The following is a 68,838-nucleotide window of genomic DNA, read 5'->3' as shown; positions in this document are numbered from 1 at the left end:
AAAGGTAAGGGAGGAGCCATTTGAAGGATTGACCAGAGAATAATAAAAATCCAAAGAGAAGAGAGAATCGAGGAGTGAAGAAATCCGTGGAGCCAGAGGCCGTAACACGCTGAGGAAGATGAGTGTAAAGCCCAAGAACCCAGTCAGAAGCAGAACATTAATGACCTTAGAGGATTTCTGTTAAGAATGAAGGACAGGGGATCCAGGAGAGAGACAAGGCAGGAAGAGCTGGGAAATGGGAGACTGTTAGTGGTTGCAAAGGAAGGAAGGGGGTTAAACCAGGATGATAGCAGGGAAAAAAATCCAAATAAGAGAGTGAGAACTACAGAGGGAGCAAAAGAAGCCAGAAGATTGGATGGAGTAATGTCAAAGGGACATCTCAACCTGTTAGAGAACAACTTCACATCAGACAAAGGGCAACAGAGCTCCCGCCTGCTGGTATCCATTTGTTCCTAAAAATAACTGTTCCCAGTTCTTCTCTCTTGGCACGTGAACCGGGATTTCATCCCAGAGAGTCATCAAGGACTGTAGACAGAGCTGGTCAAAAAAGTTGATGGGAAATTTTTCTCCAGAAAAAGCAAATTCGTAATGTTCCAGTGGGAATGTGTCTATTTTTTAAAACAATTACCTTTTACCTTATGAAAACAGAATGTTTAGATTTTGTTTTAAAACAACTTTTGTTTTGGAATATATTTGTTGAAATTTAAAAGAATAATTTTAAAAAAGAAAATAAATTAAAAACCAAAACTCAAACAATGATTTTGGTTGTCTCAAAATGATTTTTTTCAAATTTTGTTTCAAGAGAAATTTTGAAATTCAACACTTCATTCTGATTCAAAACAAATTTCCATTCACCACCAGAGCTTAACCAACAGAAAGTAGAGTGGCTTAGTAAAGAAAAGGCTGGAAATGCACCACAAAAGTGGTGCAACCAGGTATTCTGCTACAATAACTCCTCACTTAAAGTCATCCCAGGTAACACTGTTTCATTATCAGATTGCTGATTTATTAGGCGTGTTCTGTACTAGCCTGTTATTTCAGAATTAGCCGAGTTAGTTTGAAAAAAAAATGATTCCATCCACATGACTAAATGGGTTTTTTTCGATTTAAAGGGCTGTTTAATTTGATTTCTGTACTCTACCTCGGCAAGTGGAGTAGCACTTAAAACGAGATTGCAATCCTGGGTTAAAGGTATTGTGGACGCAAATCAATGTTACTGGCCTCATGGAGCTATCCCAGGATGCTTCCTTGTGACCGCTCTGGTCAACACTCTCAACTCCAATGCACTAGCCAGGTGGGCAGGAAAAGCCCTGGGAACTTTTGAATTTCATTTCCTATTTGGTCACCAGCAGCACAGGTGACCATCAGTACAGTCCACCATCACAAGAGATCATGCAGTCCCAGATTCGCAGACGAGCCCCAGCATGGTCGGAACGGGAGGTACTGGATCTCATTGCATGCTGGGGAGCTGAGTGAGTCTGTTAGGCAGAACTATGTTCCAAAAAAGGAATGCAAATGAAGTCTCCAGGGCCATGATGGAAAGAGGCTACTCCAGGGACACAGAGCAGTGTCGTACAAAAATCGAGCTCAGGCAAGCGTACCAGAAAGCCAGGGCAAACAGGCGCTCTGAGTCACAGCCCCATACATTCGACTTTTACTATGAGTTCCATGCAGTTATGGGGGGGTGTTGCTGCCACTACCCCACCACTGTCCGTGGACACCTGCAAGGGGGGAGTTGCACGGAGTGAGGAGGAAGAGCCATTGGAGGAGGAAGAGGACAGGGCACAGGTGGCAAGTGGGGAATCCGTTTTCTCCCCTAGCCAGGAACTAATCTTAACGCTGGATCCAATAGCCTCCCCTCACTCCCAACGCGGGCTCTTGTTCCATGACCCTGGAGAAGGTACTTCTGGTGAGTGAGAGCCTGATCGGAGCCATGTGGTGGGGGGCGGAGGAGGGGAAACCCAGCCATGCTGGGTTGTCCGCATTTACAGTAAATGGCTCATCCCTGCTCGGAGCCTGATTGGAGCCACGCGGTTGGGGGGCGGGGGAGGGGTTGTTGTGTGCAGTGATCATCCCAGAGAGCCCGCAGGTCCTCCTTTTATATGGCAAACCCACCAGGTATTGCTTGCTGTGGGAAAGGGGGCCTAGCAGTTCAAAAGCATTGAAATGAATGTAGAAGCAGGACCATGCGTTGCCCCCTAGGGGCTGCCTGCAAGATGAATTCTGTTGCCTAGCCGTGTGTGATGGCTTACTCATACCAAAGTGCCCCCTTTGTTCTCTGCAATGTATTTTTTAAAATACTACCTTCCCTTTTTCTCCTCCCACAGGTGCAAATGTTTCAACGTGGCCCCTATCTCCTCTGTCCCAGAGGCTGGTCCAGATTAGAAGGCGGAAAAAATGAACTTGGGCTGATATGTTCACTGAGCTCATGCAGTCCTCCCGCACTGATTGCCTCCATGCATTCAGCTGGGCCCTAACAATTGTGGAGTCCCGTAAAGCATTACAGGAACACAGAGGAGGGAGGTGTGTGATGAGAGCGGGCAGGACCCTGTGGTCAAGCTCATGGGGGAGCAAACTAACATGCTCCACTGTATGGTGGATCTAATGTGGGAAAGGCAGCAAGACCACAGACTTCCGCTGCAGCCCCTGTATAACTGCCCTCCCTCCTTCCCAGGTTCCATAGCCTCCACACCCAGATGCCCAAGAACAGGAGGTGGGAGGCTACGGGGACCCACACGCTCAACCCCAGAGGATTGCCCAAGCAGCAGAAAGCTGGCATATGCAAACTTTTGATTTGGTTTCTGGACCTGTCATTCCCCCCTCCTCCTCCATTCCCCCAGTCTACCTTATAATTGCTCTCAGTGTGTTGTGCATCAAATGATAAAGAACAGTTTTTAAACAATTTTGACTTTAAAAGCACCAAGGAGTCCTGTGTCACCTTTATAAACTAACAGACATATTGGAGCCTGAGCTTTCGTGGGTGAATAACCACTTCGCCGGATGCATCCAACGAAGTGGGTATTCACCCACGAAAGCTCATGTCCAATAGCAATTATAAGGTGCCCCAGGACTCTCTGCTGCTTTTAAAAGTGCAGGTAACTTCAAGAGAAACAAACACAACTGTCATACCGTACCCTGGCCAGTCATGAAACTGGCTTTCAAAGCTTCTCTGATGCACAGCATACCCTGCTGCACTCTTCTAATCGCCCTGTTGTCTGGCTGTATGAAATTGGCAGCCGGGTGAGGTGCCTCAACCTCCCACACCTGCCATAAAAGTCTCCCCCTTACTCTCACAGATATTGTAGAGCACACAACACGCAGCAATTACAATGGGAATATTGGTTGGGCTGAGATCTAACCAAGTCAGTAAGCTGCACTAGCACCCTTTCAAAGCACACTCCACCACCATTCTGCACTTGCTCAGCCTATAGTTGAACTGCTCCTTACTATTGTCCAGGCTGCCTGCGTACAGCTTCATGAGTCATGGCATTAAGGAGTAGGCTGGATCCCCGAGGATAACTATATGCATTTCAAGATCCCCAACAGTAATTTTCTGGTCTGGGAAGTAAGTCCCTTCCTGCAGCTGTTCAAACAGACCAGAGTTCCTGAAGATGCGAGCGTCATGCACCTTTCCTGGCCATCCCACGTTGATGTCGGTGAAACGTCCCTTGTGATCCACCCCTTGCGGTTTATGTACTGGCCGCCACAGTGTGCCGGGACCAAGATGGGGATACATGTTCTATCACTCCACCACAGTTAGGGAACCCCAGCACATTAAAGCCATCCACAGTGGTCTGCACATTTCCCAAAGTCACTACCCTTGATAGCAACTGCTCAATGATTGCGTTGGCTACTTACAGCACAGCAGCCCCTACAATAAATTTGCCCACTCCAAACTGATTCCTGACTGACTGGTAGCTGCTGGGTGTTGGAAGCTCCCACAGTGCTATGAACACTTGCTTCTCAAGGGTGAGAGCTGCTCTCATTTTGGTGGCTTTGTGCTTCAGGGCAGGGGCCAGCAGTTACAAGGTTCCATGAAAGTGGCCCTACGCATACGAAAGTTCTGCAGCCACTGGGAGTCATCCCAGACCTGCAACACTATGCGGTCCCACCAGTCTGTGCTTGTTTCCTGGGCCCAGAATCGGCGTTCCACAGCATGAACTTGGCCCAATACCACCCTGATCTCCCAATCGCCACATGCCATACATCTAGGAACATCTGTGTCCATATCCTCATCAGTATAGTAATTGCACTCTCGCGCGGTTTTGCAGGTACTGAACATACTGCTGGATAATGCACGAGGTATTTACAATGGTCAAAACTGCAGCAGAGATCTGAGCAAGCTCTATGTTTGCCGCACAATAGCGCCTGCACAGGTAATCCTTGAAAAGGACCACAAAATGAGCTATTCGGTTCAAGATGGTCGATAAAAGGCAGTAAAAAGGCAGTAAATGGTTGTGTTCTGCAGCTTCCATGGGAGCCCAGGCCAGCTTCTGCCACATTTTCCAGATTGTCTGTGTGGCTCTGTTCACGCTGGGCGAGAAACAGCAGGGACTTGTTGCCTTTTGTAGCTGCCACAGAGACCATGACCGACAACATGGAAAAAGCAGCGAGAGCAGAGTTTGCGGCGGAAGCTGTGTGGCTCTGTTCATGATGGCCGAGAAACAGCGGGGAGTTGTTGCCTTCTGTAGCTTCCATGGGAGCCCAGCACAATCTGGAGAAAGCGGCGGAAGCTGTGCGGCTCTGTTCACGATGGCTGAGAAACGGGAGGAAATGGTTAGATGAAAGAGGAGATGCCCTTCGAAGTGGATTCAACATACTAGGAGACAGGCGGTGCACTGTGTTGCACTGTCTGCTGGCAGCATGGCAGCAGCCGTAGTTTTCACGGAGGGAGAAGCGAGTGACAGCACACACCTAGAAAAACCTGCAAGAATGTTTTTCCCCCATCATGCACTGGGAGCTTAACCCACAATTCCAATGGGTGGCAGAGACTGCAGAAACTATGGGATCGCTACCACAGTGCAACGGTCCGCCATTCGATGCTAGCCTCAGTACTGTGGATGCACTCCACTGAATTCACGTGCTTTAGGAGGGACACATTAACATCGAATGTACAAACTCGATTCTGAAAATTCGAGTAAAATAACTTTGAACTAATTTCGTACTGTAGACGTACCCTTAGAGAACATTCTCGTTTAAAGAGTCACACAATGTTCCATTATAAGGTTTTTTGGTTTGCCCCGCTCCGCCTGCCTGGCGCTGCTGTCGGGGAGCGGGGGGTTGTCTCATTCTGCCTGCCCCGTGTTCCTGCCGGGGAGTGGGGTCAGGGCATGGGGGCTTGCCCCATTCCACCCACCCAGCACTCCTGCTGGGGAGCAGGGTCGGGGTGTGGGTGCTTGCCCCTTTCTGCCTGCTCAACGTTTCAGTCGGGGAGCGGGGTCAGGGCGTGGGGGCTTACCCCGCCCACTCGGCATTCCACCCAGAGAGCAGGGAAGTCACTCCCCAGCAGGAGCACCGAGTGGGCGGAACAGCACAAGCCCCTACACCCTGACCCTGCCTTAACCAAACTTCATAATCATCACTGGTGAGTACAGTATTAAATTGTTTAAAACTTATACTGCATAAGTATATAATGTCTTTTGTCTGGAGAACCTAACCCCCCTATTTACATTAATTCTTACAGGGAAATTGGATTCACTTAACATCTTTTTGCTTAAAGTAGCATTTTTCAGGAACATAACTACATTAAGCAAGGAGTTACTGTACTTGTCTTTCCACACTGAGTAGCTCTAAAAGCCCTACTATGGTGCTTTCCAAAGTCATTTTGGCAACCTTGGACACACATCTTGCTTGCTGCTAAGCACTAATTCAAAATGTATTAGAATTAAGCTTTAAAAAATCCTAATCACAGGGGACACACCATTTGCTAACATTTTGGCAGCAGGAGTCTGATCTTGTGGCAATATGAAAAAGGTTCAGATCACTAGGCAATGTCTTCACTTAATACACAAATAAAAGGGTTTAATTTAAATTTAGTTTGCAATGTCTTTGTAAAAGTTTCTGGTTTTCATTGCCCAAGCTCTTTCAGTGCTTGCTATGTTGTTCTCAATGGACATTCCAAACAACTAAATTCAGCCTTGATTCTATTTTATAAACCTGGTAAACAAACGTACAGTCTCCAGCTTTCATCCAGACCACATCACACAATCCATTGTCTACAGCCAAGCTCTAAGCTACAACCGCATTTGCTCCAATCCCTCAGACAAACACCTACAGGATCTCTATCAAGCATTCTTAAACCTACACTAGCCACCTGCTGATGTGAAGAAACAGATTGACAGAGCCAGAAGAATACCCAGAAGTCACCTACTCCAGGACAGGCCCAACAAAGAAAGTAACAGAACACCACTAGCCATCACCTTCAGCCCCCAACGCACCTCTCCAGCGCATCATCAAGGATCTACAACCTATCCTGAAAGATGATCCATCACGCTCTCAGATCTTGGGAGACAGGCCAGTCCTCACTTAGACAGCCTCCAAACCTGAAGCAAATACTCACCAGTAACCACATACCACACAACAAAAATACTAACCCAGGAGCCAATCCTTGCAACAAAGCCCGTTGCCAACTCTGTCCACATATCTATTCAAGGGACACCATCATAGGACCTAATCACATCAGCCACACCATCAGAGGCTCGTTCATCTGCACATCTACCAATGTGATGTATGCCCTCGTGTGCCAGCAATGCCCCTCTGCCATGTACACTGGCCAAACTGGACCATCTCACAAAAGAATAAATCAGACGTCAAGAATTACAATATTCAAAAACCAGTTGGAGATCACTTCAACCGCCTTAGTCACTCAATTACAAACCTAAAAGTTGCAATTCTTCAACAAAAAAATCTTCAAAAACAAGAAACTGCAGAACTGGAATTAATTTGCAAACTGGACACCATTAAATTAGGCTTGAATAAAGACAGGGAGTTGATGGGTCATTACACAAAGTAAAAACTATTTCCCCATGCTAATTTTTCCCCTACTGTTATTCATACCTTCTTGTCCACTGTTTGAAATGGGCCATCCTGATTAGAACTATAAAAGTTTTTTTTCTCCTGCTGATAATAGCCTACCTTAATTGATTAGTCTCGTTGGAGTTGGTAAGGCAACACCCATTTTTTCACGTTTGCTGCATGTATATATATCTTCCTATGGTATTTTCTACTGCATGCATCCAATGAAGTGGGCTGCAGCCCACGAAAGCTTATGCCCAAATAAATTTGTTAGTCTCTAAGGTGCCACAAGCAGGGCTGGCTTTATGACCCGCAAGGCCTGACTGCAATACTCGGTGGCAGTCTGGGGCTTCAGCGGTGGGGGGGGGGGGGGTCCGCTCTGGGTTTTCTGCAGCACTGAAGGACCCCTCTAGCCACCAAAATGCCACCGAAGACCCCTGGAGTGGGGCCCCCTTAGGCGTAGGGCCTGATTCGGGGGAATCAGTGTAAAGCCAGCCCTGGACACAAGTACTCCTCGTTCTTTTTGCTGATACAGGCTAACACAGCTACCACGCTGAATAAAAGTGGAGTTCTCTACTCTCTCCTCGCATCACAACACTGCTGTCTTTTTCCCCTGCTCTGCTTATGCCAACAAGTTTCTCCCTTTGTATCTCTGGAGTCTCGTCAGTTGCCTTTATTAAATAAAACTTATCTGAACTTTTCTCAGCACTGCAGAACCAACACAACTATAGGAATGAGCTGAATTCTTTTTTTTTGGTTCATGTATCAAGTATTAACTAGGGCCCAAATCGAACATGACTCTACAGAAAAGATCCCCATGCCTACAGTGACTCCCTTATTTCCTTCAGTGGTGCTCTGTGTAGATGGGAGAGGGTCCACCTACAACCCTCAATCAGCTAATAGGATTGAAGCCTAAAGTCTAATGGCAGAAACTTTATTGTTGGTGATGCATGAACAGGGCTGCTGGTGTAGTTGGGGTGCTGAGAGCCACTGAACCAAACTGTAAACCCTGTATATAATGGAAATCACTTCAAGTCAGGGGGTGTAGCAGTAGCCCTAGTTCCTGCACCTATGTGTATGAACAAGGAGGACCACAGCTTGCCTTTCAGAGTCCAGCTTCAAGTGGCTGGGCTGCAACTCAGTAAAACTATCACTTTAGTTGTAAACGGAGCAGATTTGCTACATAAATCACTCAGAAACTAATGTTATTTTGGCTAGAGAAGAGTCACATTCTTACTTATTAGACAGGCAGAACTCTATTGGGGAGGGAGGAAGAGAAAAGGTCTTATCACAAGAAAACTATATGCCAGGAAACTTGATTCTCTCAAGAATCTTTTAAGTGGGAGTGTTGTATGTGTGTTTGTTGGGGGGGTGTCATATGCATATAGTGGTTTATTGAATGGCATATGTTAGAGGAAACAAAGCGCACACGCTGTAAAATTTTCTTTATTAATATGACTGATTGCATTTTAATCAAATGAACAGAATAGCAATCAGTCTGAGTCACCTCTGTCTCAATTTTGCCTTAAATTCAGTATTGCACAGGTAAATTATTTTTTATTCCAATTGTTTACAAAATTACTCAATGTATTTAAGAATTCTTCCCAATTCTTGCTAAATTGTTATATCTTCACTATTAACCCTTATGGTGCATTTGTGTCAAATGGTTGGGTTTTATTTGCTTTGCTTTCATTACAGTCCTATAGGTGGAATAGTTCATTAAGGTGAACTGAAAGGGTCCAAGTTAAAAACGTATTTTCAGAATTCCAAGAGGAGAAAACAGTCCAAGTGAGAATGGCTCTTTAAATAAATATGGAAATTATTGAAATACAAAATTAAGTTACTTCCCTTACAGCCTTCCTGGCATCTCTGCCAGAGCAGCAACTCCCATCACAGGTACCGTTAACAGAGAGAAGATGAAGACAGGAGTTTAGAAAAACAGACCAAAATAATAGCATCTCCCAGTCAACAAGGGTTGTTGTAATTTGGTTAATCCTCAGGACGTACAGCAAAGACTTAAGTGACTGTCTTTCAAATGTGCAGCTGTGCTGTTTGAAGACATAAGAACCCTGCAGCTTGTTTTTCTATGGTTTGAGATTAAGTGCTTTACCTTAAGTGGCTGTGTAATTCACTCATCATTTGATCTTACAGGATCCAACTATGTCTGGGACATTTTTTTAAGACTTTCAATTCACCTTTTAAGCAGCAGTGCATTTAAACACAGACGTTCTACTCACCACGAATGGATTCTTACTAAACAATGCATGTGTCACCTTTGTTCTGGACTAGCCTACGTAGTCGCTAGTCTCTACTAAATGAGTTGGCCAGTATGATGTAATACCATGAAGTCTATATTAGCTGAGTCACATTAAAATTTAAGTTTAGATAATAAAACAGTGATCAGTTCTCAAACTGAAGGTGTCTAAATATATAATCTCACTTACGGAAGAGGGCATTTTATTCACTGAAGATCCATAAATAGCACTTAATTATATACAGTATCACAGAAGCGGATCTTTATTCATCCCCCATAAATAAATTAATTTTCTTAAAAAAAGAGGGGGGGACAAAAAAGGGAGACAAACTTATTTATGTATAAAAGTAATGCGCTAATAAAACTAACTACAGTGCAATCGTCATTCAGTATTTACTTTGGGCTGCTGCAGTAAAACACGTATTTCTTCAAAATGTTGCTTCTGCCAACACTGTCTTGTACTGTCTTCATTACAGACAGGGACTCCTTTGCACTCTAACTGTAATTCAGTTTGAGTTACCTGATCCTTGAAATTCAAAGCAACTGTTGCATAATGTTCTGGAAGAAGAGACAGTACAATATTCAGTAATATGTTTATTAGTAAACTTGGTTTTAATACCTGATTAATAAAAGTTTGCTTTACTGTATTACTAATTAAATTCAATCTTTCATGATCTCACCTGTTTCATTTTGTACATAAATGTACTTATTGCCCTTTCAAGAACAAAGACAGCACAAACTCCTTCCCTCAATGGGACTAACACCAGGCATTGTATTGGGCTTTCTCAAACTTTAGCTCCAATTTAAACTGGGATTAGGCCCCTGTGAAAATCTGACCCATAAATACTATGGGATTAGAGAAATGACATACCATGAGGCCAGTTCCTGCATCTCCATTTCATGACAATCCTTTGGCTGGGTAACTGTAAGACAGATACAGATGTACAAAAATCATGACAAAAATAATACCCCACTACCACCACCTTTTTTCAAGAATTTCATCAGAGGGCCTGCCACATCTCATTCCAAGAGGATCCTGGCTGGCACTGGCCAAGGATTTTCCAATGTGAAAGCTTTTTCCATCATAAAACAGGGTGTTGTCAAATTAATTTTTTTTTCCTATGAAAAAGCTGGTTTGGTAAAAGTTTGTTTCCCAAAATTCTGAAACAAAATGTTCGGGCTTTCTCCCTTCAATTTCTAATTTTTCCACCTGCAAAAGTTGGACAAACAATAACTGTGAGGGAAAACACTTACTTGAAAATCCCAGTTTTTATCCAGCTCTAATCATGACACTCATAACTGGGGGCACACTTTCCTACTTTCTCCTAGCGATGGACAAAGGTCAGTTGTTCATGCTCATAGCTACTGCTTTAATCAGCAGCCACTGATAATATGGACCTTAGCATGGGTGACTGGGATTACTGCACTGATTCTATATTTTCCTCTGAGAAATCGCAGAAAAAAAGTGGGGGGGTAACTGATCACCCACCTCTTTAGTACTCTACTCTGCCACCCATCTTGCTCAATATACATTTGAGGCCACTGGATGAGCTAGTGATGAGATGGTTTGAGCTGTGGTACCGACACACAGCTCTAGAGCTCCTTTCCATCAGTTCTAGATTGTGTGGCGTCTCAGCATTCTCAGCAACTGGCTGAAATAGGGAACTGAAAGCAAGCTGGCAGAGGCTTAATGCAGAAGACACATGTGACAGCAGTTGGGTTAGAGTAGTGGTGCATTCTCCCATTCAGGGAGTTTGCCCATCCTTCAAGGTTTACAAATAGGGGTATTTTTTTATTCACAACTTCCCCTAGAGTCCAGGTAGGTTCAGTTCCATTTGTACTTAACATAACCACTGTATGTATGTCTCTACGATGTAGAATTTGATTGTTGACTGGGGATACTGCCTAAAGAGGTTCTTTAATTGTTACAGCCATAAATCTGTGGAGTGTCTTTTTATAGCTAGTTGCTGGCACTATCAAATGAATTATTTCATTTGATGAAGTGGGGTCTAGCCCACGAAAGCTTATGCCCAAATAAATTTGTTAGTCTCTAAGGTGCCACAAGGACTCCCCGTTTTTATTTCATCAGTGCATTCCCAAGTTTAAACATCTTTATTATAACTGGAGCCAGTGCACACTCTCGGTACCATTTGGGGGAAAGGGGATCTCGAGCTTTAGGAAATCTGAGGCATGCCTAAAAGATGAAATACCTAGAAGTAAATCCTCTAAAATCTGCAGTAATTTTAATTCCAAAAATTGTTTACTAGTTTACTTAAATCAAATCCTGAGTAGTGTAATTAAGGGATTAGAAGCTAGAACTGACACACAGCTGAATGGTAAGTTAAAGGGTTTCAAGACAACTTTTAAAAAGTATCAGGACAGAGCATTTTCCCTAGGTCGTTTTTCATTTAAGAAACAACTTTTGACATTATTCAGAGTGGTTGATACCACTGATCTCTAACAAGAGAGGAGGTGCCACTGGGACATGGTCCCTCATCAAAGCCTCGATTGCCCCAGGCTGATTTACAGAGAAGGCTCCATCTGTGTGCAGATCTACTTATTCCAGGTAAAAGAAGGATGCCACTTTCTTCCCCTCCACTGTATAGATGCCCATACTTTGGTATTCATGTAGAAGGAGTCTTCACAGGTTTCAGTGGTTGAGGGAAGAGCAAGGTGGAGCAGAGCTCTCCATGGCACTACTCTTTGCTTAGTGTTGTGTGGAAATACAGGTCTACACTATATTACCTTCCTCAGCGTCCCCTCTATGTAGCTGTAGGGGAACATAGCCAGGGACAGTATAGCTTCTGGCTCTGAACAGAATGGGATCTGCTTCTCCAGAGATCCACATGTTTGATAAATGGTACTACCTCTAATCTGTAATCTCAATCCCAAATTCTTCTACTAAAAGAGACAGTGGTAGAAAAACTTTAAGGCAACCACACGCTGTTTTCCTATTCCCATGGTTCCAAGTGAGGGTTTCCCCACATGACAGATAATCTGGGCCAGAAAAGGAGAAAGTCAGGAATCTTCTACATGGTCATATTTTGTTTTTTATGAACTAAATCTGCACAGAGAAACTAAAGCAAGGTTACATTTTACTCAGTATTCTCCCCTGTGGAGTAGCCATTTAAGAACCTTCTGGGCCCAAACATCATCAGTGTGAGGCTCCAAAAGGGCAGAACATGGCATCTGATTTTAAATTGCAGGGTTTCAACTTACCAATTCTATATATTCACCGGTAATACAACCATCAAACATTTGAAGTTTTCCTCCTCTTTTGGCTTCAATCACAGCACAACTTTTAGAAAATTTCTGCACCAACTAGGAAAACAAAAAGCAAACATGCATAGTGTAAGAATTTAATCAGCTATTCAATAACACATAACTTCTACGATTTCTGGATAGCTTAGTGAGATATAACGCATCCTTCCAGGATACTGGGATGAACTAAAAGGGCTACTGGAGATTCCTAATGCCAATGGTTCTGTGATGAATGGATGGCTCTCGAAAAGCAATTTTATGTGCTTGAACTTTGAAAAGTGCTCCAGCCAAATCAATATATCACTGATTTCACTAAGAAAAATCATAATATGATTAAGTTACAAAGTGCTGAGAAACACATTTGGTAGGTAAAAGGAGCAATCAATGAGGGTATGTGGAAGGGGCCATTAGGTAAAACAGAGGTAGAGAGTTCAAAGCAAGTGACATGGCTGCAGCTATATTTGGATTAGGAAACAGGCAGACTGATCTTCCTTCTGCCTTGATGAGATGGAAGCACCAGTCTAGACACATGGAGCAGGATTAGTTGAAAGTCATGAGATGTTATATTCTCTACCCCATATCAGAAGACTGACATTAATCCCTGATTCTCCTGAGAATTACAATTTTTGGAAGTATTGGCATTCCAGTTTAAAATCTTCTGATATATTCTAGGGTTTCTTGAGAGGACACTGATGCATCCTAAACTTGCGATTTGAGTGCTTCTCCACAGTAAACCTTGCAAGAGAGGTAGACGTAATCATATCCATACACATACTAGCTAATGGAATCCATCTGGAAAATGGGGATAAGAATGCTTAACATTTGTAAAGCACTTTGAGATCTTTGCATTACAAGTGCTTACATAAAGGATTAAGTACTTATTATTACTGAGTATTTATTATTATTGTGAGCTGAGTGCAAAGGACACAGAGCTGCATTTCACTTGCATACTAATAACATGCAGCATGAGACTTCCCAATCTCTATTAGTGGAGCTGTTGTGGGTGGATAAACAATGGCCCAGCACCACCTTCCAGGGATGCTCAGAAATTAAAAAACAAGACTACCAAGGGCCAGTCTGTCTAGTTTGGAAAGATCTGAAAGTAAGTTATCAATTCCTCATGGGCAATGGTATCAAAAGCCTGCTGACAGGACCAACAAAATTAGCAGACCCTTCCTTTGGCCACTGCTAGCTGGCCAGCTTCACATCAATACACAGAGCTCAACAAAATACACACCCTCAGATAAACTAAATATCTCCATTTTCCTCTCCACTTTACACACCATGATAGTTCTTTACCTTCAAAGGTAACAGCAGCACTAATGGAGCAAATGGTGCTCAGGGCCGGCTTTAGGAACTGCGGGGCCCAATTCAAATACCCAGCAGTGGGCCAGGTCTTCGGCTGCACTTCGGCAGCGAGGGTCCTTCACTCACTCCGGACCCCCCGCCGCCGAAATGCCACCGAAGACCCGGAGCGAATGAAGGACCCCCCGCTGCCAAAGTGCCGCCGAAGACCCAGACCGCCGCTGGATATGTAAAAAAAAATTTAAAAATTAAAAAGGCACCGGGCCCTCTTAGGCGCAGGTGCAGGGCCATCTTAGGTATGGGCACGATTCCAGGCAAGCAAGGGAATCGGCCTAAAGCCGGCCCTGATGGTGCTAGTTAGAATTACAAGTAGAACCCTTATAGCGAGGGGGCATGGTCTCCCTCCCTGACAGACAGAGGGAGACCTGCAACCCAGGACACCTACAACCACCCCACCGGCAGCAGAGGGGCGGGACAGGAACCAGAAATAGAAAAGGCAGGCCCTCCAGTTCAGTTGGAGGAGAGCTACTAGAGGAGCAGGACATCTCTCTCCCCCACTGCTGGAGCTCAGACCCAATGGAGGCCACTACAGCACCAGAGACCTGGAGGCACTGCCAGAGCTGCCAGACACGGGGTCACTGAAGTGCTGTTGGAGCTGCCACTAGCCGTTTACCCCAGCGAGACGAACAAGGACCCAGGGACCCCCCTGAATGGGAGTATAGGAAGGTGCCCAGAGAAGCTGAATAGGGTTTGGCTCTGTTACTTACTTTAAGCTGGCCAGTGTGCTGCAGCCAGATTTCCCCGCTGATCCAGTGGCAGACCACTCTGCCATCATTAGGGCCTTGGCTGGGACGCAGTGGAGTCAGGTGGGCCTGCATCCCCATGCCACTCCAATCCTGGGGTGGCAGTTTCCCCACCTCTAGGCCAAGAGGCCTGCGTTGGTCTGTTGCCCACCCGAGCTAGGACGCCAGGCAGTTTTGCTGTCGGCCCCGCCAAAGACCTGACCCCCCTAGACTGCTGTGTTTCTCTCCTGGACTGCAGGCCAGAGCTGTTAACTGTTCGCTCTTCTGCCCTGATTGAAGGCCCTGAGCATATAGACTCTCTACCGCCCTGCCCTGACTGAGGGCTTTGGACCTATAGACTCAGTGTTGTTCTCTCTGACTGCAGGCCAGAGCCCTTATATGTTGGCTGCCCCGCCTTGACTGAGGACCAGGGCGCAAAGACTCAATTGCTGCCCATCCTGGACTGCAGGCTTGGACCTATTAACTGTCTGCTAATTTCCCCCTGACCTGAGTTACTCCAGAAGCATTGTAGTGAAGGGTGGGACCTCCCTCCCTGACAGACGGGGAGAGACCCAAGACCACCTTACACCCTACGTTGTGGTACTATAGCTGAAGTTACTAGAAATAAGTAGCTGATGGAATTTCAGTCCCTGTTTGACTAGATTTCCAACTCTTACTGTACAAGTCGGAGTGTGTCAGTTGCACTGGGCACTATGAAAGTTACACATAATTAGGGCCCTACCAAATTCAAGGTCCATTTTGGTCAATTTCACGGTCATAGGATTTTAAAAATCATTAATTTCATGATTTCAGCTATTTAAATCTGAAATTTCACCGTGTTGTAATTGTAGGGGTCCTGACCCAAAAAGGAGTTGCTGGAGGGAGGTGGAGGGGTGGTCGCAAAATTATTGCGCGGGGGGGGGAATGTCGCAGTACTGCTACCCTTACCTCTGCTGGCAGCAGTGCTGCCTTCAGTGCTGGGCAGTTGGAAAGCAGAGGCTACTGGCCGGGATTCCAGCTTTGAAGGCAGAGCTGCTGCCTGCAGAGCTGGGCCCTCAGTCAGCAGCAGCCACTCTCCGGCCACCCAGTTCTGAAGACAGCAGCGGAGAAGTAAGAGTGGCAATACCACCCCCACCCCACAACTCCCTTTTGGGTCAGGACCCTCAATTTGAGAAATGCTGTTCTCCCCTGTGAAATCTGTACAGTATAGGGTAAAAGCACACAAAAGACCAGATTTCATGGGAAGAGCCCAGATTTCACAGTCCATGACATGTTTTTCATGGCCGTGAATTTGGTAAGGCCCTACATATAATATTTCTCATTACTGGTTATAATTAAACTCTTCAAATAAAATAACTTTTCTACTTACTGGAACACCAATCCCTTCAGTTACATCACTAAGAACACATAGTCCTATCTTCATAGACTTTAAGGTCAGAAGGGACCATTATGATCATCTAGTCTGACCTCCTGCACAATGCAGGCCACAGAATCTCACCCATCCACTTCTATAACAAACCCCTAACCTATGTCTGAGTTACTGAAGTCCCCAAATTGTGGTCTGAAGACCTCAATCTGCAGAGAATCCTCCAGCAAGTGACCCGTGCCCCATGCTACAGAGGAAGGTGAAAAACCTCCAGGGCCTCTGCCAATCTGCCCTGGAGGAAAATTCCTTCCCGACCCTAAATATGGTGATCAGTTAAACCCTGAGCATGTGGGCAAGACTCACCAGCCAGCACCCAGGAAAGAATTCTCTGTAGTAACTCAGATCCCACCCCATCACAGACCACTGGGCATACTTACCTGCTGATAATAATACAAAGGCTTCTTACCTCCTTAGTTATGAAGATGCTATAAAGCTCCTCTACTGGAGAGTCAAACGTCTCTTTCAGAAGTATCTTTACTGTTGGAATCTTTACACCAACTGTATCCAAGGAAACTGGTATAACAGAATCCTGTAACGCAAACTCAGGATAAAGTGCCACTGTATATGAATAGCAAAAACATATATATTCCACACCAAAACTCTATACTAGAAAAATTATTAAGTTTGCAAAGTCAACCGCTCAAGAGTTAGGGAATGCCAGGTTTAAGGCTGTCCAGGCATTATTAAGCCTGCTCTCTTGTGCATATGCATTAATTATATGATAACATACTATTCTATATTAGGGTTAGATTAAGTGAGCACCGTAGTAAAGCACTAGGAAAATCTGAGGCAACCCTAACATACTTTTGGTGACAGGCAACAGAATGTGGAATGAATTAATTAGGCCAGGGATCGACAACCTTTAGCACACGGCTCGCCAGGGTAAGCACCCTGGCAGGCCGGGCCGGTTTGTTTATCTGCTGCATCCGCAGGTTTGGCTGATCACGGCTCCCACTGGCCGTGGTTTGCTGCTCCAGGCCAATGGGGGCTGCAGGAAGTGGCAGCCAGCACATCCCTCAGCCCACACCACTTCCCACAGCTCCCATTTGCCTGGAATGGCGAACCAGGGCCAGTGGGAGCCGCCATCAGCCGAACCTGCAGACGCAGCAGATAAACAAACCGGCCCGACCTGGCCCACCGGGGTGCTTACCCTAGCGAGCCGCGTGCTAGAGGTTGCCGATCCCTGAATTAGACTGAGGAAATGAGGGAAGCAGACAAATTTCAGCCTCTCCCTCTTGAAGCTGTCATTGTTACTGACAGAACACTGGGCACCTTTTATCTCCCTTTCTCTGTCTAAAGATTCTGTGGCCCCGCAATGATTCTATTTCTACATTGCCTGAGCACTACAGAGACTGGTCATAGCATTCATGTTGGTGAATTTACTGGCCTTCATCCCAAAGGTGATTTTAAAAGTGCACCAAACACTTACTGTTACAGATGAATGCTCCGCATTACAGCACTATGTATATCTGCTGTTAGTCACGGAATAAATCTTAAGTTCTCTATTCCATCTATGATGGCAGAGTTTGGGGCCAACAGCATTCATCTTTCCCAGTGAAACTTACATAGTAACTGCTAAAGCCAACATACCTGCACATTATTCTCAATCAATTTTTTTTTAACCACCAGTTCCGGACCAGCTGAAGTTTTGGTTGGTAGGATCATTCCCAGAGTAAACTCTGTAAATAGAGGAAGTAAAAGATACCTTCTAACTTGAGGCCAACCTGTACACCCAACTACACCCCTTGGCCCCACTACAGCCAAGCCCTTCCCCCTCTGCTCAGAACCGTACTTATTTTAGTAAAGATCTGAAAATGAGAACAGCCTGATTTCTACTAAATTCAGGCTTTCAGTTTTTGATTTTTCACTTATGCCTAGAACATTCCCTGACATTTTGGAATTGATTGGATTCTGTTTTCAGAAGTTATCACATTACAGATACAGAGAAATGCCACTGAGTTAAGCGTACGGCCTTGCTTTGCTCAGCCAATTAATTTGTAAGATCTTTAGGGCAGGGACTGTAGCTTCACATATGTTTTTATAGCACTTATGACAATACGGTTCTGGTCCTGATTAGTGCCACTAGGCTTTACTGCAAAATAAACATTCTAGAAAAAAATAATAAAACTTTGAATATCCTGACTTTGGTGAAATTAAAACCTTAATGCAATATTATAATGAAAATGAAGGCACTGGGGTTTGCTTTTGTTCTTAAAGTAATATGAAAACAGTTTCTACCAGCTCAGATGAAAATGGATCAATCTCTCTTCAAATATTCAAGCAGGGAGATTTCACAAAATGGGCCCATATAGTCACAGTGTGAAGACAGGATCTTAATGTACCTGTTTTAAGAACTTTCAGATAATCTCTGAGAGCCTCCCTGACTTTTGAAGTTCCTTCTGTTCTCATAAGATTCTTTAGCACATCTCCATCTCCTTTCTTTTTGCTTACACTTATCTACAAATAAACATAAAAATCTAAGAGATGCTTTGTACAATTTGATTTTTGGGGAACAAGTAGTGTTGGAAAATGCTATTTTTGGTTTATTCAGAGGACAGGTGCAGAATAGATATTTCAAGTGCTAGCTTTCCCACTTTATTGTGTCTTTAAGCTAAACCTGGATACTTTTTCTAAAGGAAACACAAGCAATTTTGTCTCCATAATAACTCAAAAACTAGCCAGAAGTTTAGATAGGTTTCTCCCCCAAGAGTTCTTTAGAGACCACAATATCAACGATATCATTAGGCTAGCACCAAAGTAGAGGTCTTAAGATTAAAAACTGACAGACGGTGAAGCAAACATAGGGCTCATAGTGTTAATGTTTTTGGTTCTTGACATCTTTTATCTTTAGAATACTAAAGACACACTAGCTAAGTCTTGTTGTTCTCCTATTATTCAGTTAACAGGAAATTTAATGGCAACAGAAGTTATTAAGTTTATTTTAAAATTCTTACCCTATACAGCTATGTTAGTATTTATTACCTACCTCTGTATCATCCACCTCATTTTCTTCTGACAGGTTAGGAATTTCAACAGATCCCTCATGTTTCTCACCAGATTCTTTCATTGTACCTGCATTAACAGAATGAATTCTTAAATGTAATAACTAAAGACCTATATTTTCCATGACAGCAGTTTTACCCTTGTAAATGCTTTATGCAGAACTACTATATATTGCAGTTTAAAAATAGAAGGCCTGATCCTGCAAACACTTCTGAGAGAAGTGCATGCTTGGCAAATAGTGCCATTGACCTCAATAAGGCAACTCATGGTAGTAATCACTACACTAATAAGGACTTGTCTACACTTGTGGTAGTGTGTACGGTATATGTAGCTACACACCACAGTGAAAAGCAGGGAACAGTTCTGGCAGGGGGAGGCAGTGAAGAAAGATCAGAGCCTTTCCCCATTGCCTCCCACCAGCCATAGCCTCTCCCTGCTGCAGGGATAGGCTCCAGCAGCTTCCTGTGTTGAGGGAAAGCTCCAGCAATGGGGAGCTGTTGAAGCCTTTTCCACTTTCTCTCCCCACTGTCAAAACCTTTCACTATGGCAGGGAAAGGCTCCAGCAGCAGGGAGGCAGTGGGACACTACACTGCTGAAAATAGGAGTGGGAAGCATCGTGGAGTGTATAGAGAGCCGTGTAGGAGATACGCCAGAATCTTAAGGTGTGTCTTTACTCTAGTTGTCTAAGCAGTGCCTCATCATCTACAGGCCAGTAAAGGAGAAATAGTTCAGGAACAGGTTTACAGAGTTGGAAAATGAAAAAGGGGCACAGCAGGTGGTCGCTGAAGGTGAGAGGGCAAGGAAGAAGAGAAGAGCAGCTAGTCCTATAGGAAGAGGGGATGAGTCAATGGAGATAACACCAAATATGAGCCCCAGGAGGATACAGGATGGGTTGTGGAGGATTGCAAGGGACAATAGAAATCGAGAGGACTTGCAGCCAGAGGAAACGGGACAGACCAGAGAATCGCACTGTCACCAGGAAAAGGCAGGTCTATGTGATTGGGGACTCCTTACTGAGGGCTGGTCTACACTACACATGAATAGCGTAGCTGAAGTCGAAGTATCTTAGATCGAGTTACCTACCATCCTCACGGCGGGGGATCGACGTCCACGGCTCCCCCCGTCGACTCCGCTACCGCCATTCGCGTTGGTGGAATTCCGGAGTCGACAGGAGCGCGTTCGGGGATCGATATATCGCGTCTAGATGAAACATGATATATCGATCCCCTAGAAATCGATTGCTACCCGCCGATACAGCCAGTAGTGAAGACGTACCCTGAGAATAGACAGGCCTGTAACTAGAGCTGATCCAGAGAACAGAAGGGTGTGCTGTCTGCCAGGTGCTAAGATACGAGATGTGGACCTGAGGCTGAAAAGGATCCTAATGGGAGTGGGAAAGAATCCGTTGATTGTCTTTCACGTGGGAACAAATGATATGGGTAGATTCTCACTAGAACGTATCAAGGGAGTCTATGCCAGGCTGGGGAAGACGTTTAAGGAAATCGAGGCTGAGGTTATCTTCAGTGGGATTCTGCCTGTTCCTAGAGAAGGGCAACAAAGGTGTGACAAGATTATGGCGACCAACAGATGGCTCAGGCAGTGGTGCTATAAGGAGGGCTTTGGGATGTTTGGCCACTGGGAAGCATTCATGGACAGAGGACTGTTCTCTCGGGACGGACTTCACCTGAGTAAGGAGGGAAATAGACTTCTAGGATGGAGGCTGGCACAACTGATTAAGAGAGCTTTAAACTAGGAATTTGGGGGAGATGGTTGGGAGATGTCCAGGTAATCTTCATGCCGGAATTTAACATTAAGAGGGAAGAAAACAAAGTAAGAAAGATACAGCCATGGGCAGGAGAATGGACATAAGGAGGAAGGGTAGTATAGATACCAGTCTAACTGGCGATAGTAGTGGTAGAATGTCTGTGCGTAACCAGGTAAAGAATGTCAGTGAAACCAAACGGCAAAAATTAAGATGTTTGTACACTACTGCAAGGAGCCTAGGTAACAAAATGGAGGAACTAGAGCTACTGGTGCAGGAAGTGAAACCGGATATTATATGGATAACAGAAACATGGTGAAATAGTAGTCATGACTGGAGTACAGGTATTGAAGGCTATGTGCTGTTTAAGAAAGACAGAAATAAAGGCAAAGGTGGTGGAGTAGCATTATATATCAATGATCAGGTAGATTGTAAAGAAGTAAGAAGTGATGGAATGGATAAGACAGAGTCTGTCTGGGCAAAAATCACACTGGGAAAGAAAGCTACTAGAGCCTCCCCTGAGATAGTGCTTCGGGTGTGCTACAGACCGCCAGGATCTGATCTGGATATGGATAGAGACCTCTTTAATGTTTTTAATGAAATAAACACTAATGGGAATTGTGTGATCATGGGAGACTTTTAACTTCCCAGATATAGACTGGAGGACAAGTGCTAGTAATAATAATAGGGCTCAGATTTTTCTGAATGTGACAGCTGATGGATTTCTTCACCAAGTAGTTGAAGAATCAACAAGAGGGGATGCCATTTTAGATTTGGTTTTGGTGAATAGTGAGGACCTCATAGAAGAAATGGTTGTAGCGGACAACCTTGGTTCGAGTGATCATGAGCTAATCCAGTTCAAACTAGATAGAAGGATAAACAAAGATAGGTCTGGGACTAGGGATTTTTATTTCATAAGGGCTAACTTTAAAGAATTAAGGAGATTAATTATGGAAGTGGATTGGACTGAAGAACCTGTGAATCTAAAGGCGCAGGAGGCCTGGAATTACTTCAAGTCAAAGTTGCAGAAACTATCAGAGGCCTGCATCCCAAGAAAGGGGAAAAAAATCATAGGCAGGAGTTGTAGACCAAGCTGGATGAGCAAGCATCTTAGAGAGCTGATTAAGAAAAAGCAAAAAGCCTAGAAGGAGTGGAAGATGGGAGGGAATAGCAAGGAAAGCTACCTTATTGAGGTCAGAAAATGTAGGGATAAAGTGAGAAAGGCCAAAAGCCATGTAGAGTTGGACCTTGCAAAGGGAATTAAAACCAACAGTAAAAGGTTCTATAGCCATATAAATAAGAAGAAAACAAAGAAAGAAGAAGTGGGACCGCTAAACACTGAGGATGGAATGGAGGTTAAGGATAACCTCAGCATGGCCCAATAGCTAAACAAATACTTTGCCTCAGTCTTTAATGAGGCTAATGAGGAGGTTAGGGATAATGGTAGGATGACAAATGGGAATGAGGCTATGGAGGTAGATACTACCACATCCGAGGTAGAAGCCAAACTCGAGCAGCTTAATGGGACGAAAAGGAGGGCCCAGATAATCTTCATCCAAGAATATTAAAGGAACTGGCACATGAAATTGCAAGTCCATTAGCAAGAATTTTTAATGAATCAGTAACCTCAAGGGTTGTACCGTACGACTGGAGAATTGCTAACATAGTTCCTATTTTTAAGAAAGGGGAAAAAAGTGATCCAAGTAACTTTAGGCTTGTTAGTTTGACATCTGTAGTGTGCAAGGTCTTGGAAAAAATTTTGAAGGAGAAAGTAGTTAAGGACATTGAGGTCAATAGTAATTGGGACAAAATACAACATGGCTTTACAAAAGGCAGATCGTGCCAAACCAACATGATCTCCTTCTTTGAGAAGATAACAGATTTTTTAGACAAAGGAAACACAGTGGATCTAATTTACCTCGATTTTAGTAAGGCATTTGATACGGTTCCACATGGGGAATTGTTAGTTAAATTGGAAGAGATGGGGATCAATATGAAAATTGAAAGGTGGATAAGGAACTGGTTAAAGGGGAGACTACAACATGTCGTACTGAAAGGTGAATTGTCAGGCTGGAAGGAGGTTACTAGTGGAGTTCCTCAGGGATCGGTTTTGGGACCAATCTTATTTAATCTTTTAATTACTGACCTTGGCACAAAAAGTGAGAATATGCTAATAAAGTTTGCGGATGACACAAAGCTGGGAGGTATTGCTAACACAGAGAAGGACCGGGATATCATACAGGAAGATCTGGATGGCCTTGTAAACTGGAGTAATAAATAGTAATAGGATGAAATTTAATAGTGAAAAGTGCAAGGTCATACATTTAGGGAGTAATAACAAAAATTTTAGTTATAAATTGGGGACAAATCAGTTGGAAGTAACAGAGGAGTAGAATGACCTCGCAGTATTGGTTGATCACAGAATGACTATGAGCCGCCAATGTGATATGGCCGTTAAAAAAGCTAATGCGGTTTTAGGATGCATCAGGCGAGGTATTTCCAGCAAAGATAAGGAGATGTTAGTACCATTATACAAGGCACTGGTGAGACCTCATCTGGAATACTGTGTGCAGTTCTGGTCTCCCATGTTTAAGAAGGATGAATTCAAACTGGAACAGGTACAGAGAAGGGCTACTAGGATGATCCGAGGAATGGAAAACCTGTCTTATGAAAGGAGACTCAAAGAGCTTGGCTTGTTTAGCCCAACCAAAAGAAGGTTGAGGGGGGATATGATTGCTCTTTATAAATATATCAGAGGGATAAATATTAGGGAGGGAGAGGAATTATTTAAGCTTAGTACCAATGTGGACAGAAGAACAATGGAAATAACTGGACACTAGGAAGTTTAGACTTGAAATTAGATAAAGTTTCTAACCATCAGAGGAGTGAAATTCTGGAACAGCCTTCCAAGGGGAATAGCGGGGGCAAAAGACATATCTGGCTTTAAGACTAAGCTTGATAAGTTTATGGAGGGGATGGTATAGCCTAATTTTGGCAATTAATTTGGCAACTGATCTTTGATTATTAGCAGGTAAATATGTCCAGTGGTCTGTGATGGGATGTTAGATGGGGTGAGATCTGAGTTACTACAGAGAATTCTTTCCTGGGTGCTGGCTGGTGAATCTTGCTCACATGCTCAGGGTTTAATTGATCACCATATTTGGGGTCAGGAAGGAATTTTCCTCCAGGGCAGATTGGCAGAGGCCCTGGAGGTTTTTTGCCTTCCTCTGCAGCATGGGGCACAGGTCACTTGCTGGAGGATTCTCTGCACCTTGTGGTCTTCAAACCACAATTTGAGGACTTCAATAACTCAGACATAGGTTAGGGGTTTGTTCTAGGAGTGGGTGGGTGAGATTCTGTGGCCTGCATTGTGCAGGAGGTCAGACTAGATGATCATAATGGTCCCTTCTGACCTTAAAGTCTATGAGTCTATATCTGTTCTAGGCATGTGTGCAGTGCCTGTACTATACATGCCACCATAAATGAAGCCCTAGATCATGATCCTGGAACTTGTCACACAGAGAGAGACTGAAGCACTTGAACAGAATCTCACTGAAGCCAATGGGGCTCCACACAGGCATAGCAGTTCACATGAGTGCAAGAAGTTGCAGGATCAGGCCCTTAGTCCACACTGTTCTGCTTTAATTTGTACAGTTCTATGAACGGTATTTGCTTCAGTAAAGATTCCTCCTCTTATTCTTAAAAAGTTTTTGGTGTTCATTAAATTTATTTATCCAGCAGATCTGGTTTCAGTGCTCTTCAAACTGTACCAGCGGCATTTCCATTCTGCCACAGCACCCATGTCACACCATTAAATGTTATTTAAACATGTGCAAGTCCCCAGCAGCAAAGATGTTCATCAATGCTCACAACAAAACCCTCTAATATAAACACCCTGCAATATCATTTACTGCATTTCAGCAGTAACACTCTGCAGGGACAGGCACTGCTGCAAAGGGGTGAAACAGCTGAAAGGCACAAAGTCACTCAAAAGTCCCTTCTTCCAAATATCCAGATCCAACTGCCACATAACTCAATGGAAAAACTTCCTTTAACAACATTATGCACAGAACTGGGCCCTGAATGAGCCCAGACTATCCATCGAAAGAAATGCCCATACATGAATATATCCTGACTTGCTGCAGGTAAAGCTCACATTAAAGTAGACAAAAAGACATTTATGTGCAGTTTCTGTAATATCTGAAGGAAAAATGAGGTTTTTTACTTCTTAATCAGTGTGCCCCAAAGAAAATGTGTGTTCAGACTTATTTTTTGAACAATGGGGCACATATCTGCAGGATGGCTTTTCTAGCCAAGCTTGGTGAATGGATAAGAGTTTAGGGAAGTGTTGGCAAACCCATGTAATCATTGCAAAAAAACAACAACAAAGATACAAATAAAAGTAACTGGAAGGGTCTAATTTATGACTAACAGAAAAAGAGGCTTTTAAACATTCAATTTTTATTTTTTTAAAACAGCTAATAATGCTGTACATATCAGTCACTTGGACAGACAATACCTGTGCTGGTCAGCAAATTCTAATCTAAATATTTACTGGATAGAGCCACACTGCTCACTGGAGGATAACGCTTTGCATTGTAAATACCACTTTGAGGTAGGCACATATTATTATTGCCATTTTATAGATGTGGCAACTGTGTTGATCCGCTCTGCTTTGGATCATTATCAAGCAGAACCCATCTTCAGCACAGACAAATATCTTTCAGAATGGTGGTTGAAGCATGAAGAAACATATGAATCTTTAGCGCATCTGGCACATAAATACCTTCTGATGCCGGCTATAAATGTGCCATGCGAACGCCTGTTCTCACTTTCAGGTGACATTGTAAACAAGAAGCAGGCAGCATTATCTCCTGCAAATTGCAACCAAACTTGTTTGTCTGAGCAACTGGCTGAAGTAGGACTGAGTGGACGTGTAGGCTCTAAAGTTTACATTGTTTTATTTTTGAATGCAGGGGTTTTTGTACATAATTCTACATTTGTAAGTTTCAACTTTCACGATAAAGAGATTGTATTACAGTACTTGTACTGGGTGAATGAAAAATACTATTTTTTTTACAGTGTAAATATTTGTAATAAAAAATAAATACAAAGTGAGCACTGTACACTTTGTATTCTGTGTTGTAACTGAAATCAATATATTTGAAAATGTGGAAAACATCCAAAAATAATAAATGGTATTCTATTATTGTTTAACAGCATGATTAATCGCGAATAATTTTTTTATTGCGCGATTAATCATGATTCATTTTTTAATCGCTTGACAGCCCTAGTATTAATGAGTTTTGGGTTCCCAGTCCCATTTTAGATCTACTAGACCACATTACATTTCGGACAAGGTTATTTCAATATTAGACAAATTAACATTGAAAGCACCTTGCTCAAAAGGACTGCAGGTGTACTGGATCCAGGACAGTAAGTTCACAGGTAGTTTTATAGAACATGTACAAAAACTACGACCATAATATAAAGCTCTTCATTAAAATAGTTATGATACCATGGGGATACAAATATTAGTTTTAGAATTTAATAAAGAAACTGATGGGTTTTAATTTAAATCAACTTATTTATTTAAAAGTGGTGCTAGTTCTTCACTTTCTTCCCAGTCTATGTTGCTAAAGTGGATTTTTGTGCATTCTTAAATCGGGCTTTCCTAATTGTTAGTGAATTTCATATTTACATAGATTTTGATTCTGCTAAGAAATGTTCATTTTTAAAATAGTAGATTGAACGCAGAATATTACAGAAAACGACTAGATGGGGGAAGAACTATTGCTTTAAGTTTGAGAATGTTCCATGCTGTCAAACTCCCCAGTTCTGATCTTATTTCTACTTCCAGTTGGTCAGAGAACATGCAGGAGGGAAGTCCTGATACAGACCCAAACTCATGACCAATAGCTCTTAGAACTCTCAGGAAATACTAGAATCTTCAAGCAAATACTCTTAAATACGATTCACAAAGGAATGCTACATTAATATATGGTAGAACACTGAATGCCTGTGAGATTAAGTGCTCTTATCACAGTGTAAAAATAGCTCATAATTGTTAATCGCTTCTGGTTTTCATCTCAGAAAGTTGTGGCAGGTAGGAAAAAACTATTTGGGAAACATTTGTAGCAAGACAATTATATTTTGTTCTTCACAATGTATACAATTAAAGCTACCCTAAATATAGCCTTATAACTTAATTCTTTATAAGAACAAAGAACGGCCATGTGCCGGATCGTACGCAGCCGACATTAAAGCACTGCCGCGACAGTGCTTTAACAATCTCTGCCCCTTTTGCCTCCTGGTTGGCAGCCCTGCCAGCAGGGCCAACGATGGGAGGGGGAGTGCAAAAGGAGTAGCTGCCCTGGGAGGTGGCAATTTAAAATGGCCTGAGGCTCCTTGCTGCCGCTGCCACAGTAACAGCCAGAGCCCTTTTAAATCATCCCCGGAGTCCCAGGTAGCATGGATCAGGCAGCAGAGATGGGCTAGCTGGGGTGAGGCTCACCCAGCCTCACCCCTTCAGCCCAAGGCCCCGCCCCTTCCGGAGGCCCAGAGCCAGGCCCCCGTACCAGTAAGTGTTTAATATTACTTTCACCCCTGCCAAAGGTCCATCTAGCCCAGTATCCTGTCTTCTGGACAGTGGCCAATGCCAGGGTGCCCCAGAGGGAGTGACCCTAACAGGTGCATGATCAAGTGATCCATCCCTGTCACTCATTCCCAGCTTCTGGCAAACAGAGGCTAGGGACACCATCCCTGTCCATCCTGGCTAATAGCCATTGATGGAGCTCCCTCCATGAACTTATCTAGTTCTTTTTTGAACCCTGTTATAGTCTTGGCCTTCACAACATCCTCTGACAAAGAGTTCCACAGATTGACTGTGCGTTGTGTGAAGAAATACTTCTTTAAATCTAAATTTACTTCCTATAATCTAAATTTGCATTAAACTTTTTTCAGGTAACCTGAGCCTTTGTAAAATTGACAAGTATGTTTTATGTTTATTTTTAAAATATATTGAGTGATTTAATATTGATTAAAATGTATTTAAATTGCCATGATTTAAATAATTGCACCCTGCATAATACTACTCCATGCCTCTCTCTACATTGTTTCATTTTAGTTACTTTCAACACCTACATTGCATGGATCTCAACAATTAAGAATGTTTTCTTAGCCAGGGGTTCTCACAACAAATGTTTGGTGGCCTCAGAGTGTGGCCACCAACTCTTGCTGGTGGCGCTCTGACAATTTTTCTAAAATACTTAATTAACTTTAGGGGGAAAAAACAATAAGCACCTATACACATCCAAATCAGCATAATTTATTATATGTACAGGTTTTTTTTTTTGTTTGTTTGTTTGTTTTTCAAGCTCAATAATAAAAATAATCTGAAGTTGTCTCCTTTCTTTACTGGCACTTAAACCAGAATCGAAACAAAATAAGGCGCCTTTGCATGTTCTTGTCTTGAATTTCCTGATGTCACTAACATGTTAGTGGTGAGAGAGTGGGCCCCAATCCTGGTCCTCCTAAGTGGAGCTAAAAGCAGTGTAACATTGGCATTTTATAGTGTCAGGTGGCCAAGCTGCAGGAAAGTTGGACAGCAGGGCTGTGCATTGCATGTGTACAGCACTGGAAGCAACTCCATAAAATATCTCATCAGCTAAATGGAGAGGAGAGGAAAAAATTGCAGACAGCCCACAGGAGTGGAAAACACGATTATTCATGACACTGAACCATAATCCCACTTTGGGGCAGGGAGAATGAGAGGGAAATAGGCTGCATTCACTATTACTCCCATCTCTTGCAGTAGTGATTGAAGTCTGGCTGAGAGCTAATTACACCTCTACCTCGATATAGCGCTGTCCTCGGGAGCCAAAAAATCTTACTGTGTTATAGGTGAAACTGCATTATATCGAACTTGCTTTGATCCACCGGAGTAAGCAGCCCCGTCCGCCCGGAGCACTGCTTTACCGCGTTATATCTGAATTGTGTTATATCGGGTTGTATTATATCGGTGTAGAGGTGTACCACATTTTGGGAATGAATACTCAGCATTGCAATATCTGTGTACAATTTCCCAAGTACACAGTTTACATCAGCCTTCTCTAGGATTTGTTCCCAGAGAAGAAAAAACTCACTGAAGAGATATGGTTACACAATACTCATTGAAAAGAATGGTTGCATTTGCTAAAGAGAACTGATTACTTGATCAATTAAGCAGATTTATTAATTCTCACTGGCTAGTGTACCTCATAATTCATTTTTTTTTAAAGTCTTGAAATTATTCACACTCCTTTTTGCAATTTTCTTTACATACTGTATTACAAATATGTCTGTATTTTTTTTACACTTTTCCTGAAACAGTTCCTCATTTCCTTGCTGCCACCATGAATACATTAATTGAATACCTATCATTTGTATGCTCGATAATTTTAAACAATGCAAACAAATCATAATAAAGCAGATCAGGATTGTCACAATGCAAATGCCTGTTTCTTGCAGAGTAAAATGAGTCATGTCCTAATTTATTCAAAAATACTGAATGGGAACGTATCTGTTTTGCAGTAATAAAATTAAAGTATGGGAAAAAAATCAAGAAAAAAAGACCAGAGTTTCAAGATTATTTCAAAATAACCTATTTTAGTAGCTGAGACTCACTGATTTTGTTCCTCTCTGATTTCTTTGCCACTTCAATTCAGTTTATGAAAATATTACTGCTTTTCCAACCTAACAAAGAGTTTGCTTTCTAGAACAATCATTCCAGGAAACTTGTGCCCACCACCCACACAAGGCCCCAATCCTGCAAGCAGGTTTGCATGGCCAGACCTATACACACAAACAGAACCACCACTGACTTCAGGGGGCTCCATGTGGGTGTGGGATCTGCCTAGAGCCTGTGTGGGCAAACATTCTGGCCCGAGGGCCACATCTGGGTATAGAAATTCCATGGCAGGCCATGAATGCTCACAAAATTGGGTTTGGGGTGCAGAAGGGAGTGAGGGCTCTGGCTGAGGATGCGGGCTCTGAGGTAGGGCCAGAAATGAGAGTTCAGAGTGCGGGAAGGGCTGGGGAGCGGGGATGACACAGGGCAGGAGGGTGAGGGCTCCGGCTGGGGGTGCAGGCTCTGGGGTGGGGCTGGGGATGAGGGGCTTGGGGTGCAGAAGGGTGCTCCAGGCTGGGACCAAGTGGGTCGGGGGGGAGGGGGATCAGGGCTGGGCAGGGGTTGAGGGGCTGGGGGGTGGATAGTGTCTCAGAGGTGCAGGCTCCAGGCGGTGCTTACCTCAAGCAGCTCCCGGAAGCAGCAGCATGTCCCCCTCTCCGGCTCCTACACGGAAGCACAGCCAGTGGTTCTGCTGTGCGCTGCCCCGTCGCAGGCACTGCCCCATCCGCAAGTGCCATTGGCCGTGGTTCCTGGACAATGGTAGCTGCAGGGGTGGCGCTTGCGGTGGGGGCAGCGTGCAGAGTGACTGGGTGCCTCTATGCTAGGAGCTGGAGGGGAACATGCTGCTGCTTCCGAAAGCCACGCAGAGTGGTCCCCAACCCTGCTCCCGGCAGGAGCGTCAGATCAGTGCAAGCCCCAGACCCACTCCCCAGTGGGAGCTCAAGGGCCAGATTAAAAACGTTGGCAGGCCAGATGCACCCATAGTTTGCCCACCCCTAGCCTAGAGGGTCCTGTTCAGGTCTTCATGTGCAGACATGCTGTATTTACTAGTCACAGTTTTCAGTTAATGGAAATGTGACAAAGAAACCTAAAGCAACTTTTCCAGTGACACAAAGGATGGAAATTCATTACTATTTTAAGAACAGGTGACATAAACGCCTTCAGGGATGATCTACGAATATTTGGTCCCATCTCAGTGGGAGGTGCACTAGATGGCATCACGCGGTCCCTTCCAGCCCAATGTTTCTATGGCTATGAAGTTTGAGCAGCAAAGTGAATCTTCTAAGAGAAAGAAATTACCCAGTATAGTCTTTCAATCATACAATCCGTATCTTTTGGCCCAGAACAATCTCAAACCAGATCTATTGACACAGTACAGCCAAGAGGATCTGAGCACCCATCATTGCCAGGAGGCGGTGGAGATGGATCAGTCATGTGTTCGGATGGAAACTGAGTCCATCACCAGTAGCAGTAGTAAGATGGACACCTGAAGGCAAACAAAAACGAGGCCGCTGAAAACAACATGGCAAAGAGCTGCGGAATCCAAGCTGACAGGAGTGGAGGAGCTTCATCACTGCCCTAAATGCCAGAGGCGTAATAGGAACATGATGATGATCATTCAATCATAGCTGTGAGAATTGATAGCACTTTCGCTGGCAGCAAGTGCTGAGAAGAATGTGAGAGAAATACACGCAAATATTAAGAAGATTATTGCCCTAATGAGGGGTTCTCAATCTTTTCTAACACCCCCCGACACACATGCACACACGCTATAAAACTCCACAGCCTGCTTGTTCCACAACAACTGTTTTTCTGCATATAAAAGCCAGGACAAATGCTAAGGGGGAAAAGCAGGACAACTGCTCCAAGGCCCCACAGGGGGTCCTATGAACCTAAGCTGCTCAGGCTTCAGCTTCAGCCATGGGTGGCAGGGCTTGGGGCCTTGGGCTTAATCCCCATTAGGTGGTGCTTTGATTTTGTTACCGAAATACGGGTCTGCCGAGCTGAGAGCCAGTGACAGCCAGACGGATAAGGAAAGGTTGCTTTATTCTGCAGAAGAAAGGAGAGTTTCGTACTTCGTACAAAGACTCTATTCCATACAAAAACCAAGAATCTTTTATACACACTTACACAGGCTTCGGTCGTGTTAGCATTTGATTGGTGGTTAGCAAACCCTGCACTTTTGCAATCTGCTCAGCAAAAATCAGCTTAGGACCAGCTTCAACTGCCTCAAGGACCGAGTAGAGAAGACAGTTCAAAAGTTTAGGCTACTGTGTCCGTCAGGTGTCCAATTTCCCCTAATGGTTGCCAGCTATTATAAGGCTACTAGCTGTTCGGGGGTTGCTGCTGACTGTCATAGTCCCCCCTTTGGGCCTGATAATCCAAACTGTCAGGCCCGATACACAATTTGCGATCAAGCTGGAGGGAGAGACATTGTGTTCTTCTACGGACAGTAGAGCCCTTAGTAACAGCACTACACAAACATTTTGCACATTGCAACATTATCCAAATGACCCATAGAAAGAAAAGAAAAGAAAGAAAATAATCCATTTGACAATTTTACAGAAAAGGCCAGTAAACCATGACCCGAGGTCTGGGAGGAGGTTCTCAAAATTAAGGGTATGATCAAGAGATACAGTGTGGAAAACAACAGCTGCATCCTTGATGGCCTGCAAATCTTCCTCAATTAAACGAGAGCGATTAATATAAAAACAGCATCTTTCCCCAATGCGAGCACAGGACCTCCCTACTTCAGCATTCATGGCATCTAGCACATGCTTATTTTGCAGTGTTATTTCTGCTATATTATTGATTTTTCATTGTAACTTTTGGAAAGCATCAAAGGAGGCATTAGCTGCTTTTTCACGTTCTGCAGAAATGTTTACCACTGCCCTTTTCAGCTTCGCTACCCCCAGTCCAAGAATAAGTCCATGTATAAAGGAATGAAATCCTGTTTGCCTGATTACTGGGGGGGGGGGGGGGGGTTGGCATGTTTAACCCGAGCCCCTTTCAAGGGTGTGAAAAGCTTGTGAGAATAAGTCCCCAGGTTGAGGATTTGGCATGAGTCCAGAGTGGTGTTTACTTGAACGTCTGGTAATATTCTGGCCACACCACACCAGCCATGCCAACCCGGCAGGAGAGCTTTATAAACATTATGGCCATAAATAAAATACAGACTGGGGCTTTGTAAATAAAGGGTGAGGGAGCTTCCTGATACTTGGTGGTGCCAATCTACCCTAACATCTCGATGTTTGGAATTGCGAAATACCCGACCCCGGCACCGCCAATGGGATGAGTTCAAATGTCCCATGGCGTGGGTGTTGTTTAAGATACCCCCACCCTATGTAACAGCAAACAAGTGTGATATAAAGCTTACTAGCGCCCCCTGGCATTCAGAAATTTTTATAAGGGATGAGTGAGGTGATAAAATGCCAGAGGAAACGTCCATATAATATGCATGGGTCTCATTTATGGGACGAAAGGGAAGGAATGAAGGAAACCACTCCCCTTGATAACCTTCGCCTGTCAATTTTGCAATATAGGCCCTTTGAAACTGGCAGGGAGGTCTCTGGGTGTCTACATCAATTTTTAAGGAGTAAGAGGTTCCATTTTTAACACTAACTAAGGGTTTGATCACAGGCTTCTAAGGGGATGTAACCCAGTTTCTTCCCGGTCCCGTCAATAGCCTCAAAACATAGGGCCAGCTTATACCCAAACCCAAGGATATTGAAGAGAGGGACCCCTTGGGCCTCCCAACTATGATGCCAAACCTCAGACGCTTTCCCATACTTATCGGACTGGTATTCTCCTTTTCACCACCACTCAGGTTTCTGCACCACTTGTAGGGAGAGAGTTACCTGGTTACTGTATTTCTGTCTTATACCTTTGGGTGTTAGGTGTGTGGGCGGAACTGAGCTTCTTGTTCGTAATTCCTCAGGGTGGAAGCCATAGTGTGCAGGGAAGCCCTGAGGTCGTATTAAGATCCTTCTGTTCCATCCCCTGTAGCAGTCAGCGTAAGCAGAGATTGTTGGCTTGGATTTTTTGGATTAGACCACTATAACCCTCCTTCTTTCTGTTTAATTCTCTATTTGAGTGCCAGAAAAGGGGGTGGGTGGGTCTCAGCGGAAACCCTCTAAGGATAGCCCTTTAGATTACATGTTAAATAAATGGCCTTTACCCGATGGTGTAACACCAAAGATGTGTAACTATTGTAAGCCACTTGGTCATTAGAAGAGGAAGTGCCCATACCAACCCACTGGGCAGCAGCCCGCCACCCAGACCCACCGCAACACCAGATGACTGTGGGGAGAACAGACGTTAACGACGATGAGAAATGATGGCAACCAGGGGGTTCTTCTGTCACCTATTCAAATGATTTTACCACTTATGTTTGTTCCTCCAATGACCCCGAGGTCTGTCTAACTTTGGGAGGAACCGTTTATTCTTGTCTTCTGGACTCTGGGGCTCCCTCTCCACTGTTACTGTCAAGCCGAAGAAGGGAAACCTCATAAATAAAAGTATTCCGGTAATGGGTATAGGCGGAAAGCCATTTGACTGTTCTGTGTTGCAGGAGGCTACTGTGAAAGTTTCTGGTGTCTCCCCCATGCCTTTTTGCTAGCTCCACATTCTCCAGTTAACCTCTTGGGCAGAGACCTGTTGTGTAAATTGCAAGCTCAGATATTTTTTTCAGATGACATGATCGTCCTCCGGTTATTTCAAAACCAACTTCCCCAGCTGTGTGCTGTTTTGACCCAGACTTCAGAGGACTCGATCCTGCCTGCGGACCCGATCCCACCCGAGCAACTCAGACAGGAGGTAAAAGCCTCCCTATGGGGCACTTTAAAAACAGACTTGGGCACTCTCCGGACAGAACCAGTGCGTATAACCTTGAAGCCAGGCATTGTAATTCCTCAAATTCGTCAGTACCCCATCCCCCAAGAAGCTCTGCTAGGCCTCCGGAACCTTAACACCACATTCCTGCGGTTGGGAGTGCTAGTTCGCACCAAGTCTCTTTTCAACACCCCCATTCTGCCAGTCAGAAAATCTGACACAGATCCAGAGGGAAAACCGGTATACCGATTTGTCCAGGACTTGGGTGCAGTGAATGAAGTCGTTCAGGCTAGACACAACGTGGTACCTAACCCTCACACTATCCTGACTGCCATTCCAGCAGGTACTGCTTGCTATTCGATAACAGACTTGTGTAATGCCTTTTTCAGTATTCCCCTAGATCAAGACAGCTGGCATATCTGTGCATTTACATGGACGGATCCAGAGACTGAGAGGGCAGAACAGCTGACCTGGACTCGGCTACCACAAGGATATGTTGAATCGCCAACCATTTTCTCCTCTATCCTGACACGCAATTTAGCTGATATTAAGCTACCTAGTGGGTCCACTTATCTCTTGCATGTGGATGACGTCCTGGTTTTTCTCCTGATCAGGTAACATGCGAAACAGACATATTTATTGCTAAATTGCTTGGCAGATAAGGGACATAAAGTGTCCCCTTTAAGCTTCAGTTTGCCAAGGACCAGGTAACCTATCTTGGTCATGTACTGACCCCGGGACATCGAGCTCTATCTAGTGCCCGTATCCAGTCAATCCTTAACATCCCAAGGCCACAGACTAAATGTGAAATGCAGGGATTTTTAGGCCTTGCAGGATTTTGCCGTTCTTGGATTCCAGGTTTTGGAGAAACGGCAAAGCCCTTTTATAAGCAGATAACCCATGATGCCGAGGAGCCCCTGCACTGGAATTCTGGGGCTGTCAAAGTCTTTCAGGAGATTAAAACAGCCTTGGCCTCAGCCCCAGCTCTTGGGCTCCCTGATTATTGGAAGCCCTTTGTTCTCTATGTGCATGAGCGACTAGGGGTGGCCTTGGGTGTCCTGGCCTAGACTTTTGGGCCCAAGGAACGACCTGTGGCCTACTATTCCCAAAAACTGGATCCAGTGGCACAAGGCTTTCCTGCTTGCCTTCGGGCGGTGGTTGCTGCTGGCCTTCTGGTACCCCAAGCAGAGAAGGTTACTTTAGGCCATCCGATGGTCCTACAGACCCCACATGCGGTCCAATTACTGCTAGTCCAAAAGGGCACTCAGCATTTAACCTCTCAGAGACTAATCCATTTGGAAGTTTCTTTATTGTCCAGAACCAACTTAAAGATTGAGCAATGCCATACCTTGAACTCTGAGACCCTTTTACCTTTTCTGGACAACAATCATAAGCCTTCACATGATTGTCTTCAAGTAGTGCATTATCAGGAAAAACCTCGACCAGATTTTTTAGATGTGCCCATTCCAAATGCTGACCTGGAACTGTATACAGATGGCTCGGCACGGGTCGTGGCGGGCCAACGAATATCTGGTTTTGCAGTATCTACCCAGTTTGAGGTATTACAGTCTGCACTCCTGGGACCCTCCACCTCAGCCCAGGCGGCAGAATTGGTAGCCCCCACCTGAGCATGTGAGCTGGCAGCAGGTCAGTCTGTAAACATCTATGCTGATTTGAAATACGCTTTTGGCGTTTGCCATGCCAGGAGCCAACTCTGGGCAGAGCAGGGTTTTATTACCTCCGGTGGCACTAAAGTAGCACATGGGCCCTTAATTCTGGAACTATCAAAGGCCGTGCACCTGCCATCTGAGATTGTCATTATTCATGTTCATGCTCACCAGAAGGAAAATGATCCCACCGTCCGTGGGAACCGATTGGCTGATGCAACCTTATATTACCAACCAAATGGTGCTCACACCCTCTCCCCATCAACACCGGTCCCATTGGTCCCTGAACCATCAGAGGTTAGTTGCAGGGAGGACGCAGGGGCCACTAAGACACCAAGGGGGGAGTGGCAGCTACCTGATGGGAGAAGAGCCTTGCCCCGGGCTGCTCTGCTGCCTGCCCTATTTAAACTACACCAAGAAACACACGGCGGAGCAGAGGCCATAGCAGCTATTGTGAACAGACTTTGGTATGCCCCTACTTTGCAGACCCCCTGCCCTGAATTCTGCTCAGGGGGTCCCGGATCCCTGGCTGAGACCCACTGCCCTAATGCACTGCACAATCCAAAAAGGCTCCTGTTGCTGCCTCCATGAGTTTGCCGCCTACAGGGGATGCACATGCCACTCCACCTTGTGCTGTATTTCTCTTTGCAAGAGGACCAAGGAGAGTCATTTACCTTTCCAGCTAAGTTTGATGTTCCATTCGTAGAAGAAAATCAGTTTCCCTTTCCGGCTGTTGCAGGAGGCTTCGCCTTCCACTTGCTTCAGGTCGCTTATTTCACAGCTGCCCGCCTCGTTGCCCACCACGATCCCCACCAGCAGCTCCTCCAGTTTGCTTTTCGACCAGCTGGTGGCGTCCCGCTCCGTCCTGCGGCAGAGGGCGGAGAGGGGGGGGTGTGGCGCGAGCATCCCGGGCTGCGCCTGGTCCTGCGCCAGGCGCTGCGCTCAGCCCCCTGCCGCAGCCGGAGCGAGCCGCCCGCTGCAAGCCCCGCTGCTGCCCTTGATACCAACCGAGCGCGACCTGGGGCTGCCGGGAGGCTCAGCACGGAGCAGGCAGCAAACCCTGCAGCCCCGCACCCGGCGGCAGCCTCGGCCCGGCCGCTCCCAATGTCTGGGCAGCCCGAGCCGCTGCAGGGATGGGGGAGAAGCCGCCGCGCAGCCGCAGGCCCCGTCCCCGCCCGCCCGTCCGTCCGCTCACCAGTGCCAGTTGTTCACGTTGGTGGCGTCCGCTCGCTCCTCCACGATCCAGCGCGGGTCCCCCTGGCCCCACTTGGCCATGGCGCTGCCGTCTGCCCGCCGCCGGCCCGGCCCCGCCTCCCCTCCGCCCGGCCTCTTCCGGCGCCGAGAGCGAGCGAGGAGCCAGAACCGTCCCCGGGGCCTCAGAGCCGCCACCGCCACCCCTGCTCGTCCCTGGGGGGGCCGCCCGGGCGCCCTGAACGCCCCTCCCCCCGGGCGGGCTGCAGGCGGTGCTGCCCCGGCTCTGGCGCCTTTGGGTGTGTTTTGGGTATGGGGTCGGCACCGGTGTGGCACGCGTGTAAGGTGTGCGGCCAGCGCCTGAGAGGAACAGGCAGCGGCACTGGGGTGGGGGGGGGGAACCTTGCACAGTCTGAAGGGATTGCCCAGTGGTTTGAGCATTGCCCAGCCTTGTGTGTTCAATCCTTGAGGGGGCCATTCCGGGCAAAAATCTGTGTGGGGATTAGTCCTGCCTTGAGCTGGGGTTGGACTAGATGGTCTCCTGAGGTCCCTTCCAACCCTGATAGTCTATGAATGGAAGCCCTTGGGTAGGAAAAATCTAGGAACTTTGTAGACTTTATGGATCTGTAGCGGGGTGGTCACCTGTGGGGATTAAAGGGGTGACCCTGAAGGGGTTAAAACAACTCCAGGAAGAGAAAAGGCTGGGCTGATTGGGGAGGCAGCTACAGATGGCCCTATAAAAGTGCTAGCCCGGCACTCAGGCATACTCTTTCTTTAGCTGTGGAGAGAGGTGGTTCTTGGCAGCTCAGCAGGGTCCCTAGAGTGGAGCAGGGCTGGGGAAAGGCCAGAGGAGCTGGGGAGCTCCAGCCCTGGAAAACCCGCAGGCCACAGGTCTTGCTAAAGGCTTGAAAGGGTACTGGGGTTGCAGAGGTGCAGCCCAGGGTAGGCAAAGGCAGCGGGTTCAAATTCCCCCTTGCCGATGATGAGTAGTTTACAGAGTGCAGTCTGTCTCAGTGAGCAGGGGCTAGATGGTGACTGGCAGTAGCCACGGAGGCAAGGGTGGGATAGAAGATTGGGGGTTCCCCTGTGTGGGGAGACCCAGAGAGTGGGGATTCTGCCAGAGGGCAGCACCCAAGGTAAAGGGGCACTATGGTCTAGGAGGGACATAGGGACTTGAGGCATGTGGATACTGGCCAGCAGAGGGCACACCAAGACTGGAAAAGCTAATTCTCTGGATGACCATTGGGAGGTGCCACACCAGTGACTCGCTATATCGCTACAGGATCCTTGTCCCTTCAGACGGGATTCTTGGAGATAAGGGTGCTGGGGATCACTGAGAAAGGGGCTCTAGGCATATTCCAACTCTGCAGACACAAAACTCCTCCCCCACATTTTTCCTGAAGGTCAACATGTTGCATTGACTTCCATTCTTCCTACAGCTACATTTAAGATCCAAGCAAGTTACTACAGGACTGCTTTGAATTGTAGGAAGTCCTGCTCAGATTCTGGCACCTGCAAGAAATGGTGACTTGGGATGTGGCCAGTGCCCCACTGCCCTTCCTAAACCGCTGTCCCTTCAATGCCACAGAGAATAGGTGCTGGAACTAGGGATGTTGGGGGTGCTGCAGCACCCCCAGACTTTAAAAGTGGTTACTATTATATACAGGGTTTACAGTTTGATTCAATGGCTCTCAGCACCCCCACTATACAAATTGTTCCAGCACCCCTGCCACAGACAGACATTTCAGAGTTCCAGGGGAGAGCTGCATGGAAGGGTGGAAACTCTTCTTCTGCAAGCGGAGATGGTCTACTAGTACAAGGGAACGCAGGAGAGGATGCTCTAGGCCAGGGGTCCTGTCATAATATAATTCCCAATTCTGAACCTTAGCGTCCAAAATATGGGTAACTAGCATGAATTCCCCTAAACTTAATTACCAGCTTAGATCCTGTAGTGCTGCCATCAATAAGGACTTAAGATAGAGTGCCCTGATAAACTCTGGTCTCCCCCAGCACCTTCCCTGGGGACCCCAAGACCCAAATTCCTTGAGTCTCACAACAAAGGGAATAAACCATTTCCCTTCCCCCTCCTTTCTTCCTCCCAGCTCCTTTCCGCCCTGGGTACAACTAGGAGATCACCGTGATTCAAAAACTCCTTGAATCACCACACAGACAGGAATGATACCCTTCCCCCTCGTCTTTTCCCTTCACCCAGAGGCAATCCAGATTCAAACTCCATGAATCTAAAAACAAGAGGAAATTCACTTTTCCCTTCTTCCCCCTGCTCTCCTTTCCCTTCTCCCCCATCAATTCCCTGGTATACACAGACTCAGTCCCTTTGAGCCTTAACTAGGAGAAAAAAAATCAGACAGGTCTTAAAGCAAAGCTTTTAATAAAAAGAAGAAAAAAGGTAAAAGTTTATCTCTGCAATTTAGATGGTAAAAAGTTACAGGGTCTTTCAGCTTATAGAAACTAGAAAGAAGCCGCCCCCCCCAGCAAAATACAATTTAAAATACTTCCAGCAAACTACACATTTGCAAATAAAGGAAAACAAATAATAGACTATACCGCCTTTCTACCTTTATACTCACAAAATTGGAATAGAAGATTAGAGAGCCTGTAGGTACGAGTGGTCACTCTCAGAGCCCAGATAGAACAAAGCAAAAACCCAAAAAACACAAACAAAGGCTTCCCTCCACCGAGATTTGAAAGTATCTTGTCTCCTGATTGGTCCCCGGGTCATGTGTTTGGTTCCCTGTTTGTTAACCCTTTACAGGTAAAAGAGACATTAACCCTTAACTATCTGTTTATGACAGGTCCCCAATGTGGTGCCCGCGGGTGCCATGGCAGCCGCCAGGGCATCTAAATGCCCCCGTGTACAGGCCGGTGGACGAGCATCCACCGAATGCTGCTGACAAGGTGCATCATCCAGAGGCATTGCCGCTGAAAATGCCAATTTTCGGCAGTATTTTGGCGCAGTGCCTCTGGATGCTGCTGCTTGTGGGCGGCATTTCAGCGGCGACACCTATTGACGTCGCTTGTCGGCAGAATTTTTGCGGATGCTCATCTGCCGCAACGGTCCTCTGTGACTCGTCGTCTGGCATCTGCCAGACGAAAAAAGGTTGGGGACCACTGCACTAGGCCAATGGTCTCGTCTGTCTTGTAGACATAAGATTTCCCTTTGCACTTTTCATAAGAGTAGAGGGTTTGGTGCCTCACTCAGTGCTAGCTGTTTCCTTTCTAACTTAGATGGGCTCGATTTTAATGCATAATCCTTAGGGATGAACAGTTCTATATACATATAATATCTATCCAATGATTTTGAGAACTGTTATGATAAGGGCAGTGTTTATTTGTTGTAGAAGTGTAACAGCAAAAAGATATAAAATGATTTGATAGTAGGAGACAATGTTTTTCCTTAAATTATGAAAAGTCATCACAGAGGATATTTTCCGATCATGTTTGAAATAGCACAAAAAACTAATCACATTTTAAAATATTTCTCTGAGGAAAACAAGTTTGAGTATAATCATACACACTTTTTTGCTGAGCACTTCCTTGATTTTCAGAAGCTATGTCTCCTTAATGTAGTATTTATTTACTTCCCAGTCAATCTCTTACAGCATATACAAATAGGAATCAAATCTGGACAATGTTCCCATTTTTATTATAACAACAAAATACTTGAAATGAACTCAGAGCAAGGATTGTGATTCTCATAAGGCAGAGATATGAGGTCCTTCGTCCTCCCTCTCTGTCAGTGCTGCCACAAATGTCACAGATCAGGGTCATTTTGTTCAGTCTCTGGCTCCAAAATAATTGCCACTTCTGAAAACCTTACTCCTTTCAGTTCTTTTCCATTATTACGCATTGTTGGATCAGGTGATAAGGAAAAACCTGGTCCATCATTGGTTTCTGTCAGAAAGCAAGTCTGCAAGAAATTATAATGAATAATACAAATGAGACAAAATGTTATGAATTAGACAAATTCTAAACAGGCAAAATCTCAAGTACACTTGAAATACGCAGAGAGTGCATATTTTTGTAATAGTGAAGGTTGCTGGACTACAGTAAATGACATGCCTTTTGGTACATACTGTAGATATAAATGACTCCTAGTCCTTTACTGGATCCAGACTTCATTCTTTCATTTTTCAGTTCAAATTACCTGATTGGTAACAGCTTCTGTAGTGAGCTGAGGAGCTACATTATTAGGCTCAGTGGTCTCTTTGGGTGCTACATTTTCTTCATGTTCATTTTCACATCTAATAGTAGAATGTCAGGGTCATCACATTTTTTGTTTCTCTACTAATATTTCCTTATCATTGTTTTATTGATATTTTCCATATCTTTAACCTCCATCACTTGGGCACCTCTGAAAGAGAGTAAGATAATGTATGAGGCCCTGATCCTGCAAATACTTGTGCATGAAAACCTGACTCTTTTGAAGTCAATGGCAAAACTTGCATTGACGTTAAAGTATTTCACCCAAGTTGCGAACTTTATCTTTGTGAGTAGTTTCATTGGAGACATATACATTCCTGACTCTTTTAGGGCCGAACAGAGGTCAGTATGGCTTGTCAAAGAGCACATGAAGTCTTGCCCACAGTACATACTATTTGCTTTAAAAGATATCAACTTCAGTAATACTTTAAGAATTTGATCTTTATTACAACAACAGTTCATTGGAAATCAACCAGTACAGCTAATCATAGATGAAAGAAACCTTGTATGAACTGAACAATTAAGCCAGGGGTCGGCAACCTTTCAGAAGTGGTGTGCCGAGTCTTCATTTATTCACTCAGATATAAAGTTTCGCGGCCAGTAATACATTTAAACATTTTTAGAAGGTCTCTTTCTATAAGTCTATAATGTATGTAAGCAGAATCAGGATGAGCGCTACCTGACATCTGGTGGTGAATTGTAGAGAGTGTGGAAAGACTGTAAAGAATTTGCATTGGCATCCATCCCCCCCCCACCACTTAGCATAACCCCACAGCAGCTTGGGATAGGATTTTACCAGCTCTGGGATCCACCAATTTCTTTGTATTGGGGCAGGAGGAAAAAAAAAAGTTTGTCACCCTGGTTGTGTGAATGGGGAGCTATGGGCCTGCTTTGTGACAGAAATGACTCAACCTCAGTTGGGTGGTACTTGCTAAACATGGACATGGGTTCCAAAACCCCATGAATTGGAGAAGGTTGGGGACTGGTGTTGTATCTGATGGTATGGGCCTCTTTTGAGGGCCTGGAACACCAACTGCACAGCTCCCTCTCTCCAGCGTTAAAGAGTAAAGCTAATTTTTGATCCTATTAGGAGTCCATCTAGAGACTGCTGAGCTGAATTCATGTTGGGCTAATGGTGCACCAGCACCAGGGCTCCCCTACAAAGAGCTGAATTGAGATTACTGAGTGCTGTGTTAACTAGTGGGGGAACCTGAAGACCTATCGTTAAGTGGCCAGCAGAGCAGAGCAGTTTGCAGTGTGTTGGAGCAGCCCATGGAACAGTGAGCGGAGTGAAGCAGTTTGCAGGGACAGCTGGAGGAGTGGCACAGCTAGTTGTGGTGAAAGCTGCAGCAGAACTCCACGGAGAGTGGAGCAGTGGCCCTGGCCCACATAAGGGCCCCTTAACATCCTGTGTGGAACTCCCCACCCCCTTTCCACCCAGCTGGAGGGGGGGTGTAAAACTCTGCTGATAAACTCTCAAATTCTGGGGTGGCACCTGACCAGAGACTTTTGGGTGTTGGACTTTGGGGTGATTGGACTTAAGAACCCTAAGGGGAAAAGGACATTGCCAAACGTACCTGGGGGGGGGGGTTGTTTATGGTTTGTGTTATAATCCTGTTTGTGGTGTTTCTCCAGTGGGATGCCGCATTGTTTCCTTCCTTTATTAAAAAGATTTTGCTACCTCAGACTCCGTGCTTGCGAGAGGGGAAGTATTGCCTCCTAGAGGCGCCCAGGGGGGTGTGGTATGTAGTGTTCCCAGATCACTGGGGTGGGGGGGCTCAAGCCGGTTATGCACTTGTGTTACTGAAACGGAACCCCTGGATACTGACCCGGCCTGTGTTGCTGCCCATTCAGAGGTGCAGAAAGGGTTACATGTATAACTAAACTATTGTTGTCTGTAAAGAAAATAAGGTTTTAAAATGTTTAAGAAGTTTCATTTAAAATTAAATTAAAATGCAGAGTCATCCCCCCCCCCCCCCAGACCGGTGGCCAGGACCCGGACAGTGTGAGTGCCACTAAAAGTCAGCTCACGTGCCGCCCTTCGGGCACACGTACTATAGGTTGCCTACCCCTGAATTAAGCCATCACACATTTCAGTATGCTGATTTGTACAAGCTGTGGCATGTCTTCACAATTATACTTACTTGTCATCTGTTTTTCTTAAATTTTGTGGACTTGCATCACTGTCAGTTGCATAAGGATTTCCTATATTCTGTTAATTCATTGTGTTCATTGACTAAGAGTTGTAGGTTTAGCATTTCTGAAAAATGAAAAATACACAACAAGCAAATGGTTCCCTATTTTTGGTGAATTGGCCTTGCAGTATTTCTAAACATTTACAATACAAATATCAGAGGGTTAGCCATGTAGTCTGGATCTGTAAAAAGCGACAAATACCCACTTCGTCGGATGCATGTATTCACCCACAAAAGTTTATGCTCCAATACATCTATTAGTCTCTAAGGTGCCACAGGACTCTTTGCCACTTTTTACAATACAAGATAGTAATTTAAGTGAGCACATATTTTGAGCCACATTAATTCCTGAGGTAACTATCCCACTTAAATAGAATTATCCCAGGGATTACTTTGGCCCATTATTTCCTGTTTCACTGTAACAAATATTAAGTTCAGTTACACGCTGCTGATTATGATTAAAAAAGACCACTGTCAACTTGAAATCTAGTCAGTTTCAAAAGGGCATGACCCTGCTGTCTTTGAAGTCAATGGTAGAATTCCCAGTGTCTTCAGTGGTGCAGTATCGGAGGTTAGTGAGTGAAGAGTATTATAATGTACAACATTTGTGTTCCCCTCCCATTATCTCTGACCTTGCAACCATAGTTTCCTATTTAAAAAAATAATCTCTGTCCACGGATGCCTTGTCACAAAACAAAAGAGAAAAACTGGCTATAGAGGTTGTCTGTACACAAAGTGCTGTCAAATGTAATAGTAACAAAGTGAAAAAATAGAGAAAAATAGTTCTTGGCTCTAATCTTTCATTTACAGCAATTTTAGGTGATACTTCTCACATCAGTATTTTCCAGACGGAACTGTGATTTTCAAGTTGACACTGCCTTAAAGTTGAATTCTTAGTAAGGATTGTAATCGAATTCTATCTTGTTAATAAAAATAAAATATTTATTTATACCTTTTTCTAGTAACAAATGTGTATGTCACAAAGGCTATAAGAATGCAGCCCAGCAGAATACTTAGAATTATGGGTTGCTATAAGTTCAGAGGGCATTGAGTCAACAGGTATCTCTTCTACTGCAACAGAAACAGAAATTCCAAATATTTTCTCCAGTTCAGTTTGAATTGCCATCTCTTGTTCCTTAAATTTCTAAAAACAGACAAGTAAAAACACTTGCATCAATTATTTAACAAAAGGCCTTCCTTTGGTTTATAAAGCAGAGAAGAAAAGACTAAAACTAGAGAAGATTGGTGCTGTCCCGTGGTTATACTGGAACACAGCATGCTTCCCACACAGGATTCACATCTATCACCAGTATTGTACTCTGAGAATCTGTGCCAGCAGCTTCTCCAACTAATTCAGGCAGCAGGTGTTGACATGCTCTAAGGGGATGCACAGTTTAGAATGGGGAGGCTTAAGGATGATCCTGCAATGAGATGAGACCAGATGGATTTCTATGTACATGTAGAGCTTCAGTGAAGCCAACAGAGCTCCGCACAGGCACAAGGGTGCACCTGGGTGGAGTCCATTGTAGGATTACGGCCTGAATAGGTAGTGTTGTGGGGGCACCACCACCATTTAATGAGTCTAGTAACACCTAAGTGAATCACAGGCATTACAGTATGTTATGTCTGAACTGCTGATTAGTAAAACTCAAAAAGATTTAGCGGTTCAATTTGATTTAAGCAGCTGTAGGACAGATTCAAAGACGTGTAAACATGCAAACAGCCAGTGGATTTCACTGGCTTATGCCAGGGCAGAATTCAGTCCCATACCTCAATAGTAAAGTCCTATGGAACAGAACAGAGATTTATTACTCGTCTATATAATTTTAACCAACCTGTTAAATGCTATTGTAGGGATCTAATTCTCATTTAAATCCCGAGTTGTTTAGAATAGTTCCTATAGACACTATTTAATTTCTGCAGAATGCTCTTGATTTTGTCCCTCCCTTTTCAATTCTGTAGGATGTTTCCATAAGAGTTGCTTTACCTGAACCATATCCAAACTTCCTGTACCTCCTGGAATCTGTAAAACCGGGCTGGAAATCTCACCAGGATAGTGTCCATATGGTATTTTAACACTTTCAAGTCCCAGCAGGAACCGCTTACAGGAAAATAGCTTTTTGAGAATTAACTCAACTTTTTGAAACTCAGAAGTGGTTCAGTTTGAGTTTTGAGGGACAACTCAGAGCAGTTCTTACTTGATCTGAACCAGTTCATTCATCCCTAATCAAGATGTAAATATTTTAAAGGAAACAAAATCCAGCTTTGTAACTCACAATGATACACTCTGTACTGTATCATACAGACCTTTTTACATGCTCCGCAGGTATTGCTTGGGCTGCCTGATCAACAGCAATAATCTTTACATGGGTTACATCTGTGCTTTCTCTTATTCTTCTATCAACAGTATGAGATAACACATCAATGATGTAAACAGTCCATTTGAGTTTTCCTTCTAGAACCCTGCCACCAGATTGAGATAAACAATTTTAATTGACTGGGGAACAACAAATTATTTTTATCCAGAAATGACAGAAAGTAATCAATGTTATACAACAATAACATTTAATATAATATTATGCACTTATTTGCCATTTTCATCTAAGGATCTCAAAACACAATAGTGGCTCACGTTTATTATCATTCCTGTTTTATAGCTAGGAAAATCGATGCACAGAAGTTAAGTGACTTGCCCAAGGTCACACAGTAGGTCAGTATCAGAGGGTACATCTGGTTGGAAGGGAGAACCCCTTGCAGCAGCTGAGTCAAACTGACTCAGGTTTTCTGGGCTTGCACTACAGGCTACAAATAGCCATCTAGATGTTCCTACTTGGGCTGGAGCCTAGGCTCTGAGACCCATTCCTCTCTCCAGGTTTCAGAGCCTAGGCTCCAGCCTGAGTGGAAATGTGCATATTGCTATTTTTAGCCCCATAGAGCAATCTCAAGTCAGACTCACTGCTTTTTTTTTTTCTCTCTTCAATGTAGATGTACAAAGAGTCAGTTAGAGAAGCAGGTTTCCCAACTCTGAGTCCTCTGCTCTGAACACTAGGCTAAGCTACTTCCCATTGCTGTTTCATATGAAACCTGGAAACTCTTAGATATGTTAGCATAAATGAGCTAAAAAAGAAAACTTTAAAATGTACCTTCAAATAAATTCTCTTGCTTGCTGTTCACAACCAATACTACTTAGCACAAGGAACATTGTGTCATGCTTTACCAAATGAATATTGATTTGATTCCTGAAAGCATTGTTATAAATATTGCAAATTCATATCTATCAGATGTGGACTATTATTATGACCACTTAAAGGTGAAATGCAAGGGGGAAAACCTATTTTCCTTGGGCCCTTTATTGTTCTGATTTCATTGGAATATAGACAATTTCATACTGGATAAGACCAGTGGTAACCCATAATCCAGTATCCTGTCTGTGACAGTGGCCAGCACCACCTGCTTTGGAGGAACAGGGGTGGCAGAACTAGGGGACCCGGGAAGATTAATGACCCTGCAGTGGAAATATTGCAGGGGTTGACATATGTTTCTGCCTGCCCCCACCCCGCAATGTTTGCCGCACACACAATATCTCACAGAGGCAAGAGCAGGACCCAGCTATGTTTCTGACCTCGCGCATATACAGGATGGGGAAAGGAGAGGGGAAGTGTAGTCTGTAACCTATCATTTAAATCAGCTTCTGTTCCAGAAGACTGGAGGATAGCTAATATGATCCCAATTTTTAAAAAGGCTCCAGAGGTGATCCCAGCAATTACAGGCCTGTCAGTCTGACTTCAGTACTGGGCAAACTTGTTGAAACTATAATAAAGAACAATACTGTGAGACATATAGATGAGCATAATTTGTTCAGGAAGAGAAAACATGGTTTTAGTAAAGGGAAATCATGCCTCACCAATCTACTAGAATTCTTTGAGGGGGTCAACAAGCATGTGGACCAAGGGATCCAGTGGATGTAGTGTACTGAGCTTTTCAGAAAGCCTTTGACAAGGTCCCTCATCAAAGGCTCTTACGCAAAGTAAGCTGCCACAAGATAAGAGGGAAGGTGCTCTCATGGATTGGTAACTGGTTAAAAGATAGGAAACAAACGGTAGGTATAAATGGTCAGTTTTCAGAATGGAGAGAGTTAAATAGTGGTGTCCCCCAGGGGTCTGTTCTGGGACCAGTCCTGTTCAACATATTCATAAATGATCTAGAAAGAGGAGTAAACAGTGAAGTGGCAAAATTTGCAGATGATACAAAATCACTAAAGATAGTTAAGACCCAGGCAGACTGCAAAGAGCTACAAAAGGATCTCTCAAAACTGGGTGACTGGGCAACAAAATGGAAGATGAAATTAAATATTGATAAATGCAAAGTAATGCACATTGGACAGCGTAATCCCAACTATTCATATAAAATGATAGGGTCTAAATTAGCTGTTACCATTCAAGAAAGAGATCTGGGAGTGGTGCTACATGTGAAAGAATCAAATGAAGTAAAAATCTTAAATGAATCCACATGTTCCATAGAATCTCTATGGATAGTAATTCCGTGCTCTAATAAGACTATAACAGTAGGGATCTATTATCGATCACCTGACCAGAACAATGATAGTGACTATGAAATGCTAAGGGAGATTAGAGAGGCTATCAAAATAAAGAATTCAATAATAGTGGGGGATTTCAATTATCCCCATATTGACTGGGTACATGTCACCTCAGGAGGAAATGCAGAGACAAAATTTCTCGGTACTTTAAATGACTGCTTGTTGGAGCAGCTGGTACAGAAACCCATAAGGGGAGAGGCAATTCTCGATTTAGTCCTGAGTGGAGCACAGCATCTAGTCCATGACATACCTATAACAGAACCACTTGGAAATAGTGACCATAATGTAATAACATTTAACAATCCTGTGATGGGAAGAACACCTCAGCAGCCCAACATGGTAGCATTTAATTTCAGAAAGGGGAACTATGCAAAAATTAGGAGATTAGTTAAACAGAAAGTAAAAGGTACAGTGACTAGAGTGAAATCCCTGCAAGCTGCATGGACACTTTTCAGAGATACCATAATAGAGGCCTAACTTAAATGTATATCCCAAATTAAAAAACACAGTAAAAGAACTAAAAAAGAGCCACCGTGGCTTAAAAACCATGTAAAAGAAGCAGTGAGAGATAAAAAGGGCATCTTTTAAAAAGTAGAAGTCAAATCCTAGTGAGGTAAATAGAAAGGAGCATAAACACTGCCAAATTAAGTGTACAAATGTAATAAGAGAAGCTGAAAAGGAGTCTGAAGAACAGCTAGCCAAAAAATCAAATGGCAATAACAAAATGTTTTTTAAGTACATCAGAAGCAGGAAGCTTGCTAAACAACCAGTGGGGCCCCTTGATGATCAAGAGCATCAGGAGCACGTAAAGATGATAAAGTAATTGCAGAGAAACTAAATGTATTCTTTGCTTCAATCTTCATGGCTGAGGATGTTAGGGAGATTCCCAAAGCTGACCCATCCTTTGTAGGTGAAAAATCTGCAGAATTGTCACAGATTGAAGTGTCATTAGAGGAGGTTTTGGGATTAATTGATAAACTTAACAGTAACAAGTCACCGGGACCAGCTGGCATTCACCCAAGATTTCTGAAAGAACTCAAATGTGAAATTGTGGAACTATTAACTAGGGTTTGTAACCTGTCTTAAATCAGCTTCTATACCCAATGACTGGAAAAGAGCTAATGTAACACCAATATTTCAAAAGGGCTCTAGAGGTGATCCTGGCAATTACAGACCAGTAAGCCTAACGTCACTACTGGGCAAATTAGTTGAAACAATAGTAAAGAATAAAATTGTCAGACTCACAGAAGAACATACATTATTGGCCAAAAGTCAACATGGTTTCTGTAACGGGAAATCATGTCTTACTAATCTATTCGAGTTCTTTGAAGGGGTCAACAAACATATGGACAAGGGGGATCCAGTGGACATAGTATACTTAGATTCCAGAAAGCCTTTGACAAAGTCCCTCACCAAAGGATGTTAGGTAAATTAAGTTGTCATGGAATAAGAGGGAAGATCCTTTCATGGATTGAGAACTGGTTAAAACACAGGGAACAAAGAGTATAAACAAAGGGAATAAATGGTAAATTTTCAGAATTGAGAGGGGTAACTAGTGGTGTTCCCCAAAGGTCAGTTCTAGGACCAATCTTATTCAACTTATTCATAAATGATCTGGAGAAAGGGGTAAACAGTGAGGTGAGTTTGCAGATGATATTAAACTGCTCAAGATAGTTAAGACCAAAGCAGACAGTGAAGAACTTCAAAAAGATCTAACAAAACTAAGTGATCAGGCAACAAAATGGCAAATGAAATTTAATGTGGATAAATGTAAAGTAATGCACATTGGAAAAAATAACTCCAGCTATACATACAATATGATGGGGGCTAATTTAGCTACAACTAATCAGGAAAGAGATCTTGGAGTCATCACATGGATAGTTCTCTGAATACATCCACGTAGTGTGCAGCAGCAGTCAAAAAAGCAAACAGGGATGTTAGGAATCACTAAAAAAAGAGATAGAGAATAAAACAGAGAATATCTTACTGCCTTTATATAAATCCATGGTATGCCCACACCTTAAATATTGCATACAGATGTGGTCTCCTCATCTCAAAAAAGAGATACTGCCATTGGAAAAGGTTCAGAGAAGGGCAACTAAAATGATTAGGGGTTTGGAACGGGTCCCATACGAGGAGAAATTAAAGAGGCTAGGACGTTTCAACTTGGGAAAGAGGAGACTAAGGGGGGATATGATAGAGGTATATAAAATCATGAGTGATGTGGAGAAAATGAATAAGGAAAAGTTATTTACTTGTTCTCATAATATAAGAAGTAGGGGCCACCAAATGAAATTAATGGGCAGCAGGTTTAAAACAAATAAAAGGAAGTTCTTCTTCACACAGCGCACAGTCAACCTGTGGAACTTCTTGCCTGAGGAGATTATGAAGGCTAGGCATATAACAGGGTTTAAAAGAGAACTAGATAAATTCATGGAGATTAAGTCCATTAATGGCTATTAGTTGGGATGGGCAGGAATGGTGTCCCTAGCCTCTGTTTGCCAGAAGCTGGGAATGAGTGACAGGGGATGGATCACTTGATGATTACCTGTTCTGTTCATTCCCTCTGGGGCACCTGGCGTAGGATACTGTCAGAAGACAGCATAGTGGGCTAGATAGACCTTTGGTCTGACCCAGTAGAGCCATTCTTATATTCTTATAAGTGGAGGCGAGAGTGGGACCTGGCCAGAGTGGTGCATGGGATCAGGCTAGTCACCGAGACAGTTGCGGATGACCGTATGGGCCAATGGGGTCTGTGCCAAGGGGCTTCAGCCAATTTGGGGGCCCCCACATGATCACCAGCAATCTGGCACCACCCCCTGATCCTCCTCTCCCCCCGTCCCTTAGCCCTGCTCCTCTGCCCTGCTCCTCCTCTTCCCCCTGAGGCCCTGTCCCTAGCCAGGCTGGAAGACAGAGCTGTGAGAGGGAGATGTATCCCCCCACCCTTCCCCATGTGGAGGTAGGCAAGCCACTTGCTCAAGCCCAGCGCACAGCTGGCCTGAACCTGAGCCCCCTGTCATGGAGTGTGGGGGGAGACAAGGCCCTACACCCCCGGCTTCCTGTGATTCACCATGACTCTCAGCCAGCCAGTAAAACAAGGTTTATTTAGACAACAGAAATACAGTCTAAGACAGATCTTGCAGGTACAGACAACAGGACACCCTCAGTTAGGTCCATCTTTGGGGCCGGGGGCAGGGGAAGGCCAGAGCCCTGTTGGGAGGCCAAATCCCATCTGGGCTCCCCTCCATTTTCCCAGCCAGCTCCAAACTGAAACTCCCTCCAGCCGTCTCACTCAGCCTTTCCCTGACCCTTTCCCCAGCCTTTGTCCAGTTTCCCAGGTAGAGGTGTCACCTGGCCTCCAACCCCACTCCTGGTTCTCATGTTACGTGCTCAGGTATCCTCCCTCAAGGAAAGTCTCCCATCCCCCAATGCAGACTGTCCCAGCAAAACTCCCCTGCAACCTTCCCAGGTCAGTACTCCCCACTCAGTATTCAAAGAACACATAAGAACATTCCCACTTCGTCACACCCCTCTCCCTCCACGCCTGCTCTCCTACACAAAGCTAGCCTGAGCCCCCTCTCCCTTCCTCACCCCCACTCCCCTGCATGGAGCTGGCCCCAGTTTCTACCTTGCCCTGTACAGAGTTGGCCCAAGCTGCTCGCCCAAGTTCCCCCTCTCCCCCATGCAGGGCTGGCCTGAACCCTGTCACTCACATACACACACCAAGCCCCTTTTTGGTGAAACTTGGCATTTGTCCCATTTACTCTTGCCAACTGGTGATCAGTTGGCAAGAGCAAACAGGACAAATGCCCAGTTTTGCCAAAAAAGTTGGGAGGTCTGGGGCCAAAATGTATGGTCACCCTAGGCTGGGGTCCCCAGACATTTTCAGTTGTGCCCCCCCTTTATCCAGTCCACGCTCCCCTGGGAGCTGGGGCCAGAGAAAGGAGTGGGACCCAGAAGCTGCGTGGGGCCAGAGGCCGCAGTCGAGAGCAGAACCAGAGGTGTGGCTGGAGCTGTGGCTGGGAGCAGAGCTATGGCTGGGGCTAGGGGCAGAGCTCGGGGCACAGCAGGGCTGGGTGATTCTCCCTGCCCACCCCCTTGGGGGGCTGACCAGGCCCTGCTGAGTTCCCCCCCCCGAGCATTCCTCCATGCCCCCCTATGGCGGTGCACCCCATAGTTTGAGGACCACTGCCCGAGGCTGTGATAAGCGCCACTCAGGGCGCTTGGGTAACTATGGGGAGCCTTGGGCCCTCCACCTGCCCTTGGTGGGGGGACTAGGATGCCCAAGAGCAGAACCCTGGCTTGTGTCCCTGCCCCCCAGGATCTGCTCAGGGTCTGCCCAGGACAGAGGATCCAGGGCTCCCCATTGCAGCCCAGGCTCCTTCGGCAACTCTTACCACAGCCTGGCTTTTGGCCAGGCTAGGAGGCATGGCCTGGGGAAGGGGAGAAGCAGGGGGCAGGACCCCATGGCAGGGGAGGATGTTCTTTGTGCCTAAGGCTCCAATAAATCTTAATCCACCTCTAGCCAAGGAGAATGTAGGAACAGCTCTCCTCTCTCCCTACCTTTTTTTTACTCAGCCAGGAGACACCTCCCCAGACTAGAGCCAGCTCCCTGCCCCCTCAGCCAAGTCTCATTAGCTCCCCCTTCTTATCCCTCCACTCCCCTCCCTGCCCCACAATTCACAGTGCATTTCTATTCCCCCTCCCGCCCCGCCGCAGAGAAGTGCAAGACTCTGCAGTTAACAATTATGGGATAACCATTCCCTCAAGGAATGTTTTCGCCCAACCCCTAAGAGTTGGAGGTTAGTAAAATGCCTAAGTTGAATTCTCCTGTGATGTCATCATTCCCTTAAATCTTCATTCCTCCTAAAGATCCTGCAGCAAGAGCAGGGAAATCAAGGCAAAATTTATAATGCAAAATATAAATAATGTTTGAAAAATAAAACAAAAACTATTTGGAATCTTCATAAACAAGTGAGAAAAAGCAGAACATACACGTCTTGAAGGCTAGAAATAGCCACCAGAGCTGCAGACTAGCTCTACTAGCCACTTATGTTTTGAACCCACCAAGGCTAGATGTAATTACATCATAACTGTGCTATATTTCAGAGACGATGGGCCATCCACACGTTAACTAATTTCCTGGTGCCCTGTGGACAATCGACCCCCACATGAAGACAGATTTTGCTGCTGCTGCTGCCGCCCTTCAAGAGATTTTCTTTTTGTGGGGAAGCTTTAGTTTGTGGCTTCATTTCTTGGAAGCCAAGCCAAAGAATGAGGAGTTGAATCAGTGCATGCCACGGCCATGCCCGCTTTCCTGGCCAAGGCTGCCCACCATTGGGATGACTGACCTTTTATGACACCCTATCTACCTCTGCAACCTTCTCCAGCTCAAGCACATTTCCCATCATCAGGGCCATCCACGCGCCAGAGCAGGACAGGGCTAGTTTGCAGGATGATTTTTATTTCTTCAGGGAAAAGGAAGGTCAATATGTGAGTAAAAATTTCAGAATATTAGCTACACCCATGATATGACTTCAACCCGCAGAACTGAACAAACCTCACATCATTTATCTGATGACACTACCTCAGACATAAGACAACCCAGCAAAGTCAGAGCTATCAGACGAATTTGTCACCAACTTAGCTACTTGCTTTTCTGTTTATAAAAAGTGGAAATGGCTGACTTGATCATTTTTCCCTAATCCCCCTCCTTACCCTGAGAGACTTCTTTCTAGTCCATTGAAACCCAGTAGAATCTGTGGTCTTCCTCTCCAGCACACTAAACTCTTGGAGCCAAATCCTCAATACATGTACATCGGCACAGCTAAATTGAAATAATTGTCGCCACTCTGATTTACACCAATTGAGGACTTGGTTTCTCAATGACTCATAGCTGTATTGCCCCCCCTAAGACTGCCAGATCCAGATCCTAAGAGGACCCTGCCTTAATCTGTCCCTGAGCATTATATCAGAATAAACTATATAGTTCCATAAATACCTTTTTAATTCAGGAATGTTTCTTTCAACAATATTGATCTTCTGACTAAGGACAAGTACCACAATGTTATCATTGGAACTGGGATCAATGGTTACCTATAAAATAATAAATGAATCACAGTAAATCTATGTTTCATGTTTCCTACCCACATTTATAACTTTTTTTACTCTCAAGACTGGCTTGCAGAAAACGCTTTCTGAGGGTTGGGATAAAAAATGAGAAGACATCAAGTACACATAGGACTTTTCCTCTCCATTACTTCAGTGGAACTGAGAAGTTAAGATGATTTTACAGGTAACTCCAAAAAGGTTTAAGAACCTACTAATTTATGTCTGAAGAAACATGGAATTATGCTATGCCTATGGATAATATATAGAAGAAAAAACGGGCAGATACAAGATAAAACTAAAATCTCTTCCATCTGGTATTCCCTATCCATGCATGCAAATTTACAGACAGACTTCCAAAATTAGGTCTGAGCAAATATTTTTTTGCATATAATTTATTTTACAACTAGGCAGGCATGTGCAAAATCAGATATCTGCATGTGCATATGGCCAGTTCAATGTGAACTCGATAGCCCTGCATCACATGTTGTAACTTTAAATGTAAAAAGAACAAGAGTACTTGTGGCAGCTTAGAGACTAGCAAATTTATTTGAGCATAAGCTTTCGTGGGCTACAGCCCACTTCATCAGATGCATGCAGTGGAAAATACAGTAGGAAGATATATACACACACACACACACACACACACACACACACACACACACACAAACACACAGAACATGAAACAATGGGTGTTACCATACACACTCTAACAGGAGTGATCAGTTAAGGTGAGCTAATACCAGCAGGAGAGAAAAAAAAATTATTGTAGTGGTAATCAAAATGGTCCACTCTCGTTAGAGTGTGTATGGTAACACCCATTGTTTCAAGAGGCTCGTTCACCTGCACATCTACAAATGTGATATATGCCATCATGTGCCAGCAATGTCCCTCTGCCATGTATATTGGCCAAACCGGACAGTCTCTATGTAAAAGAATAAATGGACACAAATCCGACATCAAGACTTATAACATTCAAAAACCAGTCGGAAAACACGTCAATCTCCCTGGTCACTCGATTACAGACCTATAAGTCGCAATATTACAACAAAAAAACTTCAAAAACAGACTCCAATGAGAGACTGCTGAATTGGAATTAATTTGCAAAATGGACACCATTCAATTAGGCTTGAATAAAGACTGGGAGTGGATGGGTCATTACACAAAGTAAAACTATTTCCCCATGTTTATTCCCCCCTGCCCTGTTCCTTACACCTTCTTGTCAACTGCTGCAAATAGACCATTTTGATTACCACTACAAAAAGTTTTTTTTTTCTCTCTCCTGCTGGTAATAGCTCACCCTAACTGATCACTCTTGTTAGAGTGTGTATGGGAACACCCATTGTTTCATGTTCTCTGTGTGTGTATATATATATATATATATATCTTCCTACTGTATTTTCCACTGCATGCATCTGATGAAGTGGGCTGTAGCCCACGAAAGCTTATGCTCAAATAAATTTGTTAGTCTCTAAGGTGCCACAAGTACTCCTGTTCTTCTTGCGGATACAGACTAACACGGCTGCTACTCCAAAACCTGTTTAAATGTAAAGTTGGCATTGCAGTGCTTGAGGTCCGCATTGTAGGCCAATTAATCCCTGGTCCAACTCTACTGAGTCACACCGGGGATTATTTCATTCCATATGTCTAAGGAGCTCTATAGACATACATAGATCAATTTTCATCCCAACACACAGACATAAACCGTATTCTGTGCGTTGTTTCTTTTAAATAGAAGTTACAACATAGTAACTCACCTGCAACTCTCAGCATATACCTTACTCTATATAGTACATCCTACAGTTTCATTGCTTAATAGTAATAATGGGATAGACTTTTTAAAGACTAACTTTAGTTGTACACAGGAGTTTTGAAATGGAAGGAAAAGAGGAATAAACCATATATATTTTCTAATCTCTTACATCAACTGTTGCTTGTGTCGCGAGTCCTTTTCCTCCTTGGTCTGCAGCTTCAACTTGCAAAGGAAATGATCCAGTCTTTCCTGTCACTGACACTGTATAAATCTGCCCTGTATTTTCATCAATGTCAAATTCATTGGTTTGATGATTCACCAAACTGTACAGCAGAAACCCGTTATCTCCTGAATCTGGGTCTGTGGCCTGGATTCAGAAAAGAAAGAGCAACAGTAATCTAGGGGAGCAGTACTCAGCCTCTGGCTTTTGGACTGTAAACTACTCAAGAGCCTATGGGTCTTTCTCCCCTTGGTATTTATAAAATCCTGGCATCCTGGGACTGGTCTGTATAATTTTTAAATGCATAGGCTGTACCTCCCTTCCATTTACACAAGTGAAATGGGGGCAAAAACCATCAGAATTAGGTTGATGGAAGAGGGAAATAAGGTTATATGAAATGCATCCTAGTGAGCCCGCTGAAGATTCTACAGCTACTAGAGTCAAGGGGCCAGCTCATGTTGAAAGGAACAGGGATGGTGGAGCAGCTGCATTCTGCAACATATTCCCCATTGGTCTGGTGGATAATTGAGCCGATATCAGTGGTTTGACTTGAAGAAGGGCTCTATGTAAGCTCAAAAGCTTGTCTCTTTTACTGTCTTTTACCACCCAAAGTTTGTCCAATAAAAGATATTACCTCACTCTCCTTGTGTCTCAGATATCAATGGGGAAGTTACTAGTGCTCTGTGCAGCATTAACTCCCATTCCACTCAGATGCAGGGGGAGAGTCAATGGCAAAATGCCTCCAGAGGGACCCACAGGACTTGGGAAGTCATAGCAGTGAATCTTCACAGGACTGCAGTTTTCCTTCCTCACAGACCTCTGTATCCGAGGAGAATGGGTTTGGAGGGAGTGTCCTCTGCATTTGGCCATCCCAAGTCCCTCTCCTTAAGAAGCCTCAAAGAAATTCCCTGAGATGAACCTTGCAGAGTTTCATGGGCCCTCTGTCTCCCTCCTGAATGACTTAGCACTATTTTAGTAATATGATTTCCAGAGCATTGTGAAGGGCCTGCCCACAGTGGCAATTAAACTCTGTTAGTGGGCTGGTTTATAAACCCAGTTTACTAACAGCTCCTGCTATTATTATTTAAGAGCCTCATCTTGCACCACTGAAGTCAGTGGAAGTTTTCTCACTGACTTTAGTGGGAACAGGATTGGGCCCTAAACACAGTTAACTTGGTCTGTGCAGGGTAGGTATAATGCGCCAAATTCTTGTTTACGATCCAGCCCCTTCTATGCTACTCAAGCAGTGTAAAAGCGGCTGCATTCTGACTGTAACTGGCCAGCACCAGCTCTTGGATCCATGCCTACCCTCTGGGTAGGATTATGCCAATCCTCAGTTGGTGTAGTGTCCTTTAGGTACCATACACCAGTGGCATAAGGCCCCTTAGGCTGCTCCAATTCACACCAAGGCTGGGGTAGGCACAAACCAGCTCACAGCACCAGGGAACTATCACAAGCTCCCTGATGTCCCCCATCATTCACATTCACTGAGCAGATCTCAGATGCAGGGCAGAAGATGACCCAAAATTTAAAAAACATGTTTAAAAATGGCTCCACTAACCCAGTTTAATGGCCAGTGTGACTGGAGCCCAAGTCTTTCAAAAGCCTTCAGATACTCAGAAAGGGCAGAAATATACTCTACCTGAACTTTAACAACTGGGAATTTGTACGGCACTGAGTTCAAGATCCGAACAGAGTAGGAGCTGTTCAAAAATGCTGGCTTTTCATTTACATCTTGCACTAAGATTGTTAGTCTCGCCAGATTTTGAGAAAACAGACCTTTTAAAAACAAATACATTCATTTAATTAAATCCTGTATCATGCAGAACATATCACTGAGGCTACAGACATGTTTCTCCATTAACCCCAAGCATTGCTTTCAGGTGTGAAGACAGGCAACTTTAAGACAAAGGCTATGCTGAATGGGGATGAGGAGGGGTGGCACAGCACGACAGTCCCCAGAAGAACTCTGGCTGACTCAACTTGAATTCCTCTGGGAGCTCTGGGTGGCACATGCTGGAGTGATGCAGGGTAAAAGGGTGCAGCATGCACTGCCTCTCTGCTGTGCTGGCTCAGCTCTGTTAGCCAGGACAGACAGGAGCTGAGGCCCTAGCCCTATGCCATTTGAGAAGTCCAGTGCTGAGTTCCCATCTGTGGCTGTGGTGAACCCCTGTGAAGGAGTGCAAGGTTGAGGGAAGGCTCTTTGCTCTCTGTTGTCTGCATAGTGCCACACAATCTGACCCTCCGCTTTTAATCTTTCACCACAGCTTTGTCATTTATCACATTTTCTGTTTCTAAATTTAGTGCAAATATAGAATGCACAAGAAGTGCCCTGTGTTTATCACCCTCCAATTCAAACTGCAGTGTCCTTCAAAGGAAAAAAATATACCTGAATATTGGACCTGTGTGACAGAAGAGGGACTTTCATTTGCTTCAACTGTAATTGTATACTGAGAAATTTCCTCATAGTTCAAGTTAATTGCTGTTTTTAGCTCTCCACTTTTTATATCCAGTATAAAATGGGCTGAAAAGAAAAATGTGCACTTTTCAGTAATATACCAGTAGTTACCATTTTCATTTTTACCCTTCACACCTCTTCTATCTGTGTTGCTCTTGTAATACTACTGTACTGGCTCAGTTCTTGGGGACTGAATGCTAGTGTATTTCAATAGTAATACAGGAGTGGCAAAAGTACCAAAACCTCAACAAACTTTCAACCAGAAGTAGGGCACCAGCTGTGCTTTTTATGACTTCACACATTGCTTTTTAATAATACTTTTGTATTTCCTATACAAAAAGAGCAAAATGTGCACTTTCAATCTAGATCCAGTCCAAGGTCTCTCAAACCTTTTCCACAGTGTGATGACATCTTAAGAGAGATCTTGATTTGTCACCCCACCTCTCCTCCTATTTGCAAGTGTTGGACTGCTATGCTTCCCATTCATGACTGCATAACATTCCTCAGGCAACTACAGCTATTGCTTACATGGAAAAGTAATATTTGATAAGCATGGCATGTGTTTTATAGCTGTCTTTTAGTAACATTTACCAGCTGGAAACAAGAAGGAACAGCAGAATATGTGACCAGCCAACTTTCCACCAGCAGTGCTCCACCAACCACCATTGTTTTAGATTAGGGAAGACACATGGAGGAAGACTATAACAGCTCCATGAGAGAGAAAGCTGAGTGAGAGTCTATCTGTAAGACCCTCCCACACTGATTCTCTATCTTGAATCTCCTCAAAGTCCTTTCCTTGAACAGACAGACTTCTTACATTTAAAGGTGCAGTATAAAGAAGACAGAATGTCAGTTCTGCACTGCACCTGTCTTTCTACTTGATTTGCATTTTTTTAGTCAGATTTTCATTATTCCAAGTTTTTAGACATTAGGGGGCCGTATTCCCAAGTGTTGTAAATGTAGTTGTAAGTTGCACACCAGTAAATTGGTGTGAGTGCAAGCTGATGTAATAGAAAAGCAACTGGCAAACAACAAGGTACTTATTTACCCTTTCCTATTAGTCATTTCTCCTGAGACCCTTCCTCCATTTGCTCTTTCAGCATGTAAATTACACCCACGTAAACCCACTTGGCAACATGGAATTTATACCACCACCTAGGTCACTTCTGAACTTGGCCAAATAAAACTGGTGATGTCTTATACCAAAGAGATATAGTAAGAAATCATGTCACTCTACATATCTACATTTTATTCCATCGTCATTATTCTCACTCAGTTTCATTGTTAAATACAATATGATCTCCCACCCAGAGCTAGTATCAGAGGGGTAGCCATGTTAGTCTGGATCTGTAAAAGCAGCAAAGAATCCTGTGGCACCTTATAGACTAACAGACGTTTTGGAGCATGAGCTTTTATGGGTGAATACTCATGCTCCAAAAGGTGTTAGTCTATAAGGTGCCACAGGATTCTTTGCTGCTCACTCAGAGCTAGTTTATAGTGCTATATTTGCCTACTTCAGGGTGTAAGAAGAAGCTGTACTCACCACGCTCATTACCAGATACAATTTTGTAATCAATTTGTCTCCCTAAGGCTTCCATCACAGCAAAAGTGTAAACTAAATGTGCAGCTCCTGTGTCTTCCATCGCAGTTGTGCTAACAGAAAAAAGATGACAGACTGTGATGATAGATTTTACTGGCACAAATGCCAATAGCTGATTTGTTGGCAGTGCATGTTGTTGAACCTTTGAGACTTGGGAGAAGGGTGTTCTTGATTGAAGATCCTTGGCTATTTTTCCCCTCTGGAGGGTGCCTATTGGAGTATGCTGGCCTTCAAAGAGCAGTGCAAGGATCATCTTTTGGCCAAGCATTTCTTTGACCTTGGGTCAAGGCTAGGGAAGACTTCTCCATTTGGTGGTGGGTGGTTGATGGGGTTTGATGCCCACTATGCATAGGACCAATTGCATTTAGAGCCCACAACAATATGCCAGTAATAATTATTGACATAAAATCAATACATTTTTATACCAAAATACTGATTGATGGTGTGCATGAGAAAGGGGGAAAAGAAGGTTGATCTTTACTCTGATTGGGTTAGTTTGGAGGACAAGTGCATTTTATAAACTGAAGAATAAGGCAATAAAATGTAAAACATGGCTCCAAACATCAGATGCACAAAACAATTAGACTAGGGACATTTTCTGTCTTTGTTATTTAAAATTGTTTGTTTGTTTCTTCCTACAAGAAGAAAAATGGAATTTCCATCTTTGGAAATAGTACCCCCAATACTTTTAACAAATTCAGTGCCAATGTGGTCTCAGCTACAAGGAGAATTCAGAACAATGACACTCATGTAATTGAATATAAAAACCCTCACCTGATGTCAGTCTGATTAAAGTGTGGGACAAATGGGCGATTGTCAAGCACATTAAGCTTAATCAAGGCTGTGCTATTTAATGGAGGAGAACCTCGGTCTTTAGCTATTATTCTCAAAGGGATCTCTCCAGGATTGGACAGGTTTCCAATTGTTATTATTTTCCCCTCATTTATATCCTCAATCAGGAAGAACTGGCTGAAGCTAAAATCCGGCAGGATATAGTATTCAATAAGAGCATTTTCCCCCTGCAATAGCAAGAACACATTAGTAGAATTTCAGAGTGGGAGAAGACTATTATTAAGCACAGAAGATCTGTATTCTATGCTCTGCCAAATGCTGGGCAACTGTGCCTTGGTTTCCCCATCTGTAAAACAGGGATAAAAATGAATCTTTACTTGCCACTGATGTTGAGAAGCTTTCTTTGTTAATGTTTGTAAAGGATTTTGATATCTTAGAAGGTGCTACATATTGCAAAATATTACTAAATTTCCAGAAAGAATACACACAGAAGCATTAAAGAAAATTACAAGCAATTTGAGTAAGTTTCTGAAGAGTGGCATAAGCACTGTTTAATATAATAGACTTGACAAAATCTAAATGCATTCAGTGAACTTATTTAGAAAATTTAAATTTTGGATGAGTTCTGTTGGAAGGGTGTTTCACAAAACAGGAAATGTCACAGGCAATTAGCCAATTACATAATAGGCATATGAAAAATTATCTTAGTATGTTTTCCCTGAAATAAGTCTTTAAAGGTTGGCTTTATGTTAGGGTTGGCTCTGTTATACTTTGCTCTGTATTTCTTGAAAGTATTACACACTGTGCTTCACTGGCTCCAGTGGGGGCAGGATTGGGACTTACCATGTGTTTATCGACATTAAGTAAGTTTCAGATTTAAGGCTCTTTCTTTCTTTATAATAATCTCAGAAACAGAAAGAAAAAACAGGGGAAAGGAGAAGAATTCACACCCTGTCCTTCTTAGCTCTCAGAGGTGCCACATATTCTCTGAGTCCTGCTTTGATGTCAGTGGTCATTCTGTATGAGGATGGAACACAGGATACAGATGATGTGATTTTCATCTGGGCCTCAATGCAGGCAAAATTTTATGCTACTGTATAATTGTTTCTGTAAATTCGCACTCACAAGCCAAATTAAAATGGCTGGACATCAGGCACTCTGGGTTTGACCCAAAGCCTACTGAAGACAATAGGAATATTTCCACTGACTTCAGCAGGCTTCAGATGAGGCACCAAGTGTTCAAACTACTACACAGGAAGAGAGAAATTATTTAAGTGTTTTGTATTGAATACCTGCCAAGCACCAAGAAGAGAGCAGAAAAAAATCCCAAATTGCACTTTCAGCTGCCTCTTTAATTCAGAAACACATCCCTGAGACAGGATTTGGTGGTCTCAGTCCAGTTTTCAGTGACCGGGGGTCCATATGACCTAACCATCCCTTCCACAACTGGTGGTGATTGACACAATTCTAAGCAATCTTCACAGAGGGCCCAAGACTGAATGGACATGGAGACTAAACTACTCTCTCTCCCCTACTCCCTTAGTCAGGAAAGCATGGGAGAAGATTGCATTGCCAACTCCCTTGTTGCTGTTGTGTCCATTAAGAGAGTCTTCCCAGCTGTCAACCCAATATCTTTCATGAGCATTAAACTCACACTGAGAGTTAAAAAGTATTTATAAATAAAAGAAGAAAAGAAATGAGAAGGAACATAGCAAAACAGAGCTTTTAGTTTTATTATAGCAGTAAATTAGTGCTGGAGATACATAGTTTGACCAGATCTGTACCCCATCAAATAGAGAGGCAACAGCCACTGATATTTCTTTTGATGGCATTTCTGGAAGTTCCCTCTCCTGAAAGGGGTATGTTCAGGAATGTTGTTGCTATGCTGAGCTGGCAGACTGGCCAATGCCAATCAGTGTGCACAGTGATAAGTGCACTAGAAATGCATAGATCAAATGCAACTATTCATAGAAGTATTACTCTCGGGACTGGTGTTCCTGGGAGTAACAACACAGTGAACAGTAGTCGGATATGCAGTGTAAAATATTTTGAGGATACTTGTGGAGAATGTGCCCTTGTTGCCAAGAAGGCTAACGACATATTGGGCTGCATTAGTAGGAGCACTGCCAGCAGATTGCGGGAGGTGATTATTTCCCTCTATTCAGCACTGGTCAGGCCACATCTGGAGTATTGCATCCAGTTTTGGGCCCCTCACTACAGAAAGGATGTGGACAAATTGGAGACAGTCCAGCAGAGGGCAATGAAAATGATCAGGGGGCTGGGGCACATGACTTATGAGGAGAGGCTGAGGGAACTGGGGTTATTTAATCTGCAGCAGAGAAGAGTGAGGGGGGATTTGATAGCAGCCTTCAACTACCTGAATCGGGATTTCAAAGAGAATGGAGCCAGGCTGTTCTTAGTGGTGACAGATGACCGAACAAGGAGCAATGGTCTCAGATTGCAGTGAGGGAGGTCTAAGTTGGATATTAGGAAAAACTATTTCACTAGGAAGGTGGTGAAGCACTGGAATGGGTTACCTAGGGAAGTAGTGGAATCTCCATCCTTAGAGGTTTTTAAGGCCCAGTGTGACAAAGCCTTGGCTGGGATGATTTAGTTGGGGTTGGTCCTGCTTTGAGCTGGGGGTTGGACTAGATGACCTCCTGAGGTCTCTTCCAGCTCTAATCTTTTATGAGAATCTGGTGAGTACATATCCCATATTCAATATTTTTCACTTTTGTACTACCTTCCATCTGAGGAATCCAAATAACTTTACAAACACTAATTAATTAAGCTGCACAACACTTCTGTGAGATAGGCATAACGCATATATTGCAAAGGAGAAAACTAAAGTACAGCTCAGTTAAATGACTTGCCCAAAACCACAGAGTGAGTCAGTGTCAGGAAAAAAAACCTCTGGAGTCCTGATTCCCCATTTTGGATGGAGAAAATCTTACAACAGTCTTAAAATTAAGAACAGTCACCTGATCTTTGTCTGTGGCTTTCACAGTAATGATGTGAGCTGCTACAGGATTAATCATGTTTATCGCCTCATAATAGGAGTCTTGAGTGAATTCTGGAGCGTTATCATTTATATCAGCCACTACAACAGTGACAGTAGTATTGGCCTGGAAAAAAAAATGATTTCAGATATATTTAGAATATTTAAGATGACTCATTTATCCTTGCTTGCAACAGTAAACACAAATTAGAATCCAAAGAATCCTGTAGCATAATATTAGCATAGCTTTAATTTCTTTATTCACTTCACAGAATTCTAAGATCTACATAGGAAATGAATATGAGAAGAGACAACACATTTACAGGAGCTGTCGGATTCTACAATGTGAAAGGTCTATAGCATTCTGGGTGAATAATATATGACATGACGTGATGTATGGGGACAGCATACCATACCTCAGATGCTAGATGAGGATGAGGGAAAGGAAAAGTGTTGCTATTTTTTTAATGTTTATATTATAGCATTTCAGAATTAAAAACAGATACTATAGAAATGGAAAGATTTGCTGCAAATTAATTTTCATTGATTTGGAGATCAGTATTTGGTGATTTGAAAAACATCAGTGTAATTACTATGGCTAATTAATAACAACAGCAAGCAATCCTCTTCCCCAGCAGAGGTTGGTTGGGAAAAAATGTAGGGCCAGATTCTGACATTCACCCCCATGGGACTAGTTGTGGCATAAGATACTGCTCATCAATTATGAATACAGGTGGCAGAATCTGACCCATAACATGAATATGTGGACAGCCTCTTTCTGTGCTGCTATAAACTGGAGTACCTTATAATAACTATTAAAACATTTGAGCCAATGTTAAGCTCTGATTCTCCTCCCATTTAACACTGTGAAATCAGGAGTAACTCCATTGAGGTTACTGCACTTAAACTGGTCACAAGTCAGTATGAGAGGAGAATCTATCCCTTTGACCACATTCGCCCTCCAGATTTTCTGATTAATAGATTCCAAGGCCATGTTGTGATCATCTAGTCTTCCCTCCTGTATAATACAGACCATAGAACTTCCCCCAAATAATTCCTAGAGCAGATCTTTTAGAAACATATCAATCTTTATTTAAAAAGCACCAGTGATGGGCTGGTAATTCCTTATTCACAGTCAAAGGCTTTCATGGCCCCTCATATTTAGTATAAAGGTAAAAAATGTACCAATGATAAATTAGAAGTTTATATTATTTGGGTATGCTTCGAGAAGTTAACCTAGAATGCTTAACCTTGAAAGGCAAGAGTGTGCGGTAAGTGGGAGCTTCTTTGCTTAAGATTACAACATTTTCAATGCCTCACAGCCCACCAACTGCTTTAGCACTGGAGCAGCTCCACTAGTCTTTGTTGTGGGGTGAGCACAACCAGCTATGTTGTCTAGATCTGCTTTGAGCGGTAAATATTCCCATTTATTATAAAAATGCTCTCTTACCTGATAGAAAGGGGCAGATTTATTGTTGCATGCATTCAGTGTAAGGATGTATCTATTCAGAGTTTCATAGTCTGGAGAATTCTTTATCTTAATGTTCCCATGTACTTCATCTATTTCAAATATATTTCCTCCACCACCTACAGTACATTCAAGGAAACATTATACATTAACACTGTCTGAGAGGCAGGTAGCTGGCAACACTCTCCAGTCAGCTGTTAACATCTTTCTTGCTCTGAAAGCAATTCTCTGTTTCACACAATCAAGGTAATGCAGTAGAAATGATAAAGATACAAACTAAAGAAATAATGTGAGTGAAATGTATATCTGTGATGGGAACCAAGAGAACAGGTCAACAGACACTGCATAGACACCAGCTCATTGAAGGGTCAAATAGCTCCATGCTTAAAGATACCTAAAGTGAGGACAATAAATGGCAACTGCTGTTGGACAATTCATACCGATATATTGGACACATTGGGCCAAATCCTGAAAACTAGCTATCCTGGGCCAGTGCAGCTCAGTGGATCTAGAGGTACAAAGAGGGCTATCAGCCACCATTACAGTTCCCTGACCTTCAGCTTGCTGGTCACTGTTCAGTCTCAAGAAATAACTTAGAGCCTTAGTGTTGCTCTAAGTTTGCTGATTGCAACAGCTTCCAAGGGCCATTACAACAGCCAGGGATTGCTGGGGCACAGCAGTACTCCAGACATGCCTCTTTCCCTGTCATGCTCCTAATGCTTTCAACCTTCTTTGCACTGCTGGAGCAGTAGTGACCCGAGTCTATTCTCATCCCATTTAGTTAAGAAGGAGCAACTTTGATTCTAAATTGATTCTAAATCCAGGCAGGTGAGTGACATATACACCTGGAGAGGAGGTGATAATTATTTTTGACAACCAAAACATGCTACAGAAAAATCTCAACGACTTTCAGAAAGGTCTATTCAACACAGACAAACTGAAGTCTGGTTAGGAACTTGAAAACAGAGCTTCTTCTGCAGTTGATCTAGCCATGGTGCTCCTATATTAGAGGAAACTTTGCTGTGGTTTTTACTGCTTTTTGCCCATCCTTGTTCAAAGCCATAGCAGGAACTTTGTGCATATAGAAAATTAAGAGACAATATGAAAAAATAAGCTGAATACATGTACTCCCAATATGGGTGGAAAAAAAACTATCATCAGGACTGATTCTCTTGTGGCATCATTTACACCTTTTCAAATTTAGTGTAAAATGCTCAGAATCTACAAGTGTGATTAGAGAATTCTGATTTGGTAGCATTTGACACCCCTTCTGCACAAGTAGGAATGCCAAGGTTCTAGCCAGGAGACAGTCAGGCCTCAACCCTTTCCTCAACATGCAGAAGCTGACACAGCATGTATTAAACAGTTATTTCTACCAAAATGAATCATGTTGATTACAGTTTATGTGGCAGATCAGTTAAGAGTTTTCGGAATAAAAGAGAGGTTTTTTCAGCCGGATAAAAGGTTATTTTTAACTGTAGTTAGTAGTATGATTTAAAAGTGAGCATAGTTTCAGTTCAACAACAGTCATGGAAGTTGCTACTCAATTAGTTTGAGCACTGTAAAAAAAACTGTACAGTTGTAGATTGGAAATATATATATTTGGATTAAATAGTAAGACGCTACAAGACATTAAATATAATGCTATTGATGCTCACAGGAGAGTGGATATTATGAATCAAAATTAGATAGTTGTTTCCATAAGAGAATCACTTGTTACCTATGAGATTATACAGAACAAAGGCATTATCTCCCTCATCTCTGTCTGTTGCAGTGACTTTTCCAACAATGAATCCTACAGGTGCATTTTCCATAACACTGAGCGTATTCACTGGGTCAAACACAGGTGGGCAATCATTAATGTCAATGATGTTTATGATGACGGTGCAATAACCCCTTTTCTTCTCAGGGATCCCATTGTCTTCAGCATATATTACAACCTATAAATAACACAAATATAGCTACTGGGTCAATTGCATAATAGGAAGAGCTTTTTGACTTTTTTTAAACCAACATTGCAAGTTCACCTTAAAGACAATGCATGAGATGTGTCTGAGAAATTGAAACCTTTTCTCATCCAAATGTTCCTATATATAAAGTATTATTATTATCAAACGAACCTATTAGTCAATTAGAGAAAACAGAAGTGACACATGTGGCAACAAAAAATTTCATGGATTGATTTTGAGCTCTTTTATCTCTAAGGCCCTGATCCTGCAAAGATCTGAGCACATGCTTAACTTTATGCACATGAGCAGTCCCAGCACATGAAGTCAAAGTTACATACATGCTTAAATCTTTACAGAGTGGGGCCTAAGATTCTTGCCCGGTACTTTATGTTAAGTTAGTAATTATTCCATACTATCAGTGTTTGACTTGAATAAATATTATGTAAAGTCACATATCTTTTTAAATGATACGTAAAATGTTCAAACCCATCTGAACCAAAACAAAACAAAAATCTCACTAATTACCCAGGGCTTAAATCAAGAAATCTGAATAGGGAAAAACTGGAAGTGGCAGTTTAAAGCAAACCTGATACTTTGTAGGTCCCTCTTCATAATCAACAGGAACAGTGGAGTAAAGAATCCCAGTAGCTTCATCTATCCTGAATTTCTGTCTGTCTCCACTCAGAATGCCATATGTGAGAAAACCGTTTCTACCTGTATCATTATCTTGAGCCTTCATCTGAATGATTTGGGTAGAGGTTGAATTCTGTCAATACAGAACAGAGGAAAATGGTCAAAGATGTTTTGATTAGTTACCTTTTCCTGTTTTAAATATGAATAATTCCCAGAGCAAAGTGTGACTTTGTTTTAAGGAGAAACTCAACAGCCTCTGCCCCTACCTTTTTTAAATTAAAGGAACACTGTCAGCTTAAGAATCACATTGCTGTCTGAATATTGTTTATCTAGCAATCTTACTTGTAACTGAAAAATAAATATATAAAAATATTTTTATGTAATTTCAGCTTTTTTACTATTTTTTTTTATTTCTTTGACAGTACATTGTGCACAGTCAATTTCATTCTTTCAGTTAAGGTCTGACCCAAAGCCACTGAAGCCAGCGGGAGGTTCCTAGTTAGTCAGTTCCCTTGGTGTGAGTCTTTCACACAGAAATATGGCAGACAATTGTATTCTTTTTGGGGGAGGTTGGAAAACGTGATTGTAACCCCCACCCTACTCCCAAACTGGCAGATGGGTCAGTGGCAGGTGTAGTAGCAAAATATACTTTTAACTCAATTTTGGAAATTGACAAGGTTTCA

The 68,838-nt window shown here is 43.7% G+C and overlaps 1 protein-coding gene across 1 annotated transcript; it reads right to left on the bottom strand.

The window, feature by feature from the left end:
- Nucleotides 1-9,624: 9,624 nt before the first annotated feature.
- LOC115649169 (activator of 90 kDa heat shock protein ATPase homolog 2-like) lies at nucleotides 9,625-37,265 on the bottom strand. The gene is made up of 9 exons (XM_030557845.1): nucleotides 37,168-37,265; nucleotides 36,647-36,837; nucleotides 19,029-19,114; nucleotides 18,385-18,499; nucleotides 17,633-17,721; nucleotides 16,449-16,571; nucleotides 12,488-12,589; nucleotides 10,140-10,191; nucleotides 9,625-9,826 (listed from the first exon to the last, which is right to left on the bottom strand). The coding sequence occupies exons 1-9, from the start codon at nucleotides 37,245-37,247 to the stop codon at nucleotides 9,651-9,653; spliced, it is 1,014 nt and encodes a 337-aa protein (XP_030413705.1). The 5' UTR covers nucleotides 37,248-37,265; the 3' UTR covers nucleotides 9,625-9,650.
- Nucleotides 37,266-68,838: the final 31,573 nt, after the last annotated feature.

This window comes from Gopherus evgoodei, chromosome 3 (genome assembly GCF_007399415.2).
Source record: "Gopherus evgoodei ecotype Sinaloan lineage chromosome 3, rGopEvg1_v1.p, whole genome shotgun sequence".
Taxonomy (NCBI): domain Eukaryota; kingdom Metazoa; phylum Chordata; order Testudines; family Testudinidae; genus Gopherus; species Gopherus evgoodei.
This window is presented reverse-complemented; position numbering and strand designations above follow the sequence as displayed.

Coding starts and splice junctions, on each gene's coding strand:
- LOC115649169 (XM_030557845.1), bottom strand. CDS start 37,247: ATGGCCAAGTGGGGCCAGGGGGACCCGCGCTGGATCGTGGAGGAGCGA. Junction 16,572..17,632: donor TGATTGAGAATAATGTGCAG/GTATGTTGGCTT, acceptor TTTGCGTTACAG/GATTCTGTTATACCAGTTTC. Junction 10,192..12,487: donor CCGGTGAATATATAGAATTG/GTAAGTTGAAAC, acceptor TCTGTCTTACAG/TTACCCAGCCAAAGGATTGT.